The sequence below is a fragment of the Oryza glaberrima genome, chromosome 4 (genome assembly GCF_000147395.1).
Source record: "Oryza glaberrima chromosome 4, OglaRS2, whole genome shotgun sequence".
Lineage (NCBI taxonomy): Eukaryota > Viridiplantae > Streptophyta > Magnoliopsida > Poales > Poaceae > Oryza > Oryza glaberrima.
Window position 1 is genome coordinate 13,173,465 of NC_068329.1, and position 72,089 is coordinate 13,245,553.

At 44.7% G+C, this 72,089-nt stretch overlaps 2 protein-coding genes across 4 annotated transcripts; both read right to left on the minus strand.

Moving 5' to 3' along the window:
- Positions 1–265: 265 nt before the first annotated feature.
- Positions 266–35,431, minus strand: LOC127770074 (tau-cadinol synthase-like). The gene is made up of 7 exons (XM_052295742.1): positions 35,062–35,431; positions 33,266–33,524; positions 3,664–4,048; positions 2,909–3,133; positions 2,669–2,804; positions 2,285–2,536; positions 266–559 (listed from the first exon to the last, which is right to left on the minus strand). The coding sequence occupies exons 1-7, from the start codon at positions 35,323–35,325 to the stop codon at positions 266–268; spliced, it is 1,815 nt and encodes a 604-aa protein (XP_052151702.1). The 5' UTR covers positions 35,326–35,431.
- LOC127770075 (mitogen-activated protein kinase kinase kinase 1-like) lies at positions 10,520–26,442 on the minus strand. 3 transcript variants are annotated; one of them, XM_052295745.1, is made up of 10 exons: positions 26,373–26,442; positions 19,981–20,252; positions 16,437–16,503; positions 16,259–16,321; positions 15,932–16,089; positions 15,689–15,764; positions 15,522–15,581; positions 15,033–15,140; positions 14,708–14,862; positions 10,520–11,187 (listed from the first exon to the last, which is right to left on the minus strand). In XM_052295745.1, the coding sequence occupies exons 1-10, from the start codon at positions 26,373–26,375 to the stop codon at positions 11,073–11,075; spliced, it is 1,077 nt and encodes a 358-aa protein (XP_052151705.1). In that variant the 5' UTR covers positions 26,376–26,442; the 3' UTR covers positions 10,520–11,072. The 3 variants fall into 3 exon arrangements, with proteins under 3 accessions (XP_052151705.1, XP_052151703.1, XP_052151706.1); XM_052295743.1 differs by lacking the exon at positions 26,373–26,442 and having other exon boundaries at positions 19,981–20,811; XM_052295746.1 differs by lacking the exons at positions 10,520–11,187; positions 26,373–26,442 and adding an exon at positions 12,641–14,605 and having other exon boundaries at positions 19,981–20,809.
- Positions 35,432–72,089: the final 36,658 nt, after the last annotated feature.

The window sequence follows — 72,089 nt, forward strand, 5'->3', positions numbered from 1 at the left end:
TTCTTGAGGTCAAACATCATATCGATCATACCGTACATCATCCAGTAATACTAACAACACAAGATCGAGTTCATTGTGAAGCATAAAACAAAAATTATTTGTCCATATAGATAATATCTCAAGTCCTTGCAGTGATGAAGAGATTTCATCGGTGCCAACCTTGAGAGTTAATACAAAATATAGAATCACACACAAAAAAAGGAATATAAATTATATGGCACAATATGGCAGAGATGGATTGCTCCATCAACAAATTAATTTGTGTCTATAAGGGAATGGGCTTGACGTAGAGTTTCTCAAGAACCTCCTGAATGCCCTCGCCGAACGTGAATCCATCAATTCCATCGCTGTAATACAACGGAATGGCCATGGTTATATTGATAAGGCGCTGCACCACAGGGAGCACATCACGGTGGTCAATGCGAGCCTGGTTAGTTGTTTTCCACTCATCTTCTACCAATTCATTAATCTTGGCGATGGCGACATCGGCTGTGACCTTGTGCTCGTTGATGTAACTCTCAACCGAACATGGCATGTCAGCTTTGTTCTGCGACCCGAGCTGCATTCCATGTAGCACACATACTCGATGCCAATATACTTATTACTACATATAAGATTAGATGCTACCTCCCTTTATAAAATATAAGCATTTTTATACATTTTGAGAAGTGCTCTTATTTTCGAACCGAGAGAGTACTAATTATTAGTTATAATAAAAACATCCAAATTACCGTATGAACTATCACGGCAGTCCTAATTACTTCCCGAATTCAAATACCATATATTTGACGAACTACCCACTGCACTGTTCTGAGCGGATTCAGAGAGAAACAAACACACGTGGCACCAACTTGGCAATCTAATCAATATGAAAAAAATATAATAATTATTGAGCCCACATATCATTGATCTCATCCTTCTCTATTTCACTATCTCTCTTGCTCAGGGGAGCAGGAGGCAGTGATCGGCATCGGGCTCGCTTGGTGAGGGTGTTGGAGGACGTTCTCAGTGGTGCAACGGAAGATATCTTTCAGGGAGTACATGCACCCCAGCGGAGATTGATCTCTTCCCAGGGATGTTGGAGGTGGCAACCAGCGGCGAAGAAGCATTGGAGAGGGCAGTAAGCGATGAGCTCGATTAAGGCGTTGGTGGACACAACCAACAATGTTGTGGGAGGTCTCTTGGAGAGGGTACTGCGGCAGGGCTCGAGCTAGCCTTGGGGAGTTTGGAGGCAGTGGCTAGTGGGGTAGAGGTGCTAGAAGTGAATGTGGCTGGCGAAGGAGCCTCACCTCACCCATGGAGAGGTGTAGAATGCGGCAGCAAACCTTAGGGCGGTGGTGGGTCTGACTACGAATCTCGGAGCTTAGTGTTATGGCCGACTGGCATGGAGCTCAAGGCGATGAAAGATGTATGCGAGCTCAAGGCTCTCCTACTCACGAAGCTCCATTGCCCCAACCTGGACAAAGGGTAGCCGCCGGTGGCATCATCGTCGCCTGGCGAGGTCACAACTGAGCACCAGCGTCGTCATCGTCACCTACTGAGGTCTCGACCGTGCAAGAGAGGAAGATGGGGGGAGTTGTTGTCACTCACAATCATGGGGAAGATGGGAAAAAGATAATGGGAGAAAATCTAATAGGAGGGCCCAACAAAAATTTCAAATAAAACTTTGCCAACTAGGCTACCATGCGTATGCGCTATGTAAAAACCAAAACCACTCCAGCTTGAGTTAAGGGGATTATTTACCCGGTTAGAATAGTTGAGAGTGTAAAATATATAGTACTTGAATTTAAGGGCAATTTTAGGTGACCGCGATAATTTAGTAGGATAATCTAGACATTTCCCTTAGTTAAAAATATTTTTCCTATTTGTAAATTGTCTGGTTGTTCTTATATATTGGTCACCGAAATTTACGTACGTCTTAGGCTAATATGCATGACCTCTAACCTAAACTTGGATAACAAAAAAGAAACTTTAATTTCAATACAAAATAATTGTTACTTCTTCTTTGACTTATTCTTTTACTTTAAACTAATGTAGATATATGTTTATGTTTATATAATCAGTGAGAAACAAAGTACATTTTCTAAAATTAGGGTTAAAATATTATCATTCTTGTTTACAAATACGAATTAAGAAAAACATATATATGAGTTATTAATAGTACTATTGTGCCCCAACAGTAAAAAAAAAAAAATCCATTGATCGATAAAAATGTATAGGTCTGCCAATGAATTTATCCATTGATCGATAATTAATTAATTAATTAATCGGTACTTATATGTACCTTAAATCCGGCAATGTCGTTCATAAAACGGCCAGTTTTCCCGCATGAGATGATGGCGTCGGTGCTATTCACAGCCCACTCGTACGCTTGTTTCGTTGTCATGGACTCACTCATGCCAACCATTAAACCAGCAGCTAGCGGCCGTGTTCCTGTGGTCATTGTCGCCAGAGCCACCTGCTCGCTGAAGCTGGGCATGTGCTTCCGGTGGGACCATTCGGCTCCTTCCAGATAATAACTTGACAACCTTTGTAACTGTATGAATGAATATATAAAATTTGGGCAATGCCGATTATTAAAAAAGATAATTGTGGAACGATATTTAACCACAATGCAAATTGTGTAGAAATTATATTATTAATTATCTATTAATGGATCTAGATGTACCTCTGTCTTGCTGAAGGCAATCAGGTACTTCTGATTGCTTGGCACTTGATCCTCAAACTCCCTAAAGCAGCTCAAGATAAATTCATAAAACTTTCTCAGGTACTCGGGTACAAGCAAGACAGCACTGTCATCCCATCTGAACGATATTAAAATCAAAGTCAGCATTCATCTAAGCACTAATTGTCAGCGTGCTAATAATTAAGACTTAATTTGATGCATATATAAACATATCCAGCGTACCCTTGAATGGCTGCGTTTAGCATCCGGCATTCCTGGATGGAGGTATATCCATGGACATCATATGTGTCATCTAATAGAGCAATTATCACAACTATCTTAGCAAAGAGCATCCGTGCAAACGAAAATTCTTCCTCATGGTACACTGCGTAGGACCAGGTGTAGCACTCGATCACACGGTCTCGGATGTGGTTTAGACCCATATATCCAGAAACATCTTTCCACCACCTGAAAGAAAATATCATATCAATTTTGTATATACATTGAGACCGTCAACATAGCGCAACGTCAGGTATATATTTAGGAAATTGTGTGTGAAACCAACTATCATAATTGAAACAGTCTGCAAATTTAGCATGGTACATTGATCAGTTCCACATTCTTACATATACTTCGTTTGTTTTTAATAGAATGATGGAGTAATGTTGAATTTTAGACATATAGCATTTGACATTTCTCCTTATTCGAAAATTTAGTGTAATTATGAAAATTATATGACATGCTCCATGTACTTGATAAAAGAAGTCGCAACAAAATAAATCATAGTTACATAATTTTTCAATAAGATGAATGATATTAATTAAACATCCTATCCAAAAGTTAATAAGATAATGCATTTAAAACATATTATAATATAATGAAATAGATAGAATATCATTTTATATTGAATTTAGGGCATATTTTGATCCTTTTTTTGTGGCCACATGAATTCTCATTACCCAGCCGTTGATATACTCGTAACAAATTAATATTAGTACCTTGATATTTCCTTCAGTTCTTTCAAGTGAACACGCTGCAGTAGGTTAAAATCCAGCGTTGCTAGTTCAAGAATAACGGGATTGTGCCCATCCTCTCGGCCATACTCAAACATATATGATACCATCTCCACTCTTTTGTGTGTCCTTGGCAATGGCAAGTGAAGGGCACGCCTGACTTGATCAGCTAAAGGGGCCTTCAGAATATTATGCCGATTCATTGATTCGAGATGGTGCCTTGCAAAAGAAATGGCTTCCTCGAGTTCTGGCTCACCATGTATGAACAGGTGGGCTGCATTATATAAAGATAGTAGGCCTCTTGGGTCATCGGCTAATGATAATTCTTTATTGAAAGTGCCATGATCACCTTTGAATTTGTTAAATACATCTGCACATTAGATTTGAGAACAATTAATATATGTGATTATTGTGGCATGCCGTGGAAAATATACAGTAGAATAAAAGTTTTACTCATAATGACATGGAAAAATCACACACATTCATTTTTTATTCTATGATTATTTCTAGGTTTTCACTATATACACAGTTTACACTACATATTTTTATAACATGCCAAGATTATATAACTGTGCAGGTTTTTAAGCCCTTTTATGGCCATACCGTATTGATCAATTATACTAAGAAACTTAACAATTCATTAAATAGGTAGAAAAATACCTGGAGACACCCAAAATCCGTGCTCTCTAAGCAAGCGAAACCGAAGAGCAACCTCATGCAGCTTAGAGCTAGCAAAATCATTTTCATGGATGTCTTTTAGTGCAGAGTCAATCTCCTCTTGAAAGAGGTGATCTATTCCTAGATGTTGAATTGTATCCACTAAGTTCATCCTCTCCAAGATGTCATTTGAGGCCATAATAAACAGTCCGCGGACATCTTCTTTCAATTTGTTGGCTCTCTCTCTCATCCATTCCTCTGATATCTGCTTGCTTACATGCATTGTTTGGTCAGTAATAAGGATTGTAGAGAAAAGAAGTAATAAAATTTTCGATGATATCACAGTAACCAAAGAACGATGCGAAAGAAAGAAACCTAAATGTATGGAAAAAAAATGCTGGATTAGGGGAGAGTGAACTATATATCGAAGCTGTTGGGTTCATTGTGGAGCGGTTGGACTGGCCTGCTAGCTGGTTTAACCGCAACGTGCAATTAAGTCGGTCGGTTGATTAATACTTTTCATTTATACTATAAGATATTTTGACTTTTTTCCTTCTAAAATATATTGGTTAAGTTTCAAAATAATTATCCACATCTATAACGTCATATTAGTTTTGTTAAACCTACTAACAATCATATATTTGATGGTCTATCTGTATGTCTCGTGTTGAAAATGTTCACATGTTTTCCTATAAATTCATATAGTCAAGATTAAAAAAAAATTGACTATAAAAAAGGTTAACACATCTTATAATATAAAATGGGGGAGTATATAGGAACCTTCTAATGCGAGACATCCAGGGTTGAATCGCTCTGCAGAATCGTCCATTTTGAAGAAGAACCATCATGGCTTCAATTGACCAACCAAATTAGCATGCCCTACGTTTTCAACTATCCTATACTGAGTTCATTCTATGAATTTGCTTTTTTTTAAGACTGGAATTCAATCTTCCGTACATTGGAATTACCAATATACTTCTGTAGATTTGCAAAAATGGAATGTACAATGCAATGTTGCACGTATGACACGCCATGGTGGTCAAGTGGTCAACCAGATATCATTATATATACTCTAAATTATCAAAATTTTTATAATTGTATACTACCAATTACATTTGATTTTAAGAAAAAAAAAAGTAATCAAATTTGGACATTATTTCGAAGAATTATAATCGATTACTGCTAGATTTTATATAGCTTTTACACTTGCCTGCAGTGGTTGTGGTTCATGGTGGATAAAAAACTCGCCCCACACCGAGGGCTCAAAACTTGCCGCGGCTTCCACGGCAGCTAGAGCAGGAGCTGGAGCTAAAGCTGGGGCATGTGAACGACAAGACACAGATTGTATACGCTTGTGCTTGCTTGCTGATCTTACGATATTTCCAGCATGAAAAGCTGGTTTGTGCCAAACCATATGTATAGGAAAACAACATGTGGTAATAGGTGGCTTGTGCGAAATGATCATCTTGCCGGCCTTTATGCCGAAAGCACTAGCTAGGCTGTGATCCATCTATAGCTTTGCGCTAGCTTAGAAATGAGAAGAAGATGTACGTACATATACACACCCAGTCTATATATAGACTAGGTAAGGTGGTATACATATATAATGTTCAAATTTGGCAGAAATATATATGTACATTTCTTCTGCGGTATTGATCGATATATAGACTGGATTTCATGATTGAGACGTAGAATATGTGACTGAATCTTTGTTTGTTTATTAAGGTTTGAAGATTCTACGTTGGAACTGGATTGGGCGATCGAGCTGAAGGTCAGCACAGAAATGACAAGTATGATTAGAGTGCAGGTTAGTCAAGTACACGTTGCTTTGGTTTTCAATTCACGTGGTTTGAATTTTTGGTTTTTGTATGTTAGAATGAGTCGTGACTGTGATGAAAAAGCAGACAGTTTCGTACATGGATGTGTACCCTCTTCTTTAATTCATTACTGTGTGGGCCGGCAACCTTGTTAGATTCTGATTCATTTGTTCTTGACCAGTTAAAAGTCAGCGTATTAAGACTTGTTTGCCTCCAAGTAGTAGAAAGATTCCAAATTTCCAATAGAGACACGTAGGACATTTTCATGCTGGGTAGGTAGCGGCAGCGTGGTAAGTAAGGCAAGTTACAAACAGAATATATACTATGTGTCTATCATATATATAAACTACCTCTCTTTTTTTTTTAATATAGGATGCCATTGACATTAATTTTAACAAACATTTAATCATTCTCTTATTTAAATTTTTTTATAAATAAAAATATTTAAGTGGTACTTAAATAATATTTGATGATGAATCAAGCCACTATAAATATATAAATAATAATTAATTAATTTCTTAATAAAATAAATGGTCAAACATATATGTGGAACGACGTGTTGTGAATCGGTAGGGAGGCTACGGCTAGTAGAGCTAGCCTGGTGCATGTCGGTGGCGGCTGTAGGCCGGCGCGACTGCCAGCGGGGGTAGGCCGACACGATGCGAGACGTGCGGCCGGCAGCAGCGGGAGGCTGACTCTGGAGGTTGGTGCGGGCAACGGTAGGGAGCTCGACATGGCGGGTGTTCCACAGAGGCATGTTGTAGCTGACCGGCAGGGGGTGTCAGGTAAGTGATGTCCTCATGCTAGCGGGGTTGTTCGGTGGTGGGCAATGGAGCAATAGCTAAGGATCGACTAGGTGCATGCGGTCGGTTCAAAACTTAGCTTGTCATTGCCAAGCCCACAACGATGGCGCTTTAGTGCCATTTTACCTCTTGGGGCGCTGTGGAGCCGTCTCTCTCCCTCTCGTGGGGTTGTCGGGTGAAAAACATGTCTTGGTTCTCCTTGGGACCTCGACAAATGGTGGTGACGGTGCTCATCGTCTAGGAAGCCCCCTTGTCAAATTAAGCTTCTCTCAGACAGCTTGTACGTGCTCTCTCTAGATATGATTGTCCTCTTGCGGCGGTATCCTAACTAATGCAAGATAGTCATGTTGACGGGTCTTACGGGGAAGAGCAATTTGATCCTTTGCTCTAACCCTTTCTCCTCCAATTCCAAAGGCGTAGATAGAGTTGAGCGTGGTGTTAGGCTGTTGGGTTTGGTTTCGGGCGTTTCAGCTATAGCTTTTTTGTTGGTCTAGCGGGAGCATGTCACCTTAGTAGCGGCCGGTTTATAGTGCTAGCCTTATCTGGGGTTCTTCGTTGGTGGTGTTTTTTTCTTTTCGTTTTATAATTACTACTTGTCAAAATGCTAGTCTTGTAATTTTTTCTTACTCTATTCAATGAATCATCGCTCCATCCGATATTGGTTGTAAAAAAGAAAAAAAAAACTTGTCACAAGTCATCTAAGGTGGATCATCCTTCAACATGTTCCGCACAATCTCCCATTTGATCAACGTTGCTTTCTCCCCCGTACGACCCACGAGGGCGAGGTCAAGACAACGTGTACCATGAATTGTCATGCATGATCGATGCATCCCACCCTCATGCAGGCGTGTAGAGGAGATGATTTGAGGCCGAGAGAATCCGACACAGCCTTTGATCAGCGTCGACAGCAGACAAGGCAGGATTCAGGAACAAATCGCTGAGAGAAGAATGGTGGGGAGCAGCTGACTTGTGGGGACCACATGGGTAAAATGGACATTTCGTACCACCCATTTGCACTGGCAGGACTTCTTGTTGGCACTTGGCACGCCATGTCGATGAAAGTGGCGAGATATAAAAAGTTTTATCTCTCTCTCTCTCCAGTAACTAAATGTAATACTAATAACAAATAGGAGAGGGGTATATGGGAGATTTCACAAATTTAATAGTAGCAAATTAGTTAAATTTTCCGATGATCATAACACTGCTCATCAACACTTAAAACCGCACAGTACGTATCATACTATCTTCTCCATATGTTCAATAGCCTATGACAATCGGAGAATAATTAAAAACATTTTGGTTTGAACAAACTGTACAATTAAACATGACATATGGTTTGGTAAAAAAAAAAGATATGTCATGTTTATTTAGAAAAAGAAATTTGTCTATTCATACGTATCAGAGCTTACCAAGCTTCACCTCGCCTAGTGAGCCAGCAGCATCTATGGTTTGGTTAGGGCCAGGAGTTCGGCCATGCTGGGCCTTGGGCCTGTTGGGCCTACTAGGCTGCGCAACGGTGTAAATGGGCCAACAGAGAGGAAAGCGAGCTGGGCTGGTCTGGAAAAAGTGGGCCGGCCTGTAAGAGAGAATGAAAAGATGTCGAGGGGGTTAGACCAAGGGAGTGGATGGAAAGTATGGGCCAGTAGAGAAGAAAGAATTGAATGTGGCCCAAGTGTGATATCCTACAATTAAATTTGGGACTTTCTATCATAGTATAGTGGGCCGGATGTGTATAATTTAAATTTGCTGTCATACAATGTCCCATGGCACATAAAAGTGCCTCCCTGAGTCCCTGTTTACTTCGTGTAGTTCCCTGTTTATGTAAGTATAGTAATCCTTATGAAAGGTAGTTCTGTAAACTACAGTGTAACTTCATGTCTTAACTCAGTTAAAGAAATTGGATGAAATATTCTAACTAACGAGCTAGCTTTTCCTTATCATATCGAGGCTGTTTGATCTCTCATGTCAAGCCTGCGGTCATGCATGTCACATGGAGCGTGTCCATCGAAACACATGACATTCATGAGCACAGGAAATCAAGCAGCTAAACACATTGCGTGTATCTCCGGTTCTCTCCCTTTATATGCTACCCAATCTCTAGCTTTATATAATAAAAAAATTACAAGTTTTATTATTCTTATTATTTAGCTGTGAAATGAGATATTTGAGAGAACCAAGCATATCAAAGTGTTCTTAGCACGGTATGGAAAACATTGAGATGATCACGAGAATACTCAGATCATCCATAAATTTGAGTTGCTCAAACACAACAGCTTGATCCCAAATCTCACGGACAAGACGTGGAATTCTTCTTACCAAATCCATGAATTCAAGTTGATTAAACACAACAGCTTGATCCCAAATCTCACGGATAAGACATGGAATTCTTCTTACCAATACTGAAACATGTGAAATTTTGCTCACCAATACCAAAAGAGGTGTGGATCCCAATACCAAAAGAGGTGTGTACCGCTCTATTGATTATAACGATAAAAATAGTTCTATTGATTATAACGATCAAAACACAACTGTCTATTCTGCCAAAATTGCACGTAGCATCAGTGCAGAGTTATATAATAGGGATACAATATGTCTACTCGAGAAGAATAGCCCATCATACCAGAATAATTTTCTGGATATTTCAAATTCATCATTATTTTTTATGATGGGACAAATGGTTATACTATTCTATTCTTTGATGTTTTATAAAGAAAACCTCATTTAGAACAGAACATGGATTTCTATTTTCACCAAAATCTACCATCATTTTTGATAAAAAATGAATGCTTTCTGTATTATCTGTACTACTTAGAAAATACATAGTGCGTGATGGTAAAGCCAACATAAACACGCGAACCAACATAGGCACGTGACCTTAACCGTGGCATGAGAAATCGTACGCTTCTCCGTATCCCATCGTGATCCATAGTTGGCGAGAAAAAAAAAGGGCCGAAACGTCTAATGGGCGATCGATCGCCCGACCCATCGGGTAACGATCAGATCCCCTCTCCCCTCCCCCCCCCCTCCCCCCTCCCTCCACCTGGTTTTCTTTTTTGGCACCGCATTACTTTCCTATTTTAGTAAATTTATGCACCTAAAGTTTATACACATCAAGTTTACACATCTAAAGTTTAGAGACCCAAACTTTATAAGTCAAAAGTTTATATATCCGATTCAAATTTGAATTTGAATTCAAAGTTTTTTATATATAGTATTTCTATACATCTAAAGTTTATACACCTAAAGTTTAATGACCCAAAGTTTATAAGTCAAAAGTTTACATACCCGTTTTAAATTTTAATTTGAATTATATCCGATTCAAATTTGAATTTGAATTCAAATATTTTCTATATATAGTATTTTTATGCATCTAAAGTTTATATACCTAAAGTTTATAGACCTAAAGTTTATAAGTCAAAAGTTTACATACCTGATTCAAATTTGAATTTGAATTATATCTGATTCAAATTTGAATTTGAATTCAAATATTTTCTATATATAGTATTTCTATACATCTAAAATTTATACACCTAAAGTTTATAGACCCAAAGTTTATAAGCCAAAAGTTTACATAGCCGACTCAAATTTGAATTTGAATTCAAATTTTTTTATATATAGTATTTCTGTACATATATTTTTCTAACTTTTTGTTTTTTTAAAAAAATTTATTTGGTGTACTGTAGTAGGAAAAGAAGAAGGGGAGGAGGAAGGGGGATAAGAGGGAGGAGGGGAGTCGGGACGGATCTGATCGCTGGGCGATCGCCCTGGCGATCGATCACCCATTAGGGCCCCCCGCCCCTAATCCCTCTCTATCTCCCCCACACCCTCACTCCGCCGCTGCGCCTCTATATCTCGACGCGGCACCATCGCGTCTCCACCACTCGTCGCGCCCTCCACATGCCTCCGCATCAGCGCACGCGTCTTGCCCCTCTCTCGGTCGCTCCCTCCGCATCTCCCCTCCGCTCTCTCCTCCTCAACTCCTCGATCGACGCCACTGCAGCCCCCTCCCTCGGTCGCTCCCCCACAACCGCTTCGCTCCGACGACTCTTCCTTCACCGAGTCGCCGGGATCCGCCGCCCCCACCTCGCCCTGCGGCCTAGGGTGCTGCTGCCCGTCATCATCGAAGGAGCTGGTTTCCGCCGCCTTCTTTTTGATACGTCGCATTGCGCGCCGCGGCGGGGAATCTCGTAGGACGAATCCCGCGCCCTCCTCCATTGTCGTCGTCGTCGTCCCTGGTCCATGGTACTATAATTAAGTTGAAATTGATGCGAGTACTATGACTACATTGACATCATATATTTTAGGGAAATAAGAAAACAATATATATAGAAAAAAATAATAACACAAATAATGTAAAATATTGGTTCAAGTTTTTACATTCTTATGAGCCACTTTTTCTATATGTTTATTTTCTACTGGGTTCTAAGGAATATGTAAAACTTACAAGTTTTATGAGATCACTGCAATTTAACACAACACACTTACTATTCTTTTTCCTAACATGCACCTATACTCATGAACTTAAACAACACAATCTACCCAAATAATTACTGACAAATCATAAATTACTATTTCGATCCATCTCAAATTTCGACAAACATATAAAAATTAAAATCCAGTAAAACATTCTTTTGAATATATGATTTATGCATAAATTGAAATATCCCATATACTCAAAAAGTAACTAAGCCATGTAATATTATACAAATTTTCCATGTTTAAGATGATCGATAAATAATGTACATGGGCTATAAATTTCTAGCGCGCCAACTGGTGCACTGATTTTCTAGTTATACGTACTATAGATTTTTTTTACTTTTCTTCTTATATAAATTCAGAATTTATCTATGATGTCATGGGCAATACGTGGACCTTTAATTTATCTTTCGGCTTGAGATTAGTAGATAGGCGACCTGTCAAGATTTGATGAATTAACGGATTGACAAGCTCGCCGGCAGGACTATAGATGGATAACACATGTCCACTTTTCATGCTATTGTAGAGCAACCATTAAAGGAACCAATTACTAAGATACCTTTGTGACAAGTTGATTTATTTGTTGTTCCTTGTGGTAAAGAAGAGTTGTGTCATAAAGCTTCACTTACATGCATGCTGATTTTAAGCATGTTGTTCACGTTGCTAATGAAGTTGAGGAATGTGAATTGCTATCTTCTTTAAATACTTTAAGTTATATTCTATTTGACGACTTTTGTGTGCTCAATAATTTGTAGGTGAATTTATTAGCTAAGTCTGATTTGCCATGTCCAATTAATACTATTTATCATGTCTTTGGCGAATATAATGATATAGAAATATATTTGATGCATAAAGTTTACATATGTTCAGTTTTGGAACATCGTATAGTCATAAAAAAAATAGTAAGCTAGGGAGATATATTATTTGTATAATCATGTCATCTCGAGTTTCTCATTTCAATTTAAAGAATAAGTTGGTTCTAAAGAAGGGGAGCTACTAGATTGCTCAATATTGCTTCCATACACCGCTACAACTACACCATTTGAGTACTTTGTTCATAAAGAAGGAGAGCGATATACGCTGCAAAGATAGTGGTTTCAATGTAGCATATACATCCTATGTTGTGCATCCTCATTACCAGGTATACCGTTTCATTAGACGTTAATATTATTTGCAAACGAATTCATGATATTGCATGACAAAAGTTTGTTGTGCTCGTGTTCATGTAGACAGTTCTATGCGCAAGATCTTGCACTACATGAACAACAACATATAGAAAAACTGAGAACGGTTTCCTCTAAAGAAGGGGAGGACGATGTGTCCATGCCTACTATAGATACAACCATTATTCACACCATATGTCAACTGGAAGGCATGGAGAACAAGCCGCAGAAGTTTTCGAATCCAATTTGGCCACGTCCAACAGCAGTGACTTCAAACAGTCACCAAATGTGCATAAGAGCTCCGTTTTGGGCCCATGATGGAAAGCTCTTGAAGTCCTCTTTCCATCGCTGCATCTCCAAATTCCATCTGAGTTGGCCACTATTGCAGAAATGATGTACTGTATCACCTATAATAAATCTGTGGGCTTATATCTCCATCTGGGACCCTGGCCTAGGGTGCGCCCCAAACTTGTGGAGCATGACCCTAGGAACCCCTTAGTCGTCCCCCCCACATCCTTAAATAGCTAGGTTCCCCTTCCGAATTTTTTTGGTTTTGTTAGATTAAAAATTAGCCATTACAACTTGACCTTGTATTTGCGCGTATTGGCTAGACTGTCTAATTACTTGTCTTCGGAGCCCAACCTTATCGTGATCTTTAATTCCTATTTACAATTTAGATTGTTTTTATCTTGTTCTTGCTTTGTTTCTTCGATTTGCTTATAGGAATAGGGTTGATCTGCACCGGGAAGATCTCAACAACCCATGGCAAGGCGTATCGATCTCTAAGGCACAACACAACAACGCCTTGAACAATAGTAATTGGGCCGACAACTTCTCTCCCAAATCGTTTTATCTCAACTCACCGAAAGAATGGGCCAATCATAGCATTGAGTGTATTGATCGGAGCTTAGGGCTTATCAATATTATTTTTTGGAGATATGTTTGTCAAGTGATTGATTTTTTCTTTTATATGTTGAACTTTTTTGAAGAGTTCAATCGGAACAGAGGAAACAACACTTAACTTTTTGGTTAGGGTTAGAGAAAGAAAGTTCTATCTTTAAAAAAAATTATGTGTGTTGGTGTGAATCACGCCAATGTACAACAAATAATATAATCTGCATTAGTGTATTAAATTGAGTTAATCTAGAATTTAATACATTTTACAAAGTCAAGAAGTTGAAATCAATTTATGCTAAATTTGCATTTTATTTCTGGTGCTAGTTAGCAGTAAGTAATATACAAGTTGACTTGACTGAACTTTTATTTTGTTGTTTTATACTTTTTATTATGAAAATCAATACTCCAGAATACATAACTCACCTAGTAGAAGATTGTTTGTCCTTTTTTTAAGAAGTGCACTGCTTCGTTTTCTCATCGTACTCTGATTATATTTTTATAATACCTTTTGTCGCTCTCCTAAGAAATCCAACCAGATGGAATTAGCTCACTTCGTTCATGATAGTCGCTCAAGTTCCCTTTTCCTTTTTAGTTCAGTTTTGCCTCTCCTGATTTCCTTGTCTCCATTCTGATTGATTTAGTTCTTCGTGCAAGCACTTGGTTCACCCTTGACTACAATAATCGCACTCAATCTTTTAAACTGAAGTTTTGTATTCTTTTGATCACATCATCATAAGAAAATACTGCCAAATCTTTCCGAAATGAGAGAATGAGGGAAGGCATGCTACAACTTACTGCTTACAAACGCAAGATTAGCACTAAGAAGCAACCCTAGTTTAAGTACTAGCGGCCCACCCCGATGTTTTTGTAGTTAAAAAGCCTCTCCCTGCTTGCTGCTCGCCTCAGCTAGACATGGCTTATGTAGTGGTCAGCATTCCTCCGTGCTCCGAGTGATCCCCACATGCCACAGGAGATTATACGAGAAGATTTCTACGCGGTCCGACTGATCGCCTCAGCCTTTTAGAAGGGCATTTGGTGCAAGTGTGGTCATCGATAGTATTGTGGCTGTGGCATATTCCTCGACAGATGCGTGTTATAATACACTAGTCAACATCTGTAACCGCACACATTTGAGAGCTAAGAGATGTCGTCATCGCACCTTATTGAGGATTCTTAGCTTCAAGATGCCATTATAGACATTATAGACCTTACTGACCTATTCATGAAAGGATGGTCCAACAATTTGGATGCAGAAGGTCTATCATCCGGATTTGGTCTCAAACACTGGCTTATGAAATCACGAGCCTCCTTTGAAAGATATTTTGGGATTGCTGGTGATTCACCCCTTCCGATCTTAAATAAAGTTTGTGCCTGCAAAACAACAATTGAAGCAATAGTTGGACACATTTAATTGAACAAGAATTGAAGGATAAAATTCAAATGGAATATTCGATCATAGTGGACACATTCAATTTATCGAATTTTGACAAATAATTTAATTCTACAGTGGAAAACAATTTTCCTGATGAAGAATAACTCACCCATTCTAAATTAGGGTAAGGCAGTTGACGTGTCAACATCTCCAGGACTGTGCAACCCAGACTCCATATATCAGCTGCCGTTCCATATGTCCTCTTGGGATTGACAACCTGAATGTTCAGTGTATAGATTTAAGCTGAATTAAACGGTGTACTACTGGTAAATTTCAGTACATGAGAACAAAACTCTACCATTGCCATCATAGACAGTTTTTACTATTTGATATAATACTAGCTAGCCAGTTCTTAGCGTTTATTAACATTAAATTGTTGGATATATCCATGGCCAAATTGTGCCAGCTGACTTTCACTTTCACCCAAGTCCACAATGTATATGTGCCGCTCATTTTTAGGATAATATTTCAGTACTTTTTTTTCTGGACAAAAACATCGAAGGAGGGGGAGAAAGCTATGGTGACAAAATCTTAGCATGTCCATTTTGTTATTTCTTTTTTTTAAGAAAAAACTCATCGATCATTCATGGTGGTATACCTCGGGTGCCATCCAATAAACACTTCCTTCGCATGATTTAAGCATGCTGAATTTGTTTATCTGAAAGAGATAACTAATAAATCAAGAGTAGAACAAAGTCAATAACAAAGAACTGAAAGATCTAACACAAACATAAATACAGATTTTGCAAGGCAGAAAGCAGAGACCTCCTTAGCAAGACCAAAGTCGGCAAGTTTCACAGATCCATTCCTATGCACCAGTATATTGCCACACTTCACATCCCTACAAGAATTTTGAACATTGAAGTACATGAGTATATAATTAATATTTTTTCCTGCGCAAGACAAATTGAGAAATCTAGTGAGCAATTTAGAATTAAGAAATCCCATTTTTGTTACAAAATTACAGGTTGAAATTGCCTATGGTGTAAACAGACGTATGAATATTACCGATGAACAATGTTTCTGTCGTGGAGGTAAATCAACCCATTAAGAATTTGTTTTGTATATCGCGAAACATGAGAATTTCGTAGGCGATATTTCTGGTACAAGGATGCAAGAGAGCCTTGTGACATTAGTTCTAGGAAGACGTAAAGGTTTGAGTCCTCCTGCAGTTTTCACACAACGGATGATCATATTAACCTTAAAAGAAACATGTATAAGAAAACCTATGAATTTATATACAACACAATAGCACATATTACTTCGACAAATAGTTAGATGAAGAACCACAAGATCCTGTAAAAACAAAGATCACAAGATCGATCAGGAACTTACTTTGTCTGTACCATAGTACTGTACCATGTTATTGTGTTGCAGACGACTCAGGAGTGCAATTTCCTGAGCAGATTATTAGAAATTACTAGATGCTTTATGATCTGAAAATACACCATTACCAACAGAAATATATATAATCCATATATTATCAACAAGAGAAGCATCTAGCGAAGCCAACCTGCTGAAGCTGAAAAATACACTGTTGTGCATCGTCGTATCTCCCTTGATCATCTAAGTACACTTCGCTGTTACGATAAAATACTTGTCAGGTGTAACATGGTTGTATTGGTAGCTATACAAAGTTTATTTTCTTTCTCGAAGAATAACACTCAGGGTAATAAAAGAGAAAAGCAAATTAAATTACTTATATGTTACTTATTAATTTGATTTTTTATAGGTATTAATTAGAGTTGAAACTAAAAAAGATCAGTACTACAACAAAGTGATTGATCAGTAGTAATTACTCCCTCCATTTTATATTATAAGATGACTTCATTAAATTTCTTTAGATTTTATGAAGATTATATTAAAACATAGCAACATTTCTAACATAGAATAGCCATACTAATAAAATATACTCCCTCCTTCCCTAAATATTTGACACCGTTGACTTTTTTAAACATGTTTGACCGTTCGTTTTATTCAAAAACTTTTGTGATATATGTAAAACTATATGTATACATAAAAATATATTTAACAATAAATCAAATGATAGAAAAAGAATTAACAATTACTTAAATTTTTTGAATAAGATGAACGGTCAAATATTTTTAAAAAAGTCAATGGCGTCAAATATTTTGGGATGGAGGTAGTATCTGTTAACGGCAAAATTTGGTGCATGCCGTTAGGCAAAGCAAGTCAAAGAGATGGGTTGAAGTTGTGATTCTAGCAAGGATGGTTGGAAAGTGTATCAGATATATTTAACCAATCTTAGAAGTATTTTGTTTTTAGTTTTCGTATCAAGGCAAGTTTGTTAGTTTCCTTTTCTAAAAAAGTATAGAGTCCTGAACCGATCAAGTTGTGTTTGAATCAGACTCAAACTAGATCAATATACAAATTTTGGCGCATCGCTACCCTTTAATTTTGATGAGTTCTTAGTATCGAGTTTAGGCTGCACCGGTTTCGATCTCCAACGAGAAAGTAAGCTCCATCAACTTCGCTTATATCGGCCTAATTAGTACTTTCTCGATTAAGTCCGATATTCTAATCACATTTTACTACTGTTTCTTATCTGATATATCGACTCTTTGATTTCTTTGCTTTCTTAATTTGATTCAATATATCTGATATATTGGCTCTTTATTTGATTGCTTTGCTAGTTTGATTCAATATAGATCTATCAAGCCTTTCATCAAACTTGTACTGTCTTGGTTAAGTCCGATCTGCTAGTCTTTTATTCGTTAGATAGACTTATTCACGCTTGATAGGCTCTGTTCAAAGTTCTATCGGAGTTTTAGCTGATGAGTTATCCATCACGTTTGTATAGATCTATCGGCTAGATAGTTTTTCTTATTGTCTTCAATCCAATACTATCTTATTTAGGACCGATCTATCGGCTAGATATGTTTAATTCTTGAAAGCCGATATGTTTTATACAACGTTTCATTGGAGTTTAATTCTAGCCAATGAGTCATTTTTTATAATCTTGAAAATATGGCATCGTCTTATGTTCACATCGGTATAATCAATACCTAAGGTCCTGTTTGAATCAGCTTAGGATTATTATAATTTAGATTATTAGGAGTAAGCTGAAACAAACAAATAGATTATCATGCTAGATTATCGTAATCTATAAACCAGATTAGTATACTCTAATAATCTCCCCTGGATGAGCTTTTTCTAGATTATTGAGTGGCTAAAGACCCACTACCCTTAGATGCCTCTAATAATCCAAAGAAACAAACAACTTGCAGCTTATTCTATGTCAGTTTATTATAATCCAGCTTAAAGTAATCTGATTTAATAATCTAGATTATAATAATTTTAAGCTGAAACAAACAGGGCCATCCTTTATTAGTTTCAATGGTTTAGTCCGAACTATCAAGGTTGTTTTAAATAAAGAGATATTCATGATTGGTTTTGTTCAGTTTCCGTACGAGTCGATGGCTATGCATTTTAGTTACGTTATTTGATTAATTCACTATTCCATTGGTCAAGTAACCAATGACCCTAACTTTATCGGTATTTGATTATTTAAGTTATTTGATTAATTCACTGTTCCAAGTTACAGGATCAAACTAAGTGGCACACTCTAAACCCGATTGATAGGACCTGCAGTACGATTGTACGAGAGCTAAGCAAACCTCTCGTGCCTTCGTGTGTTAGTTGTAGGGTAAAACTACACTTTCACATATACACTCTGGCTTCTATCGGTTTATCCGTGGTGGAGGCACACATCGACACCGCTGTAAATCGAAAATTAGTTCGGACGCCTCAAATCTGGCCTAATACTAGCTTGTCACCGCATTTGGTGCTGATGCCCTACCGGTCGCTGCCTAAATCGTTCACGTGCTTGGTGAAATCAAAAGCCCCGCTATGGATAGATTCCAAGACGCGGATCCGGACGGCCACCATTGGCGCCGATACCCATTGACAGCGATGACACTACAGATCCCTAGGTCATCGGCTCCGAGACAGCGTGGACGCCACCGATGCTGGAGTTGGACGATGTCAATGCCCAACATCGGCATGCTCTTCTTGCTCCCCAATAGTTATGTATTCCATATCCAACCAAACAAGCTTCTAGCGGCACCAATAACGAATTCAAGACACTGCAGACTCTGATCGATCCATTGGGAAGACAAATTTATGTATGCGCTCACGAAAAGGGGAGGGATGATGGGGAATTACAGCGAGGCGCTAGGTGAGTAGGTGGTGCCACTGAGTGGAGTCAGTGGCGAATCCTGGCGCTGAGATGGAACAGGAAAAATGTTAGCCCCATCGTACCTATGCCTTGCCAATCAACTGTTAGATTTTTTTTTACCTCTTGGTAGCTAGCAATTGGTGGTATATCCTTATGAATGGTAAAAAGCTATGAAAAAAATCGCTCGCTCAGATCTGAGCATCTCGCTCCACGGAGTATCTGTTAGAAAATCAGCCCCGAAATCACTATTGAAACCAAACAGGAAAGAAACATCATAGAAAATCCAAACACGTTAATGATACCGAGGAACGATATTTAATAACGAGGTTAAATTATAACCTGATCCCCAGGACAGTAATTGAGAGGAAGAGCGTTTCACTTAGCTTTACAACTGCTAGATTTAGTTTATGCTAAATGACGATGTTACCTCTCAACGCCTATATTTTTTTTGACAGTTACATCTCTTCACGTTTCTACTGCTGTCAACTAAGATGGCAGTAGAAATAGATGGAAACAATTAGGGCCTGTTTGGTACAGCTTCAACTTCTAAATATTGCTCCAGGAGTTGAGTCTGGAGTGGAGTTGTGGAGCTGCCTAAACCCAGCTACACAGCTCTAGTATATTTTATGAGAGAACTCAACCCAACTCCACTCCCAGTTTTGGTGAAGCTGAAACTGTTTGACTGAGCTCTAACTCTAGGAGGGGTGAAGCTGGAGCTGTGCCAAACAGGCCCTTAGATAAAATTAAATAAACAATTAGATGGTAGCATCATAGCAGAAAGTAACCAGATGAAATGGAGGGAATAGAAATGATGGATCCAAAGTTACTTCTAATTAGATGAGTAGGACTTGTTACTTACTTGGTGATCCCCTCGAACACCATCCCGAAGGATCCACGTTCTAGGAAGCTCCCCCGACTCCAGGACCGGACCCTCCTCCTCTTCCTCCTCCCAACATCATTACTCCCGTTCGTCGGGATGTAGAACATGGACTCGGTGGTCGTCCTCCTCGTCGTCTCATCATCCGTCGACTCCGACAGCGAAGACCAGCACGTGAAGAACTCACCGGACAGCAACACCGCCACCGCCTCCTCCTCCTCCTCCTCGTCGGCCGCCGGAGGAAATACGGCCATCTGCACCAGGGCAGCCATGTTTTGACTGACGGGGAGAGAGTCCTGAAGGGGGTTGTGTAGGAAGCAGAGCTGGACGGACGCGGAGTTGGATATCTGCCAATGTTGACTGACTGATAGTGATGACTAGCGATGAAAGCCTTGATTGGATATCTGGCTTGGGACGCGTGAACTCAGAAAATACTTTTCCTCTACTGTGCATGCGTTTCCATAAAAAGAATATATCGACCCACTACAGCAATTATTTACTACAAAACTTACACATCGTTTATTTTTGAGCTGTTGGATTGTCCTGCAGGTCTCAGAATCGTTGCGGTCGGCATTTGGGCCAGCCTTCTCATTCGCCAAGTTCCCCACCACAGGGTTGTAAATTTCGGAAATTTTGGACATTTTGGTGGGTTCCGATTGTAAGTGAGGTCCGGTCAAATATTTCGGCCAAAAAAAAGTTTGACGCGATTTTCTCCCTTAACTCTAAATCGCCGTTCTCTTCCCCCTCCGTCTCCCCTCATTGCGCCGCACCGCATCCAGATCGAAAAAAAATCGCCATCTCGCCAAGTCGCCAGTCGCCGCCTCGATGCCGGTCGCCGCCCTGACGCAGCCCACCGCCGGCGCCCCTAGCCATCACCTGCAGCCGCCCTAGCCGTCGCCCGCAGCTGCCCTAACTGGTGCCCCCAGCCGTCGCCCCTAGCCACCCTAGCTGTCGGCCCGTCGCCCGCTGCTCGATGCCCCTAGCTGTCGCCCGCTGCTGCGGGGCGCTGGCGCGCCGCTGAGCGCGGGTGGCGGTGTGCCAAATTACCACGCTCCGGGTGATGGTGGCTGCGCTCTGGATTCGAGGACGGACAAAAACAATCTGAATTGCAAAATTCAATACAATGATAAGTTGGGATTCTGAAGACAAATAGATGGGCGGTCTAGCCGACATGCTTGCATCATCTAAGCGAACACCCATATATGATGCAAGGACAAAGGACAACATACTCAATAACAAGGACGGCGCTTCTTCTATTCATAATTCAAGGATACCTAACAACTAACCTCGCCCTCACGGCTAGTGTAATCCATCGTCTCATGTATTCGCATCGTCTTGAGATGGCCGATATTATTATGTCGCCCTTAGTTGTTTTTAAACTGTAATCGGTTGTATTTTACCGATGTACAATGGCCGATATTGGTATATCGCCCTTAGTTCAATTTTTTAATTTTATCAATGCCTTCGTCATTGCAAAATTAGGGGGCACATATATTCACAAGTTGCAAATTTGGAAAATTTTTAAGCAAAAAGCATGGAGTTATATTAATCGGCACAAGGTTTGTCAAGACTAGTTACAGAATCATCTTAGCCGATTACAAAATGTGCTAAGCCTTATTACAGAATGTCACTGAAACAAGTATCGTTGGATAGCCGATATAGCTCTTTGCCTAATTTGCTCTACTTCTTCGATGGATTGGGCATCTTGAGCATCGGTTCCAGGGATGACTTTTAGGGACTTGGTCATATCCGCGACATTCTTGATAGCCGATTTTAGTCTTGCCTTCTGTTCTTTGATAGCTTGTGGGAGATCGGCTAGCTTTTTATGTTCCATGTCCAGCTCGGTGTTGCATTCTTGAAGTTGTGCCAAGAGTTCAATCTTGCGAGCTTCAAGTCGATCAATATTGGATTTGATCGGGCCCTCAGATAATTGATCAAGCTTGGCCTTTTCTTCATGAACAAGTTGCCGATTAGCCTGGATTGTGGCCTCGATGTCTTTGCGCTCCCGACGCTCGGCTAGTCTCAGCTTGGCCTTCTCCAGCTTGAATTGATGCTGCTCAAGATAGACAGCTGGAGTAAGGACATCGGCTAGCTCATCTGGGATCAGAGCTTGAACCTCATGAAGCCGAGTCCTGATCAGCCCACAGTCTACCACCAAACTGTCTAGTGATGATGCTTCCAGCCGATGAGAGATATCATCAACAGTTCTCTTCATATCATCGGATAAGGGGGCTAAGGCTTTGCTTGTGGTATCTTGTTTTGTCTCATCGAAGTAGTCCTTGATGTCAAAAGAGAATAGATCGGCTAAGACCTGCAAGAACAATTTCAAGGAAGTTGAGAGCTAAATAGTGTTAACAACCAAATTTGGTAATATCAGCATCGGAGAGGAAGATGGGATCGAAGCGGAATCAAAGATAAGGATTGTCGTGGAAACAGAGTAAGAATCGGCTGGAGTCCGGATCGGCTACGATTAAGATCGGCTAAGTCTTGGTCAGACTGGGTTAAGTGATTCAGCCGATTCTGACAATACGACTTGTGTACGACATCGGGTTCAAGTTAATGTGCTTCAAGATGATTGTCACGTACGGATAGAGTCCTGGGAAGGCAATTGTATCTATTAATTAGGATATTTTATGTAAATTCCTTATAGATAAATGTGGGCAGAAGTCTGGCCGCAAAGACTTATGGTATCTTAGAGTTTGTTAGAGATAATAGTCATGTCCAGTATGGGCATATCTTGTAATTCTCGGGTATAAATAGACCCCCGAGCCCTATGTAACTTTTAACGCACACGTTCAATACAATTTCGGCGCATCGCCACCCTTTTGCTTTAGTTTTGTTTCGACGAGTTCTTGCTTTCGGGTTGAGCTGCATCGGTTTCGATCTTCAACAAAAGGTAAAACTTGTTATGACGGCTTATATTCTCGAGATTAGTGCTTCCATCTTTATGATACTCTAATCTTGTTTATGTAATTCGTCGAGTTATCATATATCTTACATAATCTCTAACAATATCGCCATCTAACCTACAATCGGCTAACATCTGCTAATAAAGGGCAGCCGATTAGGTTAAATATCGATGTTGGTTTAGATTATATGAGATATCTACCACTCTATGAAACTTCCAGCGGCTTGATTGTCTAGATATGTTCTTCTTTTCATACTTAATGCTGCATCAGTTGAGTTTGATCTATTAAGTCGTGTTTAGAATATCAACCTCTAGCCTGCCTTCTAGTTGCCGATTAGGGTAGCATCAGAGTTTCAGCCGATCTTATTTGATTTAACTATATTTTCTCTATATGCTTCATTGACATGTTAAATCTGCCCTTTATATCAAGATCTTGTCGCATCTAAGTATATTAGGCTTCTGCTTGAGTATTTTACTTGCTTTAATATCTTAATATAAAGTAGTATCGGAGTATTATCCGATACATGCTAGATCTATTTGATCGGCTATGCTATAAATGTATATAGTCTTGTTATTAATATATATTTCGATCTAAGTGATTTATATTGTCTCGGCATGGTGACCGATCTATCCCAATCACTTGATTAAGTATATATCGATATAAAGATTATATATTGTTGATATCTACAGCCGATCGAGTAGATTTAGTTTCTTGTCACGTAATTATGATCGCCGATCGATACACACATGACATCGGCTCAAAGATAAATGATATGTCATTGGCACCTAGGCGATCGGCTATCATTTATAGATTTAACCACCGTTTCTTTGCTTATATTTCTTGTTGATTACAGGATCAAATCAACTGGCACGCTCATACATTCGAAGGCGAGCTTTGGACCTGCACTGGAGTTAAGCAGATCTCCCAGGCCACGTGTTTTCTGTCAACACGCTTTTGGCACGCCTAGTGGGACACTTAAGAAGTCAGCCAACAATTCTTCCCCATGGCCGAAAAACAACCACCACCACCATCTGCCCAGGTTCCGCTAAAAACAAGACACATAAGTTTGGATTGACTGATATCATTGGAGACAACGTCATGCCGATCGATCCAGAAAAATTCACGCCTGAGCAGAAGAAAGAGTTTGAAGCAACGTTGCAGCAAGCACGGGATCAGTTCTTGAACTCATTCATGCAGACCCGCAAGGTGACACTTGTTCAGAAGTACAAAATAAAAGTGGTTGCTGGTGATCCTGGGACCGGTTCTTCTAAAGATGGAGAAGAGAAACAAGCTCCAGACGGCTCGGCTCAACCGAGTATCAAGGGTGCTACCGACGGCTCTTCAGGAGATCAAGGCGACAATTCTCAAGGAGTTCATGGAATTTAAGGTGATGGTGCTTAGGGGCCACAAGGAGGAAATCTTAATCAGAATAGTGAAGTGGCACAAGATTTTTTCAACAATTTCCAAGACCGAGTTGACTACGCTGTCCACAATGCTTTGATCAATCAGTCTGGGGTGTTAGTTAACACCTTGTCAAACATGATGAAATCAATAGCCGATGGTTCAATAGCTGAGCATCAGGCTGCGGGCCCAGTTTATTTGCAAGGAGGTGTCTTCCTAAATTATCGATCTTTGATCACCGATGTTCACCCATCTACTCAGGCAGTTCCTCCCATTGCACCATCAGCTTAGCCGACGGCGCCGGCATCGACTCCCTTACCTGCTTCGACAACGTCGGCGCCAGGCCAGCTGGTAAATCCCCGGTTGTTGATGAGAGATCAGCCACAGCATAGTGGACAAGTTGTGAATCGGCTGACTCAAGATCAGGTTGCTGCCATGTTTTTGCCGCCTCAACATGCGGTTGATCCAGTACAACAACAACCGATTCAGCAGACACCCTCGATTCAGTAGGCTGTGCAACCAATCCAGCAACAGGTCGTGCAACCAGTTCAGCAAACACCGGCAAGGCAGCAGCCTCTACAACCGATTCAGCAAGCACCACCAAGGCAGCAACTTCTGCAGCCGATCCAACAGACTCCGTTGAGGTAGCAAATCGTTCAGCCGATTCAGCACTCGGGGTCAGTAAGCGCATCGGCCGAGTATGCAACCCCTGGTGGACAGCCTGTGCAACAATTTTTAAATCAAGTTGTCCCAGAACATTTGGTTCACCATATACAGCCGGATGGCACAATACTTCCTCAAGTTGTTCCTAAGCATTTGGCACGTAATATTCAGCCGAACCTTCATAATTACCAGGGGGGCAACTTGAATTATCAGTATCAGATTAGGTTATTCAGGTAGACGCTCTAAAAGTTAGGTTATTCAGGTTATCTTTATCTGGATCGGCTTTTACTTGGTTTTCCTCTTTGCCATATGGGTCGATCAATAGTTGGGCCGATTTGGAGAAGCAATTCCATAGCTACTTTTACATTGGGGTTCATGAGATGAAGTTTCTGACTTGACAGCGATTAAGCAGCGGCATGATGAACCCGTGCACGAGTATATTCAGAGGTTTAGGGAGATGAGGAACAAATGCTTTAGCTTGAGTTTAACTGATGCTCAGTTAGCCGATTTGGCCTTCTAGGGTATGATTGCTCCAATCAGGGAGAAATTCTCGTTTGAAGACTTTGATAGCTTATCACATCTGATACAGAAGGTAACCTTGCATGAGTATAGGTCGGTAGAAGTCAGGAAAAGCTCTAAGAAGGTTAATCATGTTTGTCCATACATGTATGGGTCGGATGATAAGAAAGACGATTCTGAAATAGCTGCAGCCGAATGGGTGAGAAGTAAAAAGGTCATACCATGCTAATGGGTAAAAAGTCCTGGAAAAGAGAAGAAGTATGACTTCGATATTACGAAAGCTGACAAGATCTTTGATCTACTACTCCGAGAGAAGCAAATTCAACTTCTTGCTGGCCATACAATCCCATTGGCTGAGGAATTAGGCAAAAAGAGATATTGCAAATGGCATAATTCTGGATCTCATTCCACTAATGATTGCAAGGTTTTTAGACAGCAAATTCAGGTTGCCATTGAGGGGGGAAAGATTAGGTTTGATGATTCCAAAAAGCCGATGAAAGTCGATGGTAATCCTTTTCCTGTTAATATGGTGCATACGGCTGGTCAAATAGCCGATAGGGTGCGTGCAAAGGGTTTTCAAGTAAATTCGGCTAAGATTATAAACAAATATCAAAGGAAATATGACAAGCAGCAGGAGAAGCATTATGAAGAATACGATGATGGTTTTGATCCTCTTTGGGGTTGTGAGTTCTTTAGATTATGCTGGAATGAAGGGATGAGGTTGTGTCACGCCCAGAAATTCACTAGTAATTTCCGAACTTATTTGTGCATAAAATCCACGTCCAGGAATCAGCCGAGGTACACAAACTGATAATTTAATATACAGATTCATCAAATTAACTAAAACGATAAATACTTACTTAAGAAGCACTTAGTCCTCACCATGAAGAAAACTGCAGCGGAAAATAAAATCTAGCGAAGCTCCGGCTCCACTCCCACAGGCAGCTCATCTGGGGTATAAGCCAAACGTCTTCTCCTTCGCAACTTGTCTTCAACTGAGGTTTGATTGATTATTGCAACGTGAGCATATGACATACTCAGCAAGCTACACAGCAAATATGCAAGTGCACAGGATACCAAAGGATGGCATAATATAGGGCTCATTTGCAAAAGCAGCATTTAGCAAACATTTAAGAATTGCAAAACAGTAGAGTAATTAATCATCAATATTAATCAACACTGAACAGCACACTCATGCTGATCAGGCCCAACCATCCTGAACAACCATACCCGGCTGCACAGATCTATCTCCAAACCAGGAATGTACCATTCCAAACCAGGAGCTAAATTAATTACCATCAATTATCACATTATTATTAATGAGTAGTGTGGGACTAATCACGAAAGACATTGTTAGACCCGCCCATAACCGCGGGCACGGCTATTCGAATAGTTTTACTCTGGCCAGAGGTGTACTACTGTACCCACAAGACACAGCCCCACAACATGTCACCATGCGCCTCAATACCACCACGGTACCTCGGAAAGGAGCTGTGACAGTACCCCTCGCACAACACAATCCACCACAGTGCACCGCTCCTGGATCATAATTACCCCCTTATAAACAAGGCATGGACTCCCCAGCGACCCCCGTGGGCTTATCTCCGCCACTTCTCAGTCTGTTTCTCCGCAATGAATCATGCTATACAAAAGGTAAAGCCATTGCCCATGCTGGCTTGTGGTTGGCACAGTTAATGTTTCACAACCGAAACTCGTGAACCGGTCCTTAATTGTCATGAGCACGACCATCAAAACCATGTGCTCACAACCCACCATTATCAAGTTTTAGTTGGCACATTAATTAATTCACAATCACGATTGACCATCGTCAGCTACAATTAAATATCCATCATTAAGTAATAGTGAAACATTAGTTATCCCAATAGTGTGCTAATGTTTCTAAGCTTGGCTAAGAAATTATGTCTAACATCTAGCTGAACCATTATATAAATCCAACTAGTCAAATTATAACCCGAGGTAATCAAGAAATAGGGTAATCAATGCAAATTGGCCATAACAAAGGAATAAGTTCACACCACCCGGTGACATTCGAAAATAAATGCACAGTTGAAATAAATAGAGAATTTAAATATAGGATCAACATGCTCAAAGGAATTGTGTTTGGGATCTGTCTGACTTGCCTTGCAATAATCGGTCTTCAATTAATCTTCTTGAATACTTCCGACGCACACGCGAACCTTCGAAACGATGGAAACGACAAGCTAACATGCAAAACAAGGAAAAAGACTAATAAAAACCAAATAAACAGTACATAAAAGTAAACAAACATGTAGATCATGATTTTAGATGAATTTAGAGACTTGAACGACCTCATTCCGATTTCATATGAATTAATTACAAATTTTACAAGATTAAATTCCAATTAAACCTATTAAAGAAAAGACTATTCCAAATTAATTAAGCAATTTACAAATGATTTATAACTGAGATAAAAGATTAAAACAACCTCCGGAAAAGATTAGATTTTATTTGGTAGATGACATATATTAAAAATAAATAATACGCCACTGAAAAGAGAGAACGGATTTATATCAATTTTGGATGACTAAGATTAATCTTGACCGAGAGTTGACCAAGATCGGATGGCTTAGATTGATCTGGCAAGCGAGCCTCACGAGATATCGACTCAACGAATCAATTCTACGTGACACGGGATCACCCAAATGATCAACCAAAACCAGCGAACGAAACCGGCGGTTCTGAACGGCTCTAAACTAAAGGACAACTCAACATGGGCGAACAAACGAAACACGGGGAACACCTCGTTCGAACGAGCGAGCGAACGACTCAACCACGACTGCGGCTAAACCGGTAGACTAGAAACGATTCACGGTAAAGCCCTGGTACTGCAAATGATAGGCCGGTAGGAACCTAGGGATGCACCTACGGCTAGAGAACTTGGCTACCGAGCAACGGCTAAAGCGGCGGCTAGGTTAAAGCGGCACATAGCTGCGACACGGCGGCACTAGGGTGACTTGGTTTCGCTAGGAGGCTAGCACAACGGCGGCGACAAGCAACAACGGCACAAGCGGTAGCGACGGTGCACATGGCAGCCGGCAAGTGACGCGGCAGTGGCTGCGCTAGGGTTAGAGCAACAGCGGCGGCGACATGACCGAGGGATTGAAACCTAACCCGAGGGGTCACGAATAGAAGTCTCACCGAACCAAAGCGGTCGGAGAGAGATAGATGATGACGGTGAACCGGCGGCAACACATGGAGATGACGGCAATGCTAGATAGACAACGGATTAGATTGAATTAAGACCCTAGGGAAAAACTCACAGGTGAACGGCATGGGAGCGGCGGTTGCCGGCGAACCACGGCACAATAACGCAAACGGAGGGCACCGAGAGCAAGAGGGGATCAAAGTGACCCTTACCACCACTTACACGACGACGAACGGCAACGGAAGATGGCCGGCGACAAGCTTTGAAGGGCGGCGAGGTACTGTCCACGGAGGCAATGACTTTCCGGCGATGTGCGGCGATAACGGAGGGGTGGCCGGGCTTCACTTCGCAGCTGCGAATCCAATGGAGGCAGCGGCGAAGCTTGGCGATGACGGGAGGAGCAGCAGGGCTTCGCCAGAGATCAAAACGCGATGGTGAGCTTCGGGTTGACGGCGACGATGGAGCTCCGGTGGATTTCGGCTTTGGGGAGATGGCTGCCGGGCTCCCTCTCCTTCTTGTGAACCCAACGGCGGAAGCGGCGACCAAAACCGGCAGCTAAGGCGGTTGCTAGCTGCGGCTGGAGATCGGAACATGACGGCAACCCACTGGTTCATGGCGAGGACGGCTTCCGGCGAGGTTTCAGCGCAAGGGGAATGGCGGCCGGGGTGGAGCTCGACCTTGCGGAGCCGATGGAGGTGGCGGCGCAGGAAGGAGGCAGATGAGGCGGCGGCTAGGGATGGCTGGAGCGGCTGGCCCAAATCGACGAGAAAAAAATCGGGAAAGTCTAGGTTCTCGCCGGAAAAAGGAAGGATTTGATCCGCGAAATTGGAAAGAATTTCCATAGAAAATTTTGGGGATTTCTTGGGGAAAAGGAAGAGGAGATTGAGGGGATTCCATTCCCGCAACTAATTTGGAAAGAGGAGCAACGGGGAGGTCGGATTGGTGGGAGGAGGCGGCGGCACTGTGCACGAGCACGGCTGGCTCGACTCTGTCTGGAGGAGGAGGAAGATGGAGTACTGTAGCGCCAGGGACCTAAATCAGACTTTGTCTGGGCTGAGAGGAAGGGAGAGAATGGGCTGAATTCGGCCCAAGCTGAGGAGGAGGATTTTTATTACTTTTCCAAATAAATTAACCAATGAGATGATCTTTCAATTGTTAAAAATACTTTCAATGCTCAAATAATTCCAAGAAAAATCTTGAACATACTTGGACACTCAAAGTATTTAACAATATTAAAACCAGACCATTTAATGATTAATTTATTAATTAAATAATTACTGAAATATTCTTTGCATTATTAGAATTAGGAATTGAGCTCTGAAAAATCCAAGAAAATACCAGAGAGTATAATTAATCATGGAGAATTTAATAAAAATTAAATCCATCCATGATTTATATTTAGGAAATTTTATTTCCCACATTTAACTTCACTTGTAAATTAATGAACATTTAATATTAATTCTATTAATAATTTATTAAATGATTTAAAAATCCTGAAACAAAAATCAGGCTGTGACACCCAATTTCGGCTGGCGGCCTCCTCTGCTGCTTCAGTTCGTAGACTTGTGAATTTTGGCCTGATTCATCGTGTCAAGTCTGCGTTCTTGGCCCATTCATACACAAGTCTGGTTCTTGACATCGTCCGATTGATTTATCGTCTATGTTGATGTTGATTCTTCTCCACTTTATTGTCATTCTCTGCAAAAGGTTAGTAGACCTAATACTAGTGGAATATTATTGTTCTAACATATTTATGCACTGCAAGCATCACTAGTTCTCTCCTGTTTTAGTAATATTGACGGTCGGAACTGATCGATAACAACCGTCAACATTGATGTACTTCACGTGGATTGCCACACATGGATTGAGTCCTAAGAAGGTAATTGTATCTATTAATTAGGGTATTTTATGTAATGTCTTTAGAGATAAGTGTGGGCAAAAGTCTGCCACAAAGACTTATGGTATATTAGAGTTTGTTAGAGATAATAGTCGTGTCCGACATGGACATATCTTGTAATTCTCGGGTATAAATAGACCCGAGCCCCATGTAATCAAATCAACACACGTTCAATACAATCTCGGTGCATCACCACCCTTTTACTTTCGTTTTGTTTCGACGAGTTCCTGCTTTCGAGTTGAGCTGCATCGGTTTCGATCTTGAACTAGAGGTAAAACTTGTTATGGCGGCTTGCGTTCTCGGGATTAGTGCTTCCATCTTCATGATACTCTAATCTTATTTATGTAATTCGTCGAGTTATCATATATTCTATACAATCCCTGACAATGTTGCTATTTAACCTTCAATCGGCTAACGTTTATCACTGGAAGGCAGCCGATTAGGTTAAGTAACAACGTTGGCTTAGATTATATAGAATATCCACCACTCTATGAAACATCCGGCGGCTTGATTGTCTAGATATTATTCTTCTTTTCATATTTATAGTTGCATCAATTGAGTTTGACCTTATAAGTCGTGTTTAGAATCTTAATCCTTAGCCTGCTTTCTGGTTGCCGATTAGGGTAGCATCGGGATTTCAGCCGATCTTACCTGATTTAACTACTTTATGTGTTATATGCTTGATTGACATGTTAAATCCGCCCTTTACATTAAGATCTTGTTGTAATTAGATACGTTAGGCTTCTGTTTGACGTATTTTACTTTCTTTAATATCTTAATATAGAGTGATATCGGAGTATTAGCCGATACATGCTAGATCTATCTGATCGGCTATGCTATAAACTTATATAATCCAGTTGTTAATATATATTTCGATCTAAGTGATTTATACTGTCTCGGCATGGCGACCGATCTATCCTAATCACTTGATTTAAGTATATATCGACATAAGGATTATATATTGCTAATATCTACAGCCGATCGAGTAGATTTAGTTCTTTATTATTTATTTACGACCGCCGATCGATATATATATGACATCGGCTCAAAGATAAATGATATGTCATCGGCAATTAGCCGATCGGTTGTCATTTATGGATTTAACCGTGGTTTCTGTCTTTGTTTCTTGTTGATTGCAGGATCAAATCAACTGGCACGCTCACGAACCTAAAGGCAAGCTTTTGGACATGCATTGGAGTTAAGCAGATCTCTCAGGCCTCGTATTTTTACATCAACACCGGTAAGTTGGATACCATGTTTTATTTTATTATATGCAGGTATTGATGGTCAAATGTTATGATTTAAGGACCGTCAATATACCCATTTCCCAATCACTTGATGTAACTGTAATGTTTATTTGGTTTTTGTTAGTGTTTTTCCTCGTTTTGTGCTCTAGGTTCAGTTTTTAGTCATTTGGAAGGATTGTTAGTTCGTTGGAGGAGTTCCTGAAGACGATTTGAAGATGCTTGTTAGCGAGACAAGTCACACAAATCCCAAACACAATTCCTTTGAGCATGTTGAACCTATATTTAAATTCTCTATTTATTTAAAATGTGCATTTATTTCGAATGTCATTGGGTGGTGTGAGCCTTTTCCCTGTATTATGGCCGAAAATTATTTTATTTTCCTATGGTTTATAATTTGACTAGCTTGTACTTTATATATTGGTTCAGCTAGATATTAAATATCATTGCTTAGCTATGCTTAAAAACATTAGCACACTTTTGGGATAACTAATGCTTCACTTATATATCATTGGTGATTATTTAAAGGTAGCTAACGATGGCTAATCGTGATTGGTTAATTAATTACCAACTAAAACATGATAATGGTGGGTTGTGAGCACATGGTTTTGATAGTCGTGCTCATGACAATTAAGGACCGGTTCGCGAGCTACTGTTTTGAAACATTAACCGTACCAACCACAAGCCAGCGTGGGCAACGACTTTACCTTTTGTATAGTGTGGTTCATTGTGGGGCACTGGACTGTGAAGTGGCGGAGATAAGCCCACAGGGGTCGCTGGAGAATCCATACCTTGGTTTATAAGGGGGTGATTATGATCCAGGAAAGGTGCACTACTGTGAATTGCGTTATGCGGAGGGTACTGTCACAGTCCCGTTTCGAGGTACCATGGTGGTACTGAGGGCATGGTGACATGTTGTGGGGCTGTGTCTTGTGGGTATCGTGGTACACCTCTGGCCAGAGTAAAACTATTTGTATACTCGTGCCCGCGGTTATGGGCGGGTCTAACAATGTTTTGGTGATTAGTCCCACACTATTCATTAATGGTAATAATGTGATAATTAATTACGAAAATGAATGAATACCTACAATACAATGACTTAAAATTTGTGATTTAGAGAAAAATACAAAAATTTGTATATGTTAGTCATCACCAATATAAGAAATACTGGCACTATTGAAAATTGGGCCTATCTGTCATATGCACATAGTGGATAAATTGTTACTTCCTCCTTTTCATATTATAATTCGTTTGACTTTTTTGCTAGTCAAACTTCTTTAAGATTGACCAGATTTATAGAAACGAAGGGTGTATTTTGTAATAGACTTGTTTGGCATTGTTGTAGTTTGTAAAATACATAGTAAATGTTGCAGTGAGATAGTTTTGACCAAGTTGCAATTTTGTGAAAATCACTCTGCAAGTTATCTCTTACAGTATTTATTAGTACCTGGAGATACCCAAATGCCATGCTCCCTAAGTAAGCGAAAGTGGAGAGCAACCTCGTGGAGACTAGAGCTAGTGAATTCACTTTCTTTGATGTCACTTATCGCATTGTTTATCTCATCTTGGAAAAGGTGATCTATTCCAAGACGTTGAACTGCATCTACTAAGTGCATTTTCTTGGCTGTATCATTGTGCGTCTCAAACAGTATACGGACGTCCTGTTTTAGTTTATCAGCCTTTTCCATCATCCAATCCTCCGATCTCTGTTTATTTGCATGCATAAATTTGATTTGTTAGTATCAGATGAAAGAAATACTGGAATGAATAATTAGGTGAAATAAAACATTCCTTTTAGATAACTTGGTGTGTTGTGGATTTGACCAAATTTTTTCTTGCCAAAAGCTGCATTAAATCAAATGTAAAAAAAAATATGATAAAACTCCATTGATCCACTGGAAAATGTGAACTATGTCGCCCCTCCATCGTTTTAATTTCCAAATATGTGCCGTTCTACAATGAGTGCTTGCAAACTTTTTTAAAGTACGTAAATAGATATAGAAGTATTAATTATATAATTTGTCATGTGAATATTGCCATTGATTTTACAGCTAAAATATGCCATTCTTACTATAAAAGTCAAGTCTTAATTGAAGTTGTGTTGGGAAAATCTGCACGTCAGAATACCAAATGAAAAACATTGGAGGGAGTAATTGCCCACGCTATAAAGAACTATTTTCGTTAACAACCCCTATATATTTTTATAGGCGGCCTAAGTAAGTAGCTACCTGTGAAAATGCGTAGGCTCTCCGGTCAAGGCTCTACTGTGAGAGTCAATTTTCATAGGCAAGCATCCTAGCTAGGAGGCAAATATAAAAATAGGATCATTCTTTTAGGTGCCCATCTTAAAAGCCGAGAAAATCGTATTTTTTAATAGAAAATACCCAGAGCTGTCTATAAAAACAATCCTACTTTGACAGGTCGGCCTCATAATAGCACCATGTGTGAAAAAGGCGAAACCTAAATAATATGCCCATCAATCTGCCCGACCTCTAGTGACTCTTTATCTTGCATCATCTCGTCCTTATTCCTTAATTATGTCATCTCATATCGATTGCCACGATGCTTGTATTGGATCAAGATAGGGTTTCTAGAATTTTATTATTTTGGAATTTTTTGTTTTTTGAGCAAAAATCTTTTACACACGAGCGTCTTAACGTGTCAGCCAGTGAAAATCAATTTTTTTTATGTGGTTTTGATGCCTATCTGGGAAAATTGGGATCTTCGTAAACAAGTTGCTTGCATGGCATAGGCAGCCAGAGCATGTTTGACGTTAAATATGTGCCAGCATTACTCCCGCCATTTTTATTATTTGCTCTTTTATTTATTGGTCACCATTGACCATGCACACATATCCATGTAATCAAATTTTTCCAAGGAAACAACCAAAAAAACCCATATGTTGGTGGGATATGTAATCTCTTCTACGTGCATATGGTAACATATGCAAAATGAGAATTATCACCTTCGTAACCGTGTAGTGATCAATAAATATTTCCAAACTTCAAAAGATGGTTAAAGTGACAAGTAAACAAGAACAGAGATATTAATTCCTGCGGTTTTTATAAGTGATAACATGGTGGCAAAATTTGTTTCGGGCCTGTCATCAATCTTTTGATATGCTTGCTAGATCAGATTATATGTTTATGTTGACTAGAAAACCAAATGATATTTGCCTACAGAATAGTTGTACAGTTCTACTATAGAGAAAATGTATACAATATGAAAATAAAAAAGGTATACCTGAAGTGGCTTTGGGTCATAGTTGATAAAGAAATCCCCCCATACAGAGGGCTCAAAGCTAGATACTTCCTTGACAGGAGTGATTGATTCTGAGGACACAACATGTGCGGCATGTCGATGCGCATTGCTTTGTCGTCGGAAGGAGACTTTTGCCGTGGCACCAGCAGAAAGAAGCCCAACCGATGGCTGGATTGGACGATGGCCTATCCTAGCATGCACAACACCATCAGAGAAGAAGAAAGGGAGAGGGATGGAAGTTGACATACTAGTATATTTCCCTTGGGAGGGCAATAGCAGTTCACTGATACTATTGTAGTGTGGTAGTCTGATCGTTGCTTTAGCTTGCTAGCTAGCTGCTTTATATAGGATAAGGCATAGGGCTTCTAGAATGAACTCTTAAAAAGGATACTCGCTTTGTCACAAAATAGATACTTTCTCCGTTCAAATATTAGGTGGGCATGGATATTAAAGAAATAAGTAAAAATAATAGGACTTCCTCAGTGAACTCTTAAAAGGATACTCTCTATCACGAAATAGATACTTTCTCCGTTCTAATATTAGGTGGGCATGGATATTAAGGAAGTAGCTAGGTAAAAATGATTGGATGAAGTTTGTGATTGATTGAGAAGAAAAAATAGGTGAGTAAAATAAATAGATAGTGGTTGCTATGCGTGGGATGTGTGAAAAATAAACTTATTTTGCGAGTAGGGTATAATAAGCAATAAATACATCCCTTGTACCAACCAGTAAACATGATGGAGGTACTAAGCAACAAATATCAAGCAAGACTATAACCTGCTAGTAAGGAATAAAAAACATTAATTCTTTTAGCAAGAAATAATTGCATTGTCATTTGAGAAAGCAAGTGTATTATTGTCTTTTTCTTTTGTATTGGTGCATGTGAGATGTGTGAAAAATGAACTTATTTTGGGACGAGGGTGTAGTAATAAGCACTAAATACATCACTTATATCGAATAGTAAATATTTTGGAGGTAGTAAGCAGCAAATATGTGACAATTGCATTACAACCAGCTAGTAAAAAAAACTTATTTTAGGATAAGGGTGTAGTAAGCGATAAATACATCTCTTATACCAAGTAGTAAATATTGTGAAGATACTAAGCGACTAATATCAGGCAATAGCACTACAACCTCATAGGAAGGAATAAAAAAAGCATTGTTACTCTTAGTAATGAATAATGGCATTGGATTTTGAGAAAGTAACGGTATTCTAGTTGTGTTGGTTATGTATTGGTAGGTGGAATGTGTAAAACGAACTTATCCTAGAAGGCGGGTCTAGTAAGTGATAAATACATCCCTTATACCAAATAATAATGAAAAAAGTATGAATTACCCCCCGAACTATCTCGGTCGATCGAATTACCCCCCGAGTGGGTGGCGAGCCGCTGTCAGCAACGCCACCTCCTCGCCGCAGCCGCTCCTCCCCTTCCCTTCCCCTTCTTCCTCCAGGTCCGGCGGTGGCAGCGGCGGAGGAACCGCCGGGGGGGGGGGGGGGGTAGGGCAGGCAGGAAAAGCGGTGACAGCGGTGGTGGCGGCATCAGTGACGGTGGCGGTCCCTGCCTGTCGCTCCCGCCTTCGACCAGGGCCACCTAGCCGCGGCCCTTGCCACTTGCTGCTCACTGCCAACCAACTGCTCCTCCCCACCATGCCGGAGACGCGCCCGCCGCCGCTCGGCCAGTTGCGCCCGTAGCTGACTGGAGGCACCGATCCGCGTCCGTTGCCGCTCATCGCTCGCCGCCGACCAGTTCGCTCTCCTTGCGGCGCCCGCCGCCGATCGGAACCGCGCTCGCCGACGCATGCTGAACCGCACCCGTAGTCGACCGGAGCCACCAAGCCGCACCCGTCGCCGCTCGCCACTCGCTGCCGGCCGATTCCCCCTCCCTACTGCGCCCGTCACCGCTTGCTGCTCGTTGCGAGTCGCGCCCACTGCCGCTCGTCCAACAGTGCCGGTAAAGGGGGATTAATATGATTGGATTTCCATGTCAGCGCCTCGTAGGATCGACAAGGTGACCAGTGTCAGGACTAACTGCTCCTGTATCTTCCTTGCTTATCATGACCAGTTCTCAAGCAAGGTGACCATGATTGAGAGCTGCACGCTAACTGCTGCGGGTCCACTCGAGGCAACTTATACGGTCTTGTGTGGAGGAGAATAACCTGCAGGCAGAAATTCCGGTGCTTGGTGATGTGGATCAACAGTATACCACCGTACTAACTCGTGGATTCGTCTGCCGAATTCCCTCATCTCCCTATCCCAACTGCCCCGTTCTGACGTTCACTCCAGTAGCGTTCAATTAGGATTAGACTTCCCTATGCTCAATCAGGAATCAGACTCGGTACATCCAATTGGCCATTAATTTTGACAATTTGACCCTTTGCAAAAATTATTTTTACAAATAAACCGCTGCCAAAACTTATTTCAAATCTAACCCTTTTGCTCAACGCTAAATGATGTGGCGCTAAACTTAGACAGAGGCCGGGTTTTATTTAAATCTATTATTAAAAAAATATCTAATTCCACAGATGAATAATCTGAACATAAGTTCATCTTTGGCGTTAGACTTTTTTTTTGATAAAGGGAGTAGAAGTAGTACAAGTACTAATAAATACACGCACCTTTTCCTTCCCTATTTTTTTGTTTTTCAGATCGACAATCGAAACGACTACTAAAATATAAGTAAATGAAACTATTCTTCGATCAAAACAATATTTAAGGTCAGCACAAAAATGACTTGTAGGATTATATCACTGTTTGCACAAACCATCTTTTAACCCCGGTTGCAACCCCCTTGGCGGAGTTATGTATATGGGACTAAAGATCAATATCTTAAGTTCCGATTCAAATACCTGGCACTAAAGATCAATCTTTAGTCCCGGTTGGTGTCACCAACCGGGTTTAAAGATTTTTTTTCATGCTGCTTGTTGCATGTTTATATATTATGCATATATATGTTTCAATATATATATCATATATAATTATATATATGGTGGCGCTACGTGAAGCGACAAACAGACGCTGCGTGCTATGAAACTTCGTAGCGCTACTCATCACTTCCCCCACCACCTAGGCAACTAACATCTCTGTGGAGTTAAAATTTAACTATGATACAGTTGGTTGGTGGGTTGAGATGACATTGTTGTGGAGTAAAAATTAAACTTTACAACGTGAGTTGTTGAACTTGGAGTTACCTAAACTCAAAATATGGATGAGTTAACTATTAACTTTAAATCGATGTGATAATAACTGACATTAAAAACATTTGTTTTATTAGTTAAAAAATATGAAGTTGTAGAAATACTTATACGGGGACTGAATATGTACTTAAAATTTAACTTGTAAATATAAGATCTTGTAATAGTAGTTAAAAACTAATTTATGAAATTTGTGTGATGTTATAATTGTTGGATTTAATAGTTAAAAAACAACTTATAGTTATAAAAACACCTATATGATGTCTGAAATGCATAGTTAAAAAATAACTTTTAGTTTAAAAAAATGTGTGATATTATAATTGTTGGATTTAATAGTTAAAAAATAACTTATAGTTTTAAAAACACCTATATGATGTCTGAAAAACGTAGTTAAAAAGTAACTTTAGTTTTAAAAAAATATGCATGATCGAATGGAGTATTGATTCGGTGTTAATTGAAAAAACGGTTAGATGAGGTGCCCAAAAAAGATGCTTTTTTCGTGCAATAATTCCTCTGAACAAAACCGGACTCTTCGTGTGGATCTGCAAAAAATGATGTTACACATTTTTTTGGCGTGAATTAAGGAAAAAAAATAGGTTGCGTAATTGTCGCGTTGTATTCATTAGAAACCCGTTTTTTACGTGGGATGCAGCTTAATAATGTTAAAAACATAGGGGCGGCTATGTAAAAAATTATCTTGGTACCCTTCCTGAGTAAAAAATTAACTTGGTATGACAACAAATTTTTTACTCAACATATACATCCTCACAATCTATAAGCATAAGTTAAATTTTTATTGGCACTTGCTCCGGACATCGACGGCAGCGCGTCGCGGAGGTGGCCGCAGCTGTTCCTCCATATCCATCGGAGTCCGAGCTCGCCACCGCGGAGGTCGCGTCGTGCGCGTGGGGGCGGAGCGGTGGCCCGATCCGCCGTAGCCTCGCCTCCCGCCCGTCACAGCCACGCTCGCCATCACCCGTGCAGGATCCACTCCGCATCCTCCGTCGCGCCGCCCGCATCCATGCTTGGATACGCTCCACCGCAACAGGATCCGCGCACGTGGGGCGCGGAGCGGCGGCCGGATGTGCCGCCTCCTCACCATCCCCCTCCACCCCCCCACCCCCGCAGTCGCCCGTCGCCGCTGCGCCCGCAAATGTGCTGTGCCAGATCCGCCGACGCCACGCCCTCCGCCGCTCGACGGGAGAGGTGGTGCCGCCACGCCTCCCGCCTGCCGATGTCGCGTCCGTAGTCGCCCGTCACCACTGCGCTCGCAGCCGTGCCGTGCCAGATCCACCTCCCGCTTGCTGATGCCGCGCCCGCAGACGGCCGTCACCACTGACCCACCGCCTCTCCCTCATATCCAAAAAATCGGATTGAGATATGCGGTTGGTTACGGGATGGGGGAACAACACATGTATATATATGTCGAAAAGTTGGGTAACATTAATTAAAAAAATTACTCGGACAATGGGACTGGGGGAGGGGGCACAGGGGTGGGATCGAGATTGGCCGTCGATGAGTTAAATTTTAACTATATATAGAACTACTAAGAAGTTGGTTAACATCTAGTAAAAAATTACTTGGACTATGGGAGTGTGGGGAGGGGCGTAGGGGTCGGATCGAGATTGGTCGGTGAGTTAAATTTTAACTGCATTCTATGGACCTAGTGGTAGGCAGGGTGGGGAGTGTGTGTGGGTGGGGGGTTCCGCAGTGGGTGGGGCTGGGGGCTAGGGTTGTATCCCGTGCCGTTTAGTACATAGCACCTTAAGGTGCCATATAGTAATTCTCTATACGTATATGTATTTGTAAATATATACGTATATATATAAGTATATATATATATATATGTATATATATAAGTCAAGGTATTGTTCGGGTTTATAAAGCAATCGATTGGATACAATATCGTGGCATTTTTGCTACGTAAGTATGCATTTTTATTTATAGACCAATATTATGGCTTAGGCTGATTATACATTTTGGTCCTTTTTAGGCGGCTGGTAAATCCTTTATGAGTTTATTTACTCGGATTTTACACCACATATGATGTATATTTCCAGGTGTGGTGAAACCATGTGTCTATTAGTGAGTTAAGCACATTTGTTAAAGCAGCGTGCGCATGGCATGTGCCCGATACTTTAGAGGTTTCTTTATTCACAGCATACAAGCTTCTTTATAGCTATTTTTTTATGTGAATTTTCAAAGATGTAGTCAACTTTAGGTTGTACGCATTATATTTTTTAAGCAGTCGGTTTTATCACTTGAGTATCGTATACTCGAGGGTTCATACTGCATATACTATTATTATGCTACTTAGGTGGCTTAAACCACTTGGATGGTTAAATTATTTATCTCTTGACTATATGCTTAAATTGTTCAACTAAATACATAGTCAGGGACTACACTTAATTAGGTGCATCTAATCAATTCACCTAAATATATATTCGATATTATCCTTAAATTTTTCCGGCCCTCCATAGCCTCATGATTTGATAAAAGCGCTCGGGAGACTATGGCGAAGATGATTGAAATACTTGGCTTTTTGGTGATTTACCTCAGCAGAAGATTATCTTTTCGACTGTGATGGTCGTCTTAGTGGCTACTGTGGAGAATATGGTTACCGGGTACCCACATGGCCTCCATATTCGACAAGAGATATGAGGTGGGCAGGATGCATATATTATGTTATAGAGTAGGACTCGGTTGCTATGTTGCCTTGTGTCATAAGGCATGGTATAGAGCCCAACCGGGTATTACCTAAAGCAAAACATGTAAGTGTAGTATTTATTAGCACTCCTAAAACCTACATACAAGCATGCCACATCAACCCATTAAACACACAAAGCTTAACATGCAAACATATAGTAATTATATCTACAATTTACTTTATTCTAAAACTAAATATACACATGCTAGATCATTTTCATAATATTTCAATCCAAGTCATTTCATCATTTCTCCATTATCTAACATATAGTAGATTAGGAAACTAATGCCGTGTCCGGCTAGGTTTCTGTCTTTGTGACCCTGCCCCACCCCCAACCTATATAAGACGAGCAGGGGCCCTCTCAAGGGTAGATGAACACATAACCACAACCAAATTGTCAAATCAATACATAACTCGGCGGATACAATCCTCAAACAGAAGTACGGTATTACCTCTCATTGAGAGGGCCTGAACCTATCTAAACCATTGTCTCCGCATCTATCCATTTTTAGGTCTCTGCGCTACCCCGTTTATTGTTGCCAAATTCCAGTTTCGACAATTGCTATGATTTCTATGAATAGGTTCTAGCATTCAAATAGAATATTTTTATTATTCTACACATTATTCTTGTGTTTTGTTAAAACTTGGCCTCATGGTACATTGCTGAATGGGCCTATTTGGCCTAACTAACATCAATTGGGTCGGGCCATGAGCCCATGGCTTATGTGTTGTGTAGAGTTTTCTCGATGACTATCCACTCGCATCAATGTGATATATCTCATATAATTGTACTATAGATTTATACTTTTCTTCTTATATAAATTCAGAATTTATCTGTGATGTCAGGGACAAAACGTGGCCCAATCAATTTATCTGTGATTTTAATTTATCTGTTGGCTTGAGATTAATAGATAGGGGACCCGTCAAGATTTGATGAATTAAGGGATTGATTGACAAGCTCGCCGGCAGGACTATATATGGAATTATGGATATTGTCTTATTTTGTCATCTTTTCTCCGTGGTAATGCAGACTTTTTTCAGGCAAAACGATGCAAAAGTTTTAGCATGATTAGTCAAAAGAAAGAAACATTATACCAACCCGCACAATGGTTGTTAGAGTAGTGACTTGAGTAGGTCGAGGATTGGTGATTCACTGGAGGGAGCTGTGCGCAACAATCCCACTGTGTTGAATTAATAAATGATTGGCTGGAGTGTCCATATACTACTAATCAAAAAGTGTACTTCCAAGGAGAGATCTAATTGGTTTCTAGTTATCTAATTTAATTTAATAATTCACTAATACACTGCGTCACATATGTAACGTCCTTATACATGCGTGTTCGCTTAAAACCAGCACAAATATGACCAATTTCTCATCCATCTAAGCCTCATTGACTGGTTCAAATTAAAATCCGTCACCATTTATGATGGTTTAAAATACAGAGCGGCACCAATTAATAGTTTTAAGGAGTAATAGGTGCCGGTTGTTATAACAAATCGGCATATATGTACTTGGAAAAACCAGCACATATTAATTACTATATATAAGAGGCACCTACAAGTACCATCACTAGCTTCCTTAATTATATTGGTGCTGGTCTTGGAACAGATATCTATGAGGTTTTTCTACTAGTGACTACACTAAAAATATATTTCTTTTGTTGAATCGGGTTAAGCTTGTATGGAAAACTCCATGAACCTTAGTTTAAGATTATTTTTTCTCTCATTCATTAAGAAATATGTTTCTTACAGGCCTTGTTTGGATCCTTCGGGCTATTAAATATCCCTACGAAATCTTGCTATTTAGGAGTATTAAACATAGATTACTGACAAAACCCATTCCATAACCTCTAGGCTATTTTGCGAGATGAGTCTAAGGAGATATATTAATCCATGATTTGAAATGAGTTTTGTCAATAATCTACGTTTAATACTCCTAAATAATAAGATTCCGAAGGGCTATTAAATAGCCCTCCAGATCCAAACAGGCTCACAGTTAGTCTACATGCTCTTCTAAAGTCAAAAAAAAATAATGATACTTACATAATTTTTGATGAACGATCAAACATATGTGAAAAAGTCAATGATATCATATATTAAAAAATAAAGCCTAAAATTGCACACTCCTAAGTCTAAAATTGTACTAGGTATGCGTGTGTATGGTTACCTTTTTTAACTGTACTTATGCTGTTAGATATGGCTTTACTTTATTTTTATCTAAGATTGAACTTTTTATAACTAATTTTGTAAATATTATGAGCTGTAATTTTTTCATGTAACTTTTTTTATTATTTGTTGACAGTCGTTATCGATCAGTTTCGACCGTCAATATTACCAAAATAGAGGAGAACTAGTGATGCTTGCAATGCATATATCTGTTAGAATAATAATATTCCACTAGTATTAGGTATACTAACCTCTTGGTGGGAATGACACTAAAGTGGAGGAGAATCGACATCAACATAGACGATAAATCAATCGGACGATGTCGAGAACCAGACTTATGTATGAATGGGCCAAGAACTCAGAATTGACACGACAAACTGGGCGAAAATTCACAAGTCTACGGAGAAGGCCGCTAGCCGAAGATGGGCTGGATTGGGCCAGCCCTAGGTTCGGCCGAACCTTCCGCAGCTCCGTTTGATCCAGGGTTCTCCTGGACGGCTGAGATGGCTTCCCAATGACGGTTGGAGTGTATTACCGACTATTCCAACCGTCACAACCATCATTGGGAGGCTATAAAAGGAGCTCTCATCCTCACTTCACTCACACACCTCAAGCAATAGCTCTCTCATTTCTCTCAAGTTTAGTTTAGTAGTATCTAACTGGTGGAATAGGAATAGAGTAGAAATCAGGAGTCCGGAAGTCTTCGGAAGAGTTTGAGTATGGCTCTAGCAACTTTCCTTTCCTCTTTTGTAAGCTTTGTACTTTTATTAGAATACTCTTCTATATACATTTATGGTATTGAAATACTTTCCGAGTATATGAGTACCTACTTTACATTATGTTCATGTTATACTGAATATACGGCTAGCTTACCTAGGAGATGCTTTGTGTCGACGGGGGATACCCGTAGACCGGATATAGAGGGTATTGGGGTACGTTGGAACGAGGATCTACGTAATACGACATCAAGCAAACAGAAGACAACGATTATACTGGTTCAGGCCCCTTGATAGGTAATAGCCCTAATCTAGTTGGTATGGGATTATATGATGGAAACCACAGATTGCAAAGAGAATAATGAACTCGGCAATATCGACTAGATCGTAGTCGAGTTGGTTCGACTAGATCACCTGGCGACTTGGCTCCTGTAGGCTCCAGCTTCGTAGGCTATGGTGGATGTGTTGGCAGTGAGATTCGATGCCTTAGGTCCTCCCCGGTGGGTCCCTTTTATACCACGGGTCAGTTGATCTCCAAGTAGGACTTAGAGATATCAGACCACTCACGATATAGTAACGACCCAGTCTTGTCCGAGTAGCACTCCTTCCATCTATGAATTCTATTTCCATTACGTGATAGATTCCCTTAATGTATACAGGGAATATCAGTATACGCGTGGGCATACCGCATTGGTACGCAACATACATCCAAAGATAGAGGGTATACCTTATCCGTAACCCTGACGGTAGCATCCGACTTCTGCTTAAATGAACTCATGTAGCCGATCGGGACTTCTAATGTCTGAATCGTTGTCGCACTCATCTGGTAGATCTCGGTGTGAGAACCGTAGAGACAAAGAGTTATCGACAACACCGTATGAAAATCAACGGTCATGAGTGAATTTAAATTGAAGTCTGAAAACTGCCGCGCGTAACGGACCCAGAATTTTCCGGCGGCAATCTCTGTCCTTTCCTTGGAACACGCACCATCGGTTAGTGCACTTATTTAAAGGGATTTTGGGAACCCACTTGAAGTCCGTCCGCCAGAAAGCCATTCTGCATTCCAGCGCCCTTCGTCTTCTCTGTTCCCGCAGATAAAAACCCCAACTTACTTTTCTCACTTTGCTCCCCGGCGATTCTCCGGAAGAGATGGATCTCGACAAGTCCACCTCCACCACCGCGTCCCTGAAGAAGTTGTAGGACGACGGCGCTCTCCCCGGTCGCGGGACCATGCAGAGGGAGATAGGAGGTACTGAACCTGAACCCATCTTGGGCCGTATGGTTGTAGTCGAAGATTACATTTCTTGTCTTGAACTTCTACGGCCTTTCTTTGCTTCACCTGAACCCCAATTCCATCGCGTTCCTTAGCATTTTCTCCTATCTTTGCGAGGCCTACATTGGAGTAGAGTCTTTCCTTGATCTCTTCCATTTTTACAATGAGTTGCGCTGGATGGAACCCAAAAAGATATCTAGATGTGTCGGATTCCGACTTCGGGATGGCCTGAAGTCGCGATACATCCCCTTCCAGTGCCCCTCTTCTCGTAGCAAATGGCGGGCGAGATGGTACTACCTTCAGATAGAGAACTCGGATCATGTCCTTATTGTCCCTGAAGAGCAACCAGACAAGATCTCAGAGTGGACCGCCAAACCCGTCCTGACTCCCTTCCTCCAGTCTTTCATCGACATCATCGATGACCTCCGAGTACGAGGGTTGTCGGGGTACGAAGTCGCTGCCGACTTCGTAGGTCGGCGGACCAACCACTCCAGGTCCGCGCCCATCCGGCTTTCGATTATTCGGGGCCAGAGGACACGACCCGGGTCTCTCCTCAGGGTATTTTTTCTTGTATTTCTGATTTTACTCCAGATGTGCATGTTTCTCCTGACTTATCGAGTTCCTGTTCTCGATCTACAGGTTTGGACAGCGACACCGTGGAGCGCCGCGTTGGCCAAGTGATGATGAGCGGTCCCTTGACGGTGAGCGACGTCCCCGTCCCACTTTGCGAGAAGGGTCCGGCCGAGCGAGAGGCGGCGATCAACGTGAGTGTACTCGATGACTCCTTTATATCTTTATTCTCGGGATCGCGTTGTGATTTCATGTTATGCAGGCTCTCCCTCTGACGGACATCATCGGGCCACTCGCGTGTCGCGACTGAGAAAATTTGCATTTTCCCGAACGCTAGTGTATTAATCCCCGTCTCAGGAAAAGCTGGGGTACACCACACAAACATGATACAAAAGACACATCTTTATTATATCGATAATATTTACATTATTACAAAGGCACTTAAGGCCTGACAATCAAAAATAAACAGCAACAGACTAGCGGGCTTACGGCTCCATATTCACAGGTGCTCAACTGGGGTATAAGCCAGGACTCCACCTAGGACTTCTTCTCCAAAGCTTCTCTTGCTGAAGAGGGGGAAAGATAGAGCAAGAATGAGTACAACCACAGTACTCAGCAAGTCACACCGGGAGATGCATGATTAATGCAAGGGGGTACAAGGAGTAATAATAATAGGGCTGGGTTTTGCAGTAAAGAGCATTTAAAAGACACTTAGTTGCTCAAAGCTATTTTGTAAACACGATCCTAGAGCTATACAATATTATTAATCAAGGACGTGAACCCTCACGAACCTGCCTTAACCCAAGGCCTATGATGATTCGGACCGAACTGGCAACCCGACCTGGGTCCCAGCTCGCCCTAAGCCAACCCTGGCCAACCATTCCATATTTTAGTTGTTAAACAAATTTTAAGAATTAAACCACTAACTTGGGTACATTGCTAGGCTTGCCCATAACCGAGGGCCCGGCTATTCGAATAGATTTACTCTGATCAGAGGTGTACATCTTTACCCACAAGACACATCTTCCTCACGTGTAACCACGTGCCACATCTCACCACGGCATACGGACGGAAGACGTGACATAGTTCCCAACCCATCCTAGCCATAAACAAGAGTACCGACCCAACCCTGGCTACGGCGGGATTCTCGAGACAGGCAACCAAGCTTGAACCCTAGCAGCAGGACACCGGCCCTGTGCCATGACATCTCGACTACCGGGCCGCAGCTCGTGTAGCCTTCATTTGTCCTAGAGATGTCCATCGAGCCCCGACTTCGTCCATCTCCATCCGTGTACCTTTGTTTATAACCAGACTGAGCCACAAACTAAGCCTTACCCACTAGACAAACTAAGCCTTACCCACTAGACATGTGGAAGTACGGTAGTGCTTTGCAACAGAGGCCCGAGCTTAATTCTTATATTGGCCGGGGTGCTACTTCCCACAACTGGCATGCACCCAAACCCCACCGGAAAACAGGTTTTAGGGGTTTTGAAAGAGGAAGAGAGGTGTATGTCCAATTCCACCATAATCCAACCATTCCATAATATCCAAGTGATATGAGAATTCCCAAAGTCTAAAGTTATAAAACCACCTAATGTTGCCTAATTAACCAGCAAAGCATCTACCTAAGTTCATACTAGTGAAACCATAAATAGAGTATCCACTAGTTGGGGTTTTGTTTATCTTATGGTGAACAAGGTGATAATAACAATAGCAATAATAATAAGGTCATAACAAAGGTAAATAGGCATGGCTAAATAAAACAGTGATAACGCGGGAATTTAAATAAAGCGATACTGCATTAATTTAAATCAAAATAATTTTATAAACTGGGATTCAATATGCTCAAGGATGATGTGACTTTCCTAGCTCAGAGAGAACGGCCTTCCGAACCTTCGGCGACGACCGCGAACCACGCTTCGGGAACCTCCGGAACGACGAAGGCTACGCGAAGCACACAAGCAAGGCTACAAGCAGATCCTGTGTGTCAACCGAGGCGAGTGGCCGACAAACGGACTCCCCTAGACACCACGCGGGCTGCACATGTCGAAACCGCACGGCTACCGAGTAGGCACACAAAAACGGTCACCACCCGCACACGTGAACGACTGCCGACACCGATACACGGGTACCGGGGCCGACAACTGCACAACAGGCACAGGGCGACACCAAAAGGAGGAGGACGGGGCAGCGAGAGGAGAGATCCTTACCACCACGCGACGAGGCGTGGGAACGACAACGACGAATAGGCGCGGCGGAGACGGCTGGGAACGACAGAGACGAACGGCGAGGGGACGACTTCGGCGGCGATCCTTGGACGAAGGCGAGACGTGGCCGGCACGAGGCTTGAGGACGCGGAGCCGAGGACGAAGACGATGACGGGGTTGTAGCGGCACACTTGACGAAACGTGGACGACGGACAAGATCGGTTGACGGAGGGACGAACGCCACAACGAGGAGGAGAAGGAAGACGACGACCGGCGGGGAGGCGATGATGGCAGCCGGCAGTAGCTGCATGGAGGCGAGGACGGCGTGGGACACGCCGCAGCGATGCCCACGACGGTGGAGGCGCAGCGAGACAACGAGCCGGCGAGGAGGAACGACCGATCGGAGGAGTCGTCGACGAGGACGAACGGAGACGACAATAACGAACACCGGCGGGGTTCGGGTGCAGGGGTGGCGAGGCCGAGGGCGACCTTGCCGCTGCGATGCCGGAGGTCGTGGCAACGACGTCGGCCGGCGCACCGATGAGGTGGAAGGGGTGGCCGGCGCGGCGGCGGTCGTTACAGCAGCTTCCGAGTGAAGCCGAGGGCAGGCCGGGGTGGAGGGCAGTGCGGCTACATCGAGGGAGGAGACGACGACGTCGGCCGGCGACCAGGGCGACTGGAGGCGGTGCAGTGGCAGCGACGCCACTGGACGTCGACGAAGGCACTGTTCCGGCGAGTTTCTAGCGAGTAGACGGGGAGGCTGGGGAGGAGGATGGCATCGCAGTGCCGGGGAAGGCGGTGGTGACGTCAGCCGCCGCACGGGCGAGGCGGCACGGCGGCTGGGGGGTGGCCGGCGCCGAGGAAAGAGGAGCATGTCACGACCGGAAAAAACCCAACGGGCGTTCCTTACGTGCGTGTGTTATTCCTTGTCCCAGGAGGCAAGGTACACCAAAAGTTGATACAATTCAGAGTTTAACAAGCGGAAGCGTAAATAGTTAATTGTTACATGGGCAGCGACGGCCCAGCACACTCAAAGACAACGAAAAACAGCGGAAGACTAAGGCGACGACCACAGGCGCTTGACGGCAGGCACGAGCTAGACACCAAAGCCTTCATCATCCAGGGGCTCCTCTTCTGGGTTTGGGAAAAATTGAGCAAGACTGAGTACAACCACCGTACTCAACAAGACACACCCACAAGTGCAGCATAAATGCAAAGGAGTACAATGGAGTTATAATATAGGGGTTAGGTTCTGCAATAAACAGCATTTAAAAGACCCTTAGTTGCTCAAAGCTATTTTGTAAACACGATTCTAGAGCTGTACAATATTATTAACCAAGGCCGTGAACCCACACGAACCTGCCTTAACCCAAGGCCTACGATGATTCAGACCGAACTGGCAACCCGACCCTGGGTCCCAGCTCGTCCCAAGCCAACCCAGGCCAACCATTCCACATTTTAGTTGTTAAGCAGGTTTTAAGAATTAAAACACTAACTTGGGTACATTGCTCGGCTTGCCCATATCCGAGGGCGCGGCTATTCGAATAGATTATACTCTGATCAGAGGTGTACATCTTTACCCACAAGACACATCTTCCTCATGCGTAACCACGTGCCACATACCACCACGGTATACGGACGGAAGACGTGACATAGTTTCCAACCCATCCTAGCCATAGACAAGAGTACCGACCCAACCCCACCTACGGCCGGAACCCCCGGGACAGGTAGGCAGGACTGAGCCCCTAGCAGCAGGACACCGGTCCTGCGCCATGACATCTCGACTACCGGGCCGCAGCTCGTGTAGCCTTCATTTGCCCTAGAGATGTCCATCGACCCCCGACTTCGTCCATCTCCATCCGTGTACTTTTGTTTATAGCCAGACTGAGCCACAAACTAAGCCTTACCCATTAGACATGTGGAAGTACGGTAGTGCTTTGCAACAGAGGCCCGAAGACCGGTCCTTGTATGGCCGAGGTGCTACCATCAAAACCATGCACCCCGAGCCCAGCCTAAAACCATTTTGAGGGTTTTGAATAGAGGGAGAGGTGTGAATCCAATTCCACAATAATCCAACCATTCCATGGTGTCCAAGTGATATGAATATTCCCAAAGGCTAGAGTTATAAAACCACCTAATGTTGCCTAATTAATCAGCGAAGCATCTACCTAAATTCATACTAGTGGAGCCATGAATAGAGTGCCCACTAGCTGGGGTTTTGTTTATTCTAGGGTGAACAAGGTAATAATAACAATAACCACAATAATAAGGTCATAACAAAGGTAAATAGGCATGGCTAAATAAAACAGTGATAACGCGGGAATTTAAATAAAGCGATAATGCAATAATTTAAATCAAAATAATTTTATAAACTAGGATCCAATATGTTCAAAGAATGATGTGACTTGCCTTGCTCGCTTTCCCAAACGTCGGCCTCAACCTCCACGAAGAGCGGATCTTCCGAAGCTGCAGCGTCTACACGACCAACGGAAAATAAAAGGGCTTTTACTCTAATAAACTCCATATAACAAGCAGGAACAAAGCACAAAAATGGGTTCTTGACTTCTTAAGGAAAAATTAGAGACTTGAACGGTCCAATTCCGAGTTCAAATGGCCAAGTTATGGCCATTTGAAGTTTATATGCTCTTTAAATGAATATTTACGAATTTCTTCGTTTAAATTTTAATTTAAAAATATATTTATTGCGTCAGCCGGGGGAGAGGGCGCGCGGACCGGGTCCACGGGAGTGGGACCCACGCGGCAGCCTCACGGTCCTCGGTGGACCGGGTGCACCCGGCTCACACCGGCCGGCGCCGTGGGCCCTACGCGTCAGCCGCACCCGAGGGCGCGGGCGGCTGACGGCCGGGCCCCACGCGGCAGCCGCTAGGCGCGCCCGGAGGCGGCCACGTCGGCGCGGCCGGCAGGAGGCAGCGCCCGTGCCCCGATGGTCGCCGCCGGCGACCACCGGCACGGCGGAGCAGCGGCCGAGAGAGGGGAGGGAAGGGGGAAAGGAGGCGGCGGTCCACGGCTCACCCCGGGTCGACGGCGACGACGGAAACTGCAACCGGAGCGGAGGAAGGCGGCGGCGCGGCTCGGGTCGACGGGGTCGGCGGCGCTCCGGCGGTCGGCGACCGAAACGGAGAGGTGGACGAGGTCGGCGAGGTTGCGGCGAAGCCGAAGGAGGCGGCCCCGAGGTGGGAGGTGGTCCGGGGCGACGACGGCGGCGGACCGGAGCTCGGCGGCGACGGCGGAGAGAGAGAGCGACGGCGCGAGCTCGATTCCGGCGAGGAGAGAGGGCGGTGAGTGGCGGAAACGGTGGTGGGGAGCTCGGGGAGGGTTTATATAGGGTTGGGAGTGAGAGAGGGCGGCCGGAGGGGAAGGAAACCGGCGCGGGAGGTCCAGCCGCCATCAACGGCGCCGGCGAGATTTGCGGGGGCAAATCCGCCCGTTTGAACGCGAGAGAGAGAGGGAAAAATGGGGGGAAAGGGAGAGGGGATCACGGGGAGTGATTCCCCCCACTTTATTGCTTGCGGGGACGGCGGGAGGCGGCGGGATTCGCGGTGGCGGCGGCGCTAGGGCGCGGGGAGGCGGCGGGAGCGGCGGGAGGAAGGGGATGACGGGTGGGCCCCACCCGTCAGCGAGGGTGGCGGGCGGGCCCGCCTGTCAGCGGCGCGCGCGCGGGGAGGCGGCGAGTGGGCCGCGGGGAGGAGGAGAGAGGGGGAGAGAGATGGGCCGAATCCGGCCCATTAGAGAGAAGGAGGGATTTTAGGGTTTTTCTTTTTATAAAATCATTTTAACTTTGTTTATTTCTTAATAATTATTATTTGTGCTCTGAAAATTCCGCTAAAATTTATTTACACATTTTAGGCTTTTAGGAAATATACAAAAATCCTCCAAGCCCTATTTGACTTTTAACTTTGCACATTTTAATTTTTGAAGGCTTTCACAAGCATTTTAATTATTCTAGGCATAATTTAGAGGATGTATTTTAGGGTCGATTTGGGACGCGACAGAGCAGGCGGAGAGAGGTGGTGCGGCCACGGGGGAGCTCGGGTAGGGGCTAAAACGAGAGAACGGAGCGTGGGGGTTCCACTATATAGCTGAGAAGAGGGAGCCAGCCACAGGAGAAGGAGGAACGGAGGCGGAAATGGCGGCCGGCGGCCATGGAAGGTGGCCGGGATTGGCGCGCCCGTTCCCGGCGTTTTGCGGCGCCATTCAAAGGGAAATTACAGGGGAAAGAGAGAGGAAGCAACGGGGATTAAAACCCCCAATTAATTTGGAAATAAGGGCATTGATTCGCGTGGATTTAGGGGAGGAATCGATGCTAGGTTTCACGGGAGAGAGGAATCGAGCGGGAGGAGGACGACGGGTCCGACAGGCGGGACCCGCTGGAGACGCGCGTGCGACCGGGTGAGGGGCGCGGGAGGGGCGGCTCGGCATAGGCCAAGCAGCCGGCCCAGGATGAAAAAGAGAAAAGAGGGCCGGAAGGAGGGAAGTGGGCTGGGGAGAGGGGAGGCCCAAGAGAAGGAGAGAGAGAAGGAGAGGGAGAGAAAGAGAGGGAGGAAGGGAGGACTTTGGGCTGGGCTCGGCCCAAGGAGGAAGGAGGGATTAATTTTTAGTTTTTCTTTTTAATAAACTGTGATAATTGTTTTTGTTGCTTAATAAATATTTCCGGTGCTCTGAAAATTCAAGTAAAATTTGAGGGCTCCTTTTAGACCACTTTGAATTTAACAAAAAATCTCCGTACCACATTCGAATTTTTCTTGTACGTATTTTAGTGTTTGCCAATTTCTTTTCGAATTTTAATTAATTCTATTATTCCTTTTAGAGAATGATTTTTATTTTGGGATGAATTTATCAGGACGTGACATCGTGGACCACCAGGCGGCGATGTCATTGAGGGAGGGCGTCACCAAGGAGGCGTCCGTCATCACTACTGCTACCACAAGTGGCAGCAACATCCCGAAGAAGGGGAGGAAATGCTCCTTCGTACTCGGGACCTGTCGGAAGCCGTCAAGCCCAGCAGTAAGGCCTCTCCTGTCTTTTAACGTGCAGTCGGAATGTTTCGACCTCACACCATGCTATCTTTCTTAGGTCTCGGACGCGTCTCCCCCGCCGCAGCGAAGGCAGAGGCTGGTGACGATCGGCATGAAGTAAGCAGATGTTTTTGAAGTCTTTTTATTCTCGAAACCTTGATCGCCTAGTTTTACAAGGGAGCAGACATCCTTCGCAGGGCGGCGCGAGCGAAGGCGGTGCAAGATGGGGCCGGTGCGGCCTCCAGCGCGTCCCCTGCAGCGGCCTCGACAGATGTCGTGGTCGCAATCAAAGACCGGGAGGTGACACCGAGTAGCCCCGCCGTTGGCCTTATGCCCGCACGGGGCCCGCCTGTTGATGCCCTCACTGGGGGAGCTCCAAGCCGAGATGGAGCGCATCCTCCAGGCCGGTGCTCGCGGCGTAGGCCACGAGATCGAGGAGGCCAGGGCGGTGGCGTCGTTGGCGAACCAGTGTGCCGACAAACTAGCGCGTGACCTGGCGGAGGCCGGTGAGGATCTCCTGAAGATGCGGGAGCTGGTGGCCGGCAACAAGAGGCAGCGACGAGGGCTCGAGCACTGGATGTCGGAGCTTGAGAACAACTTGTCAGAGATCCGCGGCTCGCTGCGGGTATCTTACACCGGCCTACACCAACTCGCCGGAGAGTGCGGTGTCACGACCACTATCACGGCGAACCCCGACGAGTTCTCGCTGACGACCTCGCTCGTAGAGTTGGCTACGGCGATGGAGGAGATCCCCTCCAAGCATGCGGCCAGAATCGGCGGGAAGACGTCCAACGGGATCTACACCGGGGCATGCCACGTCCTCGCGTGCGTGAGGTTGGTGCACCCTGATCTAGACCTATAGAAGGCTTTGGATCAGGGGGCCACTGATGACGAGCGTCAGGGTGTGATGAAGCAGGTCGGTCGTGCTCCCCCTTTTTGAAGTGTAGGGTTTATTTCCCTTGTACCCCTTAACCAACATGCTGTAAAACTTTTGTGGGTTCGAACTGTTTTTATTTAGATAGCCGTTTCCCTTGTCTTCTTAGCATGTGATTTCGAGTACCTTCTTGTCGTCGTAGAGATGTTGATGTTGAGGATGTCCACTAGCGCGGGCAGCCTGACATGCCGGTGATCGTTCCGGCACTTGCTCTTGTGCCGTATGCGCTGTAGGAGGATGCTAGTCAAAGTCTGTATGTGGAGACGAATATGGCAGTGACGTCTCTAGGTTTTCACCTTGGTCTTTACTTCCTCTACTTTTATTCGGATTGACTTAATTTGCTGCGTTCTCGGGAGAGAAAGATAGCTTGACTCAGTCCTTTCCGTGCTTGGCAGACCTCGAGAATGCGTTGGCGGAACGAGATCGTCGGATCTAGTATTGGAAGACGAAGCTCGAGGTAGGCGAACTCAAGAAGACCATGGTGGAAGTGAAGAAGGACCAGGCTGTGGATGCCCTCCAAGGTTGCGAGGTGTGGTTCAACTCGTACCTCAAGAGCTGTTGTACGGCAATGGCGGAAGTCTGCAAGGAGCTCCGAGTTCCTCGCGGGAATCCTGAGGAGTCAGCGGCTAGATACATCTCGTGGTTGAATGGGACCTGCACACAGCTCGAAGGGATCGGCAAGCGTATCGACGAGGCCCTGAAGCAGGAGTGCCGTCGTGCAAGCCGCTATGCTGGGGGGCATGTGCTGGCCTGCATCCGAGATCACCGCCCGCAGCTGCGCCTCGAGTTCCTCCACGAAGAGTTCTCGCGTTCCCGGAGGACCTCCGCGGAGATCGAAGGCCTGGCGTAGTGGATGGTGCCGCTTGCCGAGAAGGATTTTCGGTCGATGGATTGGCGTTGGCCGTCCTGGTAGTTCTTATACCCTGTAAAAAGATATCTCAAGAAGACATGTAATATATTTTGGAATGTTTATGATTTTGTAACAAATGCTTGTGAAATAAAAAAGAAATCTATCTAACTACGTTTTTTTTACTCTGGATGTGTTGTGTATAAGTGTTTTCTCACTTTGTGACTTCGATCAGCCACTTGAGCTATACACTCTCCTTAGCCCCTAGCCTTGTGGTCGGAGAATAGTTCTCGGAGGACAAGGCTCTTGGACCCTTGACCTGCCTTGGTTGAAAAAGCACTGATCCTAGCCCCCAGCCGTGAAGTTGGAAAACTCAATTTCCGATTACATGGCTTGGTTAATACGCACGGCGAGAAATCTTACATGACCAGATCTTACATGGTCGTTTGACTCTTCATGATCCGACAAGGCCTTATCCACTCTGGACGTCCCCAGCCGAAGTTCCCTTAGGTTCCTCAGAGGCCTTGTCAGGACGGCGTAAAGGGACATTAGGATAGGTTTCAACTCTAGGTGTCATCGTGGTAAGGGATCGTTGGGAAGGAACACTTTGACTGTAATCTTTACCTGAAATCAACTTTATTGAAATCGTAAGATGTCTTACAAATATGGTAACTTATTGACTTATACATAAAATTTACGTAATTGATCAATATTCCAGGAATTTGCTAACTCACGACCATCGCCGTCTGCAATCTTGAATGCACCTGGCCGCTAGACTTGCGTGATCGTGTATGGTCATTCCCACTTGGGTGAGAGCTTGTTGCGCCCTGCTTGGCTTTGAACCCGTCGGAGGACGTAATCGCTGATCGAAAGTGTGTGTGCTCTGATGTGCTTCTCGTGGTATCGGCGAAGGGCCTGCTGGTAGCTGGCTGCTCTGACAGCACCTCTTTCTCGATGTTCCTCGAGTAGATTCACATCGTCGCTTCGCTGTTCCTCCTGCTCCTCGTTGGAGTACTTCTGTACTCGTGTGCTCTGATGTCGTGGCTCCGTGGGGAGCATTGCCTTTGAGCCATACACGAGGAAGAAGGATGTCTCCTTGTTGGACATTGTCGGTGTGGTACGTACGGCCCATAGAACCGAGGGGAGTTCTTTGACCCACTTTTTGTCGTGTGACATGAGTCTGTCATAGACACGGGTCTTAATCCCTTGAAGTACTATGCCGTTTGCCCTTTCGACCCGTCCATTGCTCTGAGGGTGAGAGACTAAGGCAAAGCAGATCTTGACTCCCAATCCGATGCAATAATCCTGGAAGTCGGCACTGATGAACTGGAAGCCGTTGTCTGTTATGATGCGGTGAGGAAATCCATATCTGCAGAATATCCCTTTGATAAACTTGATGGCGTTGGCGGCATTGGTTTCCCCCGTGGGTGTCGCTTCAATCCACTTAGTGAACTTGTCGATCGCCACGAATAGGAACCTGTAGCTGCCTTGTCCTCGTGGGAAAGGTCCGAGTATGTCGAGCTCCCAGCACGGGAATGGCCAACTAAGAGGGATAGTGTGGAGCGCTTGCGCTGGTAGCATTGTGTGTTTGTTGTGAAATTGACAAGATTCACACCGCTAAACCATGTCGCAAGCGTCTTTTAGTGCAGTTGGCAAGAAGAACCCTTGGCGGAAAGCTTTTCCGACCAACGTCCGACCAGCAGCGTGTGACCCGCAGATCCCTTCGTGTATGTCTAGAAGGAGATTTTTGCCGTCGTCGAACGAAATGCATTTGAGAAGTACCTCGTTTGGCGCCTTTTTATATAGATCGTTGCCAATCATACAATAGATCTTGCTTGTCGGGTTATTTTCTCGGCTTCTGCATCGTCCTCGGGCAACTCGTCACTACTCAGGAACTTGATGAGTGGGGTCCGCCAGTCGTCTGTGGTCTTGATATCAGCAACGACGTGTTACGCCTCTGTAGCCCCCGAGCTAATTTCGGGGACAATTGTGCTACCTTTGTCGTTTGCCTCTTTCATCGATGGCTTTATCAAGACGTCCAGGAAAGTGCCAGGTTCGAGTGGCTCTTGTCTGGACGCACGCCGTGCTAGGTCGTCTGGTTCGATGTTGTCCTTGCGATATACGTGTCGGACCTCGATCCCATCAAACCTTTTCTCCAGCTTCCTGACTTCTGCGAGGTACTTGGATAACTCGGGGCTAGAGCACTCATAGTCTTTGTGCACCTGGTTCGCGACTAGCTCGGAATCCCCTTTCACAATTAGTCGCTTGACTCCTCGTGCGGCTGCTGCTCTTATCCCAACGAGTAGTCCTTCGTACTCGGCTGTGTTGTTGGTCGCCCTGAAGTTGAGGTGGATTGGATGCTTGAACTGATCTCCCGAAGGTGATGTCAAGATGAACCCTGCCCCTGCTCCTTGGCTATTGAGTGCGTCGTCAAACGCCATTGTCCACGTTTCGTTGTCGGTCTGACTGTCTGACCTGTTGTCAGGCATAGTCCAGTCAGCTACGAAATCGGCGAGGACCTAGGACTTGATGGCTGTTCATGGCACAAAGTGAACATCAAATTGGCTTAGCTCGACTACCCATTTCGCAATGCGGCCGACAACGTCTTGGTTTCTCAAGACTTCTCCGAGGGGGAAAGAGGAAACAACTGTGACCTTGTGGGCTTGGAAGTAGTGGCGTAGCTTTCTTGATGTCATAATCACTGCATAGAGCAGCTTTTGGATCTGTGGGTATGTTGTCTTTGCGTCATGAAGAGCTTCGCTGACATAGTAAACTAGTCTTTGCACCTTCTCTCTCTCGACAACAATGACGGTACACACAGAATATGGTTTGGCGGCAATATACACAAATAATTCTTCATTAGGTTGGGGAGCAACAAGTACAGGGGGATTTGACAGGTAGCGCTTGAGTGCGATGAACGCATCTTCGGCTTCCTATGTCCACACAAATTTGTCTTGTTTCTTTAGCAGAGCGAAGAAGGGTTGTCCTCGTTCTCCCATCCTAGCGACGAATCTGCTCAATGCCACCATGTATCCAGTTAGCTTCTGGACTTCCTTGAGTCTTGTTGGCGACTTCATGTTCTCAATTGCCTTGATCTTCTTGGGATTTGCTTCGATCCCTCTACCGGAGACAAGGAATCCGAGGAGCTTGCCCGATGGTACTCCGAACGTGCATGTCACGTCCCAAAACGACCCTAAAATATATCCTTTAAATTATGCCTAGAATAATTAAAATCCGTGTGTGAAAGCCTCCAAAAATTAAAATGCGCAAAGTAAAAGTCAAATAAGGCTTGGAGGATTTTTGTATATTTCCTAAAAGCCTAAAATGTGTAAATAAATTTTAGTGGAATTTTCAGAAGCACAAATAATAATTAAGAAGAAATGAACAAAGTTGAAAATGTTTTATAAAAAGAAAAACCCTAAAATCCCTCCTTCTCTCTGATGGGCCGAATTCGGCCCATCTCCCTCCCCCTCTCTCTCCTCTCCTTGCGGCCCACTCGGCCTCTCCGGGCGCGCGCGCCACTGACGGGCGGGCCTGCCCGCCACCCTCGCTGACGGGTGGGGCCCACCCGTCATCCCCTTCCTCCCGCCGCTCCCGCCGCCTCGCTCGCGCCCTAGGCCACCGCCGCCGCGAATCCCGCCGCCTCCCGTCATCCCCGCATGCAATAAAGTGGGGGGAAATATTCCCCGTGATTCCCTCTCCCTTTCCCCCCAATTTTCCCTCCCTCTCTCCCTTGGATTCGTTTGGAAACCCTCCCCTAATCCCGCCGGTGCCATTGATGGAGCCCGAGACCGCCGCGCCGGTTTCCTTCCCCTCCGGCCACCCTCTCCCCTTTCCAACCCTATTTAAACCCTCCCCACATCTCCTCCGTCCATTTCCGCCTCCCGCCGCCCTTCCTCCTCGCCGGATTCGAGCTCGCGACATCGCCCTCTCTCTCCGCCGTCGCCGCCGAGCTCCGGTCCGCCGCCGTCGTCGCCCCGGACCGCCTCCCATCTCGGCGCCGCCTCCTTCGGCTTCGCCGCATCCTCGCCGACCTCGTCCACCCCCTCGCCGAGTTGGCCGACCGCCGGAACGCCGTCGACCCCGTCGACCCGAGCCGTGCCGCCGCCTTCCTCCGCTCCGGCCGCCTTTTTCGTCGTCGCCGTCGACCTAGGGTGAGCCGTGGACCACCGCCTCTTTTCCCCTTTCCCTTCCTCTCTCTCGGCCGCCGCTCTGCCGTGCCTATGGCCGCCGCCGGCGACCATAGGGGCGTGGGCGCCGCCTCCCGCCGGCCGCGCCGAGTGGCCGCCACGTGGGGCCTGGCCGTCAGCCGCCCGCGCCCTTGGGTGCGGCTGACGCGTGGGGCCCACGGCGTCGGCCGGTGTGAGCCAGGTGCACCCGGTCCACCGTGGACCGTAAGGCTGCTGCGTGGGTCCCACTCCCGTGGACCCGGTCCGCGCGCCTTCTCCCCCGACTGACGCAATAAATCTCTTTTAAATTAAAATTTAAATGAAGAAATTCGTAAATATTCATTTAAAGAGCATATAAACTTCAAATGGCCATAACTTGGCCATTTGAACTCGTAATTGGACCGTTCAAGTCTCTAATTTTTCCTTAAGAAGTCAAGAACCCATTTTTGTGCTTTGTTTCTGCATGTTATATGGAGTTTATCAGAGTAAAAGCCTTTTCTTTTCCGTTGGTCGTGTAGACGCTGCAGCTTCGGAAGATCCGCTCTTCGTGGAGGTTGAAGCCGACGTTTGGGAAAGCGAGCAAGGCAAGTCACATCATCCTTGAACATATTGAATCCCAGTTTATAAAATTATTTTGATCTAAATTATTGCATAATCACTTTATTTAAATTCCCGCGTTATCACTATTTTATCTAGCCATGCCGATTTACCTTTGTTATGACCTTACTATTGTTATTGTTATTACTACCTTGTTCACCCTAGAATAAACAAAACCCCAACTAGTGGACACTCTACCCATGGTACCACTAGTATGATTTTAAGTAGATGCTTCCCTGGTTAATTAGGCAACATTAGGTGGTTTTACAACTCTAGACTTTGGGAATACTCATATCACCTGGACACTATGGAATGGTTGGATTATTGTGGAATTGGATTCACCCCTCCCCCTCTATTCAAAATCCTCAAAATGGTTTTAGGCTGGGCTCGGGGTGCATGGTTTTGATAGTAGCACCTCAGCCATATAAGGACCGGTCTTCGGGCCTCTGTTGCAAAGCACTACCGTACTCCCACATGTCTAGTGGGTAAGGCTTAGTTTGTGGCTCAGTCTGGTTATAAACAAAAGTACACGGATGGAGATGGACGAAGTCGGGGGTCGATGGACATCTCTAGGGCAAATGAAGGCTACACGAGCTGCGGCCCGGTAGTCGAGATGTCATGGCACGGGGCCGGTGTCCTGCTGCTAGGGGCTCAGTCCTGCCTACCTGTCCCGGGGGTTCCGGCCATAGGTGGGGTTGGGTCGGTACTCTTGTCTATGGCTAGGATGGGTTGGAAACTATGTCACGTCTTCCGTTCGTATACCGTGGTGGTATGTGGCACGTGGTTACACGTGAGGAAGATGTGTCTTGTGGGTAAAGATGTACACCTCTGATCAGAGTATAATCTATTCGAATAGCCGTGCCCTCGGTTATGGGCAAGCCGAGCAATGTACCCAAGTTAGTGTTTTTAATTCTTAAAACCTGCTTAACAACTAAAATGTGGAATGGTTGGCCTGGGTTGGCTTGGGACGAGCTGGGACCCAGGGTCGGGTTGCCAGTTCGGTCTGAATCATCGTAGGCCTTGGGTTAAGGCAGGTTCGTGTGGGTTCACGTCCTTGTTTAGTAATATTAAATAGTTCTAGGATCGTATTTTAAATCTAGCTTTGAGCAACTAAGTGTCTTTAAATGCTGTTTACTGCAAAACCCTAACCCCCTATATTATAACTCCATTGTACTCCTTTGCATTTATGTTGCACTTGTGGGTGTGTCTTGTTGAGTACGGTGGTTGTACTCAGTCTTGCTCAATTTTTCCCAAACCCAGAAGAGGAGCCTCTGGATGATGAAGGCTTTGGTGTCTAGCTCGTGCCTGCCGTCAAGCGCCTGTGGTCGTCGCCTTTGTCTTCCGCTGTTTTCGTTGTTTTCGTGTGTGCTGGGCCTTCGTTCCCCATGTAATAATTAACTATTTACGCTTCCGCTTGCTAAACTCTGAATTGTATCAACTTTTGGTGTACCTTGCCTCCTGGGACAAGGAATAATACACGCACGTAAGGAACGCCCGTTGGGTTATTTCCGGTCGTGACAAGTTGGTATCAGAGCCAGGTTGACCCTAGGACGAGCCTTAGATCCCAAGCCTTAGCAATATTTTTGGAATAAAAATCCTTCCTTATTTGTGAAAATCCTCTAGTCTCTCTCTGTCCTGCTGCTTCATTTATCGTCAAAATCTGATCTTTAAAATGTTGTTTTTTTTTCTTTTGTTTTTGTTTGTAGATGGCCGGCAGCATCAACTGTCGTGGTCTGGACCTGACTGGCTTTGTTCTGGAGCTGCGGGGCATGTGCATTGTCCTGGGGTATCCGCATGGAGTGGACTACCAGGGCAAACAGCTCCCGGAGCAGGAGGGTGACGATGCAGAGCCCCACGCTGCTTGGGAGGTCACTACAATGATCCTCACTGGCTCTCCCGAGAGGACCTCGTTGGCAGTCACCGCGGGTAGAGATTCCTTCTCCGCCGCTTGCCACAACGCCGCTCTTCTCGCCATCGGCACTCTTCACCAGCGCTACCCGGACGAGTTGCAGCACTCGCCCTACCGCTACCACCCTCGTCGCGGAGGAGCCCGCGACTACGCCACCTTCCGGGATGCTAGCTCGGAGGACGACGCTACCATCATGCACCTGGCGCGCATGGTGGAGGCGTACAACGCGGCCCGTATCGACTTCCACCAGATGGTGCGCCGCGGGTTGGTCGAGAATAACATGAAGATCCTGGAGCTGCGTCAGGAGAATCTGCAGCTGAAGAAGGACCTAGATGCGGTGGAGGCACAGCTGTGTCAGCTCAAGATCGCCCAGGGAGAGGTCTGTCGCCCCAAGCACCGTCGCATCTGCCGCAGCCTAAAGATCACCGCCTGCAAGAGCACCTCCAGGCCTGAGCTTGTTCGTCAGTCCTAGCATGGACCTGCTTCGTCGAGACCCCTTGTGCCGAGCCCGCGCCCTTGGTTCCTCAGGAGAAGGGAGCCTCTGGCGTTGGCAGCACGGAGGATGCGCTGCTGCTCACCTTCCGCCCTGGCCCGTCGCAGAAGTAGGCGAGCAGTTAGTAGGCTTGCGCGTATGTTCTTCTCGTTTGTTTTTCTGCTAGAGTCGTATAGGGCATGGATACACCGGTGTGTGGTACAACTGTGTCGGAGCCTGTCTTTATTTTATTTGCTTAAGCAACCTGAACCTTAATGAACCCATTTTATATCAGTAATAAGTTCAATAATTTTGGTAGTCGTGGGTGATTAGCTTTAATAGTCTGTTCTCTCTCTTGGCTGGTTCTGTATGGGATATTTCAGATGGTGACAACCAGGAGAAGTGCTGCTACCGGTGATGGCAACCAACCCGAAGGTAGCAACCCCAACATCCAAGGCGGCCCACCTCCACCTCCTCCCCCGCCTCCACCACCACCACCAGACACCAACTCCATCCTCACCCAAATCCTCGCCCAGCAGGCCAACATGATGGCTGCTTTCCTCCACCACATCCAAAATCCGCCACAGCATAATACTCCACCTCCACCACCCCCGCAGCATTCCAAGCTCGCTGAGTTCCTCTGCATCCGTCCGCCTACCTTCTCTAGCTCCAATAACTCCGTGGATGCTTTGGATTGGTTGCATGCCGTGGGGAAAAAGTTAGACACCGTGCAGTGCAACGATGAGGAGAAAGTCATCTTTGCCGCTCACCAACTGCAGGGGCCCGCATCTCTATGGTGGGACCACTTCCAGGCTACGCAGCCAGAAGGACAGCCTATTACTTGGGCCCGTTTCACCGCCGCTTTCCGGAGGACCCATGTGCCTACCGGAGTCATGGCCCTTAAGAAAAGGGAATTCCGGGAGTTGAAGCAAGGCAACCGCTCTGTGATGGAGTATTTGCATGAGTTTAACAACCTGGCCCAGTACGCCCCGGAGGATGTTCGGGAAGATGAGGAAAAGCAGGAGAAGTTCTTGGCAGGAATGGACCCTGAGCTATCTGTGCGTCTGATCTCCGGGGATTATCCGGATTTCCAACGTCTGGTGGACAAGAGCATCCGCTTGGAAGCCAAGCACAAGGAACTGGAGTCGCACAAGCGTCGCTTGGCGAATTTCCGCAATCAACAGGGGGCTAACCAAAGGGTCCGCTAAACCAATCCCTACCCAGGGGGATCCTCTCCGCAACAGCAGCAGCAGCAGCAACCACGCTCCGCGCCCCGACCCCAATTCGTGGTGCGCGTCCCACAGCCGCAGCAACAGCCGAGTCAGCAAGGGACCCGTGCGCCCCGTCTTCCTACGCCAGCCGTGCAGCCTTGACAAGGCCGCAGGGACGCTCAAGGTCAGCAGCGTCTGTGCTTCAACTGCTTCGAGCCCGGGCACTTTGCGGATAAATGCCCAAAGCCGAGGCGCCAGCAAGGCCAAGCGCCTCCCCGCCCCAACAACGGTGGTAAGGATGTCATTCGGGGTCGTGTTAACCACGTGACTGCCGAGGATGTGCTGACGACTCCGGACGTCATCGTTGGTACGTTCCTCATTCATTCCATCCCTGCTACCATTTTGTTCGACTCTGGAGCTTCCCACTCGTTTATATTTGTGCCATTCGTGGGGTGAAATCAGTTGGGGGTAGAAAGGCTTAGGAACCCTCTGCTCATCACCACCCCTGGAGGGGTTATGACAGCAAAGTATTATAGCCCTGCCGTTCCTATAGAAATCCAGGGAATTCCTTTCCCCTCGGATTTGATTCTTCTAGACACCAAGAACTTGGATGTGATCCTTGGGATGAATTGGTTGGCTCAATTCCAAGGAGTAGTGGATTGCGCAAGACGCACTGTCACTCTGTATCGAGGCCCTGAACAACCGGTTGTTTTCTTTGCACCCCCAACCTCTGTCGGCAGTTCAGAACTTCACCCGATAGGACTGTCAGAAATCCCCATCGTCAGTGAATTCGGTGACGTATTTCTGGAAGAACTACCCGGTATGCCACCCAAGCGAGAGATTGAGTTCCAGATAGATCTTGCTCCAGGAACCACTCCTCTGTACAAGCGACCCTACCGTATGGCAGCAAATGAACTGGCCGAAGTCAAGAAACAGTTGGAAGAGTTGAAAGAAAAGGGGTATATACGGCTGAGCACTTCCCCCTGGGGTGCTCCCATGATTTTTGTGGAAAAGAAGGACAAGACAAAAAGGATGTGCGTTGATTACAGAGCTCTCAATGAAGTCACTATAAAAAACAAGTACCCTCTTCCCCGGATCGATGATCTGTTCGATCAGCTTAACGGTGCCACTGTCTTTTCTAAAATCGATCTTCGCTCCGGATATCACCAATTGCGTATTCGTGAAGAAGATATCCCGAAGACCGCATTCACCACGCGTTATGGGCTGTATGAATTCACGGTGATGTCATTCTGTAGACCCCCGTTTTTATAACAGGAATCAATCGTGTAAACAGTACCATTTCCCTGGATCAAGTAGTGTGGTACACACGAACTCATGGCTGAAATATCAAGTGCACATACACGAGAGTCTAGTATGAATTATTACATCATAAGCCCGCAGGCACAGTCTTAAATCATCGGACCAAGCGGTCCAGAATACATTCCAAAAACAGAAGTAGGTAAGGCAGCGGAGTTAAGGCAGCGGCACGCCATTGCCACAGGCAACGACCGTAACTAAGACCTACTGAGCGCCATCGTCTTCATCTCCCTCCTGGTAGTAGGCATAGGGATCCTCCGAAGCTTCATCTCCCTCTTCTGATTAATTTTATATTTGCAAGGGTGAGTACCAACCGTACTCAGCAAGTCATCACAGCAAGAATGCACATGATAAGGGTATTCAAAGGATGGCTATGGTTCCTTTGCACAAAACCAGTTTTGTAATTCTTTTCACAAGCCTAAGACCTAGCACAGACTGATCAAATTTTAGTACCAGTGTTCTTATTAAACAATGACGGTTCTGTCCACCATCTATTGTGATCCCAAGGATAGCTTCCCGCCATTGAGTCGTTATGGTTTTCTGAGGACGTCCACATTCCCGCCTCTCAGGAAGTGGCTCCATCAGCATAAAAATCATCATGCAATATCCCATCCCACACAAGTTAAAGAATTTAGAGTCTAGCCAAGTGTAATACATGTCCCGGTGCTCAATAACTGCGAGCACGGCTATTCGAATAGATTTGGTTTACTCACACTGCAGTGGATGTACACTTTACCCGCACTCCGCGACTGCCCAACACATGAGCCTCGTCCCAACACATGAGACGCGTCACGGCAAAGCTTTTCGATAACCTCGCATTGGCAGTATCCGCTCCATGAATTTAAATCCTCATGCACTCTAGGCATCCATGTTTCTAGCAGTGAGAGGAGTTCTGGCGCTCCCGGGAAAGAGAAGTCTCACACATATGAAATTATGGTTCAAGTTAAGTTCTCTCTCCCACACACTCATGGCAGTCCTACCAATGGCGACACCGATGTAGAGCACGCCTCTCGGCCCTACCTCAATGGCTGTCCCATCGTAGCGCACCTGCCTCACTCAGGGGTGAACCATCTATGCAGGGATACTGCCTCCGCTCGGCTATCTAATCCGCTAGGTCTATACCCATTCAAGAAGTACGGTTGTACGGGGGTCGTTTCATGCTTAACTTCATGGCTCGGTCCTTAATTGACCGGGGACGGTACTAGCCTTTCCCAGATACCACCCAAATACTCCATCCGCCCCAGTCGAAAACAATTGTTTAATTTTATTTCTCCTTTCACAAATCATGTCATCAACATCATGGCAATGTGGCGCTCATGTCTCCACATGCCGCATCTCAATTACCTTCCCAAAGGTAATCGCCCAAGCATATAGCATTTGATAAATATGAGTATGCATGATTCTAGAATAGCATTTCTAAGCAATTGTCATAATTGACTAGGGACTCATACGTAAACATGGTTACGAAGGAATAAGGGCAAACAATAATCAAGGCGTGGCATAATCACAAGTAGGATGTTCATCATTGCATGCAATTTTATTTGTAAACAAAACAGTTTCGCAATTGGGATCAACATGTTCAAAGAATAGTGATGACTTGCCTTGCTCAATGTCTTGCGAGTCTTGACCTTCGCTTGGATCCGCAACTTCCTCGGGCTCTATAGTTACATGCGAAAATTGATTTGAATTCGATTAGAATTCAAATAAAAATCCAAATAAATCCAAATGAAAGACGAATGCGAAAGTTGATTTCTTTATATTAACTTTATTATTCGCGAACTAAGGCAAACCCAATTTCGATTCAAACTATTTTGCGGGTATAAATATTTTGTTGTCATAAGTTTTTAATTTAATCTACCCGAGCATTATATCCATATAATAGGTTAGAAATTTCTAATGCGAGCTAAATATCGGACGGAATCCTAGAAATATTATACGATTTAATTTAGTCTATGACTAAATGATTAAATATAATACACGGGTAAAATCCCTAGTAGTTAAATCCGAATTTCTACCGTGAATCAATTACTTATAGGGATTACCCAAAAATAATCTATAATAATCTATAAGAATTCATCTATTTGTTTAGTTATTAACTACATCTAAATTATTACCGCGAATTGATTTCTTATAGAAATTGCCAAGAATAATCCATAATTTATATTAAATTTTGCAATTCTACGACTATAATTAATCTATAATTAAATTCCAATTATTTTAAATTTCCTAAACTTCCCTAATCTCCATTTATTTCCTTTTTCTTTTTCTCCCTTTCTTTTTCTTTTCTTTTTCTCTTTTTCTTTCTCCTTTCTTTTCTTTCTTCTCTCCCGGCTCCTTTCTCCTTTCCTCTCTTTTCTTTTTCTCTCCTCCCTCCCGGCTTCTTTCTATCTCTCTCTCTCTTGGCTCTTTGCTTCCTCGGGCGGTGACGGCGGTGGGCGCGAGGTGGAGGGGGGGGGAGACGGCTCACCGGCGGCGGCGGTGGCGGCGACGACGGCGACGGCGGCGCAAGGCGGCGACGCACGGCGCGGCGACTCTGGGGCGACGGCGCGGAGGCTTCGAAGGTGGCGGCGCGGCGGCACGACAACGGCGGCGCGGCGGCGCGTGGAGAAGGGGAAGAGGGAGAGGAGGAGGGAATGGAGTGGGGTGGAGAATGGGGATTGGGCCGGGGTTTTTATAGGGGAGAGGGGAAGAAAGAGAGGGGAAGGAGGGGGAAGGGTGAAACGACGGCGGCGCGGCGGCGCGGGGCGCGAGGCGGCGGGCTCGCGGCGCGGCAGCGGCGATGGGACGCGCGCGGCGACGGGACGTCGATGGCGACGGCGACAGCGGTGGCGCGCGGCTCGGGGCGGGATGCGATGGGCGGCGACGCGACGGCACGGCGCGACAGCGACGGCGCGCGCGGCGCGGCGCGGGCTTTGTCACGACCGGAAATAGCGCAACGGGCGTTCCTTACGTGCGTGTATTATTCCTTGTCCCAGGAGGCAAGGTACACCAGAAGTTGATACAATTCAGAGTTTAATAAGCGGAAGCGTAAATAGTTAATTATTACATGGGCAGCGACGGCCCAGCACACTCAAAGACAACGGAAAACAGCGGAAGACTAAGGCGACGACCACAGGCGCTTGACGGCAGGCACGAGCTAGACACCAAAGCCTTCATCATCCAGGGGCTCCTCTTCTGGGTTTTGGAAAAATTGAGCAAGACTGAGTACAACCACCGTACTCAACAAGACACACCCACAAGTGCAGCATAAGTGCAAATGAGTACAATGGAGTTATAGTATAGGGGTTAGGTTTTGCAATAAACAGCATTTAAAAGACCCTTAGTTGCTCAAAGCTAAATTTAAAACACGATCCTAGAACTATTTAATATTATTAAACAAGGCCGTGAACCCACACGAACCTGCCTTAACCCAAGGCCTACGATGATTCAGGCCGAACTGGCAACCCGACCCTGGGTCCCAGCTCGTCCCAAGCCATCCCAGGCCAACCATTCCACCTTTTAGTTATTAAGTAGGTTTTAAGAATTAAAAACACTAACTCGGGTACATTGCTAGGCTTGCCCATAACCGAGGGCGCAGCTATTCGAATAGGTTTTACTCTGATCAGAGGTGTACATCTTTACCCACAAGACACGTCTTCCTCACGTGCAACCACGTGCCACATACCACCATGGCATATGGACGGAAGACATGACATAGTTTCCAACCCATCCTAGCCATAGACAAGAGTACCGACCCAACCCACCTACGGCCGGAACCCCCGGACAGGCAGGCAGAATTGAGCCCCTAGCAGCAGGACACCAGCCCTGTGCTATGACATCTCGACTACCGGGCCGCAGCCCGTGTAGCCTTCATTTGTCCTAGAGATGTCCATCGACCCCCGACTTCGTCCATCTCCATCCGTGTACTTTTGTTTATAACCAGACTGAGCCACAAACTAAGCCTTACCTACTAGACATGTGGAAGTACGGTAGTGCTTTGCAACAGAGGCCCGAAGACCGGTCCTTATGTGGCCGAGGTGCTACCATCAAAACCATGCACCCCGAGCCCAGCCTAAAACCATTTTGGGGGTTTTGAATAGAGGGGGAGGTGTGCATCCAATTCCACAATAATCCAACCATTCCAATATGTCCAGGTGATATGAATATTCCCAAAGTCTAGGGTTATAAAACCACCTAAGGTTGCCTAATTAATCAGCGAAGCATCTACCTAAATTCTGACTAGTGGAACCATGAATAGAGTGCCCACTAGTTGGGGTTTTGTTTATTCTAGGGTGAACAAGGTAATAATAACAATAACAACAATAATAAGGTCATAACAAAGGTAAATAGGCATGGCTAAATAAAACAGTGATAACGCGGGAATTTAAATAAAGCGATAATGCAATAATTTAAATCAAAGTAATTTCACAAAGTGGGATCCAATATGTTCAAAAAATGATGTGACTTGCCTTGCTCGCTTTCCCAAACGTCGGTTTCAACCTCCACGAAGAGCGGATCTTCCGAAGCTGCAGCGTCTACACGACCAACGGAAAAGAAAAGGGCTTTTACTCTAATAAAATCCATATAACAAGCAGAAACAAAGCACAAAAATGGGTTCTTGACTTCTTTAGGAAAAATTAGAGACTTGAACGGTCCAATTCCGAGTTCAAATGGCCAAGTTATGGCCATTTGAAGTTTATATGCTCTTTAAATGAATATTTACGAATTTCTTCATTTAAATTTTAATTTAAAAATATATTTATTGCGTCAGCCGGGAGAGAGGGCGCGCGGACCGGGTCCACGGGAGTGGGACCCACGCGGCAGCCTCACGGTCCACGGTGGACCGGGTGCACCCGGCTCACACCGGCCGGCACCGTGGGCCCCACGCGTCAGCCGCACCCGAGGGCGCGGGCGGCTGACGGCCAGGCCCCACGCGGCAGCCGCTAGGCGCGCCCGGAGGCGGCCACGTCGGCGCGGCCGGCGGGAGGCGGCGCGCCCACGCCCCTATGGTCGCCGGCGGCGGCCATAGGCACGGCGGAGCGGCGGCCGGGAGAGGGGAGGGAAAGGGGGAAACGAAGCGGCGGTCCATGGCTCACCCCGGGTCGACGGCGACGACGGAAACGGCGACCGGAGCGGAGGAAGGCGGCGGCGCGGCTCGGGTGGACGGGGTCGACAGCGCTCCGGCGGTCGGCGAGCGAAACGGAGGGGTGGACGAGGTCGGCGAGGATGCGGCGAAGCCGAAGGAGGCGACGCCGAGGTGGGAGGTGGTCCGGGGCGACGACGGCGGCGGACCGGAGCTCGGCGGCAACGGCGGAGAGAGAGAGCGACGGCGCGAGCTCGATTCCGGCGAGGAAAGAGGGCGGTGAGTGGCGGAAACGGTGGTGGGGAGCTCGGGGAGGGTTTATATAGGGTTGGGAGTGAGAGAGGGCCGCCGGAGGAAGGGGAAACGGGCGCGGGAGGCCCGGCCGCCATTAATGGCGCCGGCGAGGTTAGAGGAGAGGTTTCCAAACAAATCCGAGGGAGAGAGGGAGGGAAAAATGGGGGGAAAGGGGGAGGGGATCCCGGGGAATAATTCCCCCCACTTTATTGCGCGCGGGGACGGCGGGAGGCGGCGGGATTCGCGGCGGCGGCGGCGCTAGGCGCGGGCGAGGCGGCGGGGGCGGCGGGAGGAAGGGGATGACGGGTGGGCCCCACCCGTCAGCGAGGGTGGCGGGCGGGCCCGCCCGTCAGCGGCGCGCGCGGGGAGGGCCGAGTGGGCCGCGGGGGAGAGGAGAGAGGAGGAGGGAGATGGGCCGAATTCGGCCCATTAGAGGGGAGAGGGTGATTTTTAGGGTTTTCTTTTTATAAAACCTTTTTAACTTTGTTTATTTCTTAATAATTATTATTTGTGCTCTGAAAATTTCACTAAAATTTATTTACACATTTTAGGCTTTTAGGAAATATACAAAAATCCTCCAAGCCCTATTTGACTTTTAACTTTGCACATTTTAATTTTTGAAGGCTTTCACAAGCATTTTAATTATTCTAGGCATAATTTAGAAGATGTATTTTAGGGTCGATTTGGGACGCGACAGGCTTGACGGCGACGGGCGGCGACGCGGCGACGGGACGGCTGCACGGGGCTCGAGGCGACGCGGCAACGGGACGGCAGCACGCGCGGCATGGGGGTGGCGATGTCGGCGCAGGCTTGGGGCGGCTCGGCGACGTCGGCGTGGCGGCAGGCGGCAATGGCGACGGGCGGGCGGCGAGGCGACGGCGGCACGCGCGGTGATGGCGATGGCGACGGCAGAGGGGAGGCGGAGCGGCGTGCGGCGTGCAGGGCGCGAGGGCAACGCGGCAGAGGAGGGGCTAGGGCTAGGGAACGCGATCGAACACCTATGGGGCAATGAATATTGACTTTTCCTATTTATCCCGATTTTAGTGTATTTCCCATATAAATTTGATTCCACAATTCCTAATTTTTGCATATATGCATTTTACTCAATATTTGTGTTATCTCAACTAATGAATTCACCCTAGATTAATATTACTCATATTTTATTTTTATATAATTTATTTGAATTTTTAATTAGGGTTAATTCTTATTCCATCGTATTTAAATTTAATTGATCCAAATATGGTCGCGATAATATTTTATTTATTCCTATCCACACCTAATCTTTATTTTAATTTATATTTATTTTACCAATTTGTTTTTTAAGGTTTATTTCTAATTAACTATTCTTTACTCACGATTAATAAACTTCGAGATCAAATCCAAATAAAATAGGCGGATAAGATCGGCATGATGCAATTAATTTAAAAAGTTTTTGAAAATCCGTATTTTTAGAGTTTAGATTTTTGTCGTCAAATTTTCAGGGTGTTACAAACCTACCCCCCTTAAATAAATCTCGTCCCGAGATTTCTTACCAGTTCTCGAATAGATGTGGGTATTCTGTCCTTAAGAACTCCTCACTTTCCCAGGTGGCTTCATCCTCGGTGTGATTACTCCATTGCACCTTGTACATGTGCCACACTTTACTCCTAGTTCTCTTTTCGGCTTCGTCCAATATCCGGATCGGGTGTTCTGGATACGTGAGATCATTGCTAATGTGAATTTCTTCCAACGGAGCCTGCTCTTCCGGCACTGGTAAGCATTTCTTTAATTGTGACACATGGAAGACTGGGTGCACATCGGCGATATTTCCTGGCAGCTGTAACTAATATGCAACTTCCCCTCTTCTAGCCGTGATTTGAAAGGGTCCCACATATCTTGGTGCTAGTTTTCCTTTGACCTTAAACCTTTTCATTCCCCTTATCGGAGAAACCTTTAGATAAACGTAATCTCCTTCCTTAAACTCCAGGTTTCTTCTTCGGGTGTCGGCGTAACTCTTCTGTCGTGATTGTGCCATTTTTAGATGGTCTCGAATCAAGCGAACCTTTTCTTCGGCTTCTTGAATAATGTCAGGTCCAAATACCGCCCGTTCTCCGGTCTCGGACCACATTAGCGGGGTACGACATCGTCGACCAAACAATGCCTCATTGGGTGACATCTTTAGCTTGCTTGAAAGCTGTTGTTGTAGGGGAATTCGGCGTAGGGCAAACATCTCTCCCAGTCTTTGCTAAAGTCCAACGCACAAGCTCTCAGCATGTCCTCTAGGACCTGGTTGGTTCTCTCCGTCTGGCCATCTGTCTATGGATGATAAGCTGTGCTAAACGCAAGGTAACT

What these genes read in the sequence shown, in the direction of transcription:
- LOC127770074 (XM_052295742.1), bottom strand. Translation starts at nt 35,325, where the DNA reads ATGTCAACTTCCATCCCTCTCCCTTTCTTCTTCTCTGATGGTGTTGTG. An exon ending in TGGCATTTGGGTATCTCCAG is followed by an intron (nt 4,049 to 33,265) that starts GTACTAATAAAT and finishes TCTAATGTGCAG; the next exon opens with ATGTATTTAACAAATTCAAA. An exon ending in GAACTGAAGGAAATATCAAG is followed by an intron (nt 3,134 to 3,663) that starts GTACTAATATTA and finishes ATTTTCTTTCAG; the next exon opens with GTGGTGGAAAGATGTTTCTG.
- LOC127770075 (XM_052295743.1), bottom strand. Translation starts at nt 20,270, where the DNA reads ATGGCTGCCCTGGTGCAGATGGCCGTATTTCCTCCGGCGGCCGACGAG. An exon ending in GTGTTCGAGGGGATCACCAA is followed by an intron (nt 16,504 to 19,980) that starts GTAAGTAACAAG and finishes TTATCGTAACAG; the next exon opens with CGAAGTGTACTTAGATGATC. An exon ending in ACTTTGGTCTTGCTAAGGAG is followed by an intron (nt 15,582 to 15,688) that starts GTCTCTGCTTTC and finishes TATCTCTTTCAG; the next exon opens with ATAAACAAATTCAGCATGCT.